The sequence below is a fragment of the Euphorbia lathyris genome, chromosome 3 (genome assembly GCF_963576675.1).
Source record: "Euphorbia lathyris chromosome 3, ddEupLath1.1, whole genome shotgun sequence".
Lineage (NCBI taxonomy): Eukaryota > Viridiplantae > Streptophyta > Magnoliopsida > Malpighiales > Euphorbiaceae > Euphorbia > Euphorbia lathyris.
In genome coordinates this window covers 63,904,600-63,976,688 of record NC_088912.1, presented here as the reverse complement: position 1 = coordinate 63,976,688, position 72,089 = coordinate 63,904,600, and the positions used below count along the sequence as shown (strand labels likewise).

The window sequence follows — 72,089 nt, the reverse complement described above, 5'->3', positions numbered from 1 at the left end:
GATACGTCCAAGGATCGCTTATGGAAGACTTGACTCTAAATCCTTGCAAGGTGATAGCTTAAGACTTGAAATACAGATTTCACTTAACCTATCTAATTGGAGTTAACTCGGCCTGTACAAGTAAAACGAATGTCTCGCTATATGTGACTTGACATTATCCATAGTCATAAGATTCAGTTCAAGGATGTAGTTGATAAAAGATCAAATTATACTGTAACTAATACGGAAAGGTCAACGACAGAATCAACATGTCTTCTTATAGCTATGGGGGAATGTTTCGGATTTGCTAATCACATTTCGCGCACTCATTCCGTTATGCAAAGATTAAAAATAATTCTGAGAAAATTAATTTAATAGTTGCATACGGCTAGAAGCAATAAGAACCTAATGGGTCACACATAAGGCTTGGAGCCCAAAAGAGAAACAAATGTTAATTAATTAATGAAAGCCCAACTGAGTCCACTAAGGCCTAGTAAATGAGGGGGGCGAATTTTATGTATGAAATTACATGAATAATTAATTTGATTCTTAAACAATTTTAATTAGATTATAATTGTGAATTAAATTAATTATAGGATAATTCAATTAGGAGGTTTATTTTGATTATATTACTTCTAATTATTATCCTACTAAATAAGTTATTATTATCTTTATATTTAGATATAATTATAGATAATAATAAGAAGAGTACTATTCCGAATAAAACTCTTATTAAGTAACCTAATTCTATCTGACTAGGGTTTAGATACAAGAGGTTATTTATACCCCCTACTAAGTGAATTTCGGTAAAAAAAAAACCTTGTGCAACTGAAGAGAGAGAATTTTGAACCCCTTAGTCGAGGACGAAATAATCCACCGCTTCCTACCGATTCAATTGATTTCATCTCTTTCTCTTTATCCTTGATCTTGTGTTGATTAATTAGAGACAATCTACTTTGGTTGTTTTATACGGTTGAGTTCTAATTTGATTTTGAATTGTGTTTTTGTTTTGTGCTCGGGAACTCGAAGTAAGAGTTGTGGGCACTTCGATTGCAACGGTAGATAGAACTCCAAAAGGTATTTCCTTCTATCCCTCTTTATATGAAATAACGATTAACGGATCTTGGGTTAATGGAAATAGGTTAAAAATTTTATATTTCCGCTGCCAAACGTTTGCCTATTTTCCTTCAGCAACTGGCTCGGAATCACTTTCTTCCACACATTCTTACTCTTCACACAATCCCTAAGAACATGACAGATGGTTTCTGCCTGAACTTTGCACCTACAACAAGTATCTGCCTCAACTAAATGGCGGCTCTTCCTTTCCACATTAGTAAGCAGCCTATTCTTTGCGCTAAGCCATAGGAAGCTCCTAATGTGGTAAGGAACTTTTAAGGCCCAAATATTCTTCCAAGAGATTTAAGGAGGGGTATCCAAGTTAAGACTGAAAGCTTCAAATGCATATTTGCAGGAATAAGTACCATTGTTTATAAAGGACCAACAGTGACTATCCCCATCCTCCTCTTTACTACTAACTTTAACTCCACGAAATTTCAGAAGTGTTTCCAGATTAAGGTAAGATTCGAATCTCGACTAAACCCAATCTCCCTCCGAATCCACCACATCAGCGATACTTCAGTTACGGATCTCTAGAGGCAAAGGAGAATTACACACTTCTGATAAAGGTATCTTATCAAGCCAGGTATCATTCCAGATACTAATTGATCTACCATTTCCCACCGACCAACCAATCCCAGAGCAGAACTCCGAAAACACAGCGTTAACCCCTTTCCATAAGAAAGAACAATTGGGTACTCTCTCTTTCGGGCCCCCAAAAATCTTATGCTTTCTGTACTTCCCGCACAATAACCGAACCCAAAGAGCGTCCGGATTCTGCCACATCCTCCAAAGAAGATTCATTAAAAGCCTTTATTATTATCCTTGGCTTGTCTGATCCCTAACCCACCCCTATTCTTAGATTGGCACACCTCTTTCCAGGGAACCAGATGAATATTTTTCCCCTCTTCCGAATCCCCCCATAGGAACCAACGATTGATCTTATCAAGGCCATTAAGAACTGGCTCAGGCAGCCTACAAGCTTGCATTAAATGATTCGGGGCAGCACCATTCACAGACTGGATCAAAGTAAGGCGTCCCGCAAGGGAAAGGGTCTTAGCTTTCCAATTAGCACCATTCTTATTAGTCCTATCGAAGATTTCTTTAAAAGAAGCTTTTGACACTCTGTCACTATGGAGAGGAACCCCCAGATAGTTACCAAGAGACTTGGTTAGAGGAATACTAGAAATCTCACTCAACTTTTTACCAACCCTTGGGTCCATATTCTTAGAGCATAACATTCTAGATTTTTGGATATTAAGCTTTTGGCCTGAAGCAGAACAAAAGTTGGTCAGGATATCCATTATCACACCAATTTGCTCCTCATTTCCTTCCACAAAGATCATAACATCATCAGCAAAGAATAAATGGGTGATCGGGGGACAGAATCTATTAATGGTAACCGGATGAAGCCTTCCAGTGTTCACAGCATCTTGGATGAGATGAGATAACCTCTCCATAGCTATAACAAATAAAAACGGGCTCATAGGGTCCCCTTGATGGATGCCCCGGGATGGAATTAATTAAAACTTGGAAAACAGGAGAAGAAATACAAACCTCAATCAAACTCCTCCAGGTATCCGGAATCCCAGCTTTTTCCAAACTATCCAAAAGAAAACTCTAGTTTAGCCGATCATAAGCTTTCTCCAGATCCAGTTTCAGGGCCACAATGCCACGCTTACCCTTTTTTATCTTCATTGAATGAACCATCTCCTGAGTGATAACAATATTGTCCATCATCTGTCTCCCCGGGACAAAGCTGCCTTGATTTTGGCTAATAATACCAGGAAGGATACATCGAAGTCTATTGGCCACAATTTTGGTAATCACCTTATAAAGCACATTACACAGACTAATAGGCCTCATTTGCAAGAAAGAAGACGCCTTATCCACTTTAGGAATCAGGACCAGAAGAGTTTTATTTACTAGCCTAATATCCTCCGACCCATTAAAAAAACCCCTTGACGAAACCATAAATTCCATCTTTTACAGTTTCCCAGTGCTTATGGTAAAACCCGGCCGGAAGCCCATCAACCCCCGGAGCTTTAGTAGCTCCAATGCTAAACACCGCCTGACTAATCTCTTTCTGATCAATAGGGTGAAAAGCATCAATAATCTTATCCTCACCAACCGTCGGAAATGTAGTCCTAGTTAGAGCTTTATCCAACTCCACCGGATCCTCTTTAAATAAATCTTTATAGAAATTGATTGCCAATAGATGGATTTCATCATCCTCATAACCCTAATTCCCATTAGGATCCTTGATAGCATCAATTCGATTCCTCTATTTTCTGATAACAGTAGAAAGATGGAAATACCTTGTATTCTGATCTCCATCCTTAATCCAAGCTTTCCTCGATTTCTGAAATCAAAGCAACTCTTCTTGCCTCAGCACCTCTTCCAACTCATTCTGGAGGGATCTAAGAAGACAACTCAAACTATGGTCAAATCTGGTCTTCAAGATACGTTGAATGCCTTCCATCCTGCTCAGAATTTTGTGTTTCCTTCTAATAATGTGGCCAAAAGTGTTTCTATTCCATCCCACCACGTTCCTTCTAAATTCCTCCGTAGCCATAAGCATATTGGATTGGGGTTTCCAATTATCAGAAACAAAATTCTTGAACTCGGGATGAGATTCCCAAGCCACCAGATACCTAAAAGGTCTTATCCCTTTAGAACGAGGAGCTCTCACCAACCTGACTAATATCGGACAATGATCAGAATGACGAAAGGGAAGATTCTGTTGGAAATTAGGCTAAGGTATAGCAGCGGAAATATAAAATTTTTAACCTATTTCCATTTAACCACAAGATTCGTTAACCGTTATTTCATATAAAGAAGGATAAGAAGAAACACCTTTTAGAAGTTCTATCTACCGTTGCAAACGAAGTGCCCACAACTTCAAAAGAGATAGAAACTGTCTACCAATCTGCCCCTATCCGAAACAGACCTTTCAGACCTCCGCACGACAATCCCTTCGGTGGAAACGTAGAAGAATATGTCTAGAAGCTCCTGTCCAAAAATCGCGATGATCCGACGGTTCAATCTCCGGAAATCCGCGAAATCGTGAACTGACCTGATGTAGGAGTAGTAAAACGAATTTCTCCCTTTTGTTTGTTTTTCATCTTCGAGTTCCCAAACATGAAATAAAACACGGGAAGATTAATTTGGAATCAACCGTTGAATAGAAACCAAAGTAGATTGCCTCTAACTAATCAACACAAGATCAAGGATAAAAGAAATAGATGAAAATTAATTGATCAAACGAAGCCGTAGAGAAATCTCATCCTCGAACTAGGGGTGTCGAATTTTCTCTCTCTTGGACTAGGTGAATTTCGAAAATCACAAATAGGGTATGGCTTGCTTGGATTTCGAAAATCTCAAGGGAAGGGGTATTTATAATCTCTTGTATCTAATCCCTAGTTAGATAGAATTAGGTTACTGAATAGGAATTCCATTCGGAATAGAATTCCTAATTATTATCTCACTATATATCTAATATATTAAGGATAATAATAATAACCTTATTGGATAATAATAGGAGTATATTAATCTAATTAAAACTCCTAACTTAATTATCTCTTAATTAATTTAATTCATATTCCTAATCTAATTAGGATTAACAAAATCAAATTAATTATTCATGTATATCACTACATGAATTTCGACCCCCTTATGTCCATGGGCCTTATTGGGCTCAATTTGGCTTCTATCAATTAATTAACATCTATCTCTCTTTTAGGTTCCAAGTCTTATGTGTGATCCATTAGGTTCTTATTGCTTCTAGCCGTATGCAACGTTATTAAATTAATTTTCAAAGAATTATATTTAATCTTTGCATAACGGAATGATGTACAGAGTATGTGATTAGCAAGTCCGTAATCATTCCCCCAGAGCTATAAGAAGACAGGTTGATTCTGTCGTTAACCTTTCCGTATTAGTTACAGTATAATTCGATCCTTTATCAACTACATCCTTGAACTGAATCTTATGACTATGGGTGATGTCAAGTCACATATAGCGAGACGTTCATTTTACTTGTACAGGCCGAGTCAACTCAAAAAGATAGGTTAAGTGAAATCTGTATTTCTTACTCTTAAGCTATCACCTTGCAAGGATTTAGAGTCGAGTCTTCCACAAGCGATCCATGGATGTATCTCCCATTTATCGGGAGTGATAAATGCTCAATCCAATATATAACGACTCCGCAATTACTTCCTGTGATACCCAACGTCTACTGTTCACACCCTAGAGTCATCTCTGTTAAGGATCGTGTTACACCAGAATCAAAGCATCATATTCCGTAATCCAGGATACCAATTAATATTCCTTTGAGTCTGAGGATTAGTTATACCTATTAATACCAATGAGATGAACAGGTGACAAGGATGAATCTACCCATCCTGTTATCTCAAATCGGATCCCCAATCCTAATGAACAACGTTTCATCGGATCTATGTAACTGTCCAGATATATGTATATATGAAGCTTGTGAGATCAGCTTTCTGTCGGACAGAAGACATTGTTACATACAAGTCTCAACAGTGATATGTCAATCCCAAACATATCACTTGACTTGGGGTGGTTTTAAGTTTATCAGTTTACTATAAAGTTTTGTCTCACTTCATGCTTGTATGAACACTTTATAATCACTTTAAATAAACTTACAGATTTCCTTTTATTAGACCTTATTTAGTGCTTAAAAGGGATTGCCTTTATATAGTTATAAAACATATATCTCATTAAAACAAATGATATAAAGAACAATTCATTTACATTAAGTTTGTATCCTAGAACAATTGCCGATAGGACAGTAAACCCCAACATACTCCCACTTGGACTAAAGCCAATTGTTTCTAAAACTTATCCCAGTAGAATTTAAATGACGATCATGTATTCTCTGGGTTAAAGGCTTTATCAACGGATCTGCAACGTTGTCCTCTGTAGGTACTCTTTCTATTCTCACATCTCCTCTCGCCACAATCTCTCTAATGATGTGGTATCGCTTAAGGTAATGCTTGGATGCATTATGAGACCGTGGTTCCTTTGCTTGCGCAATGGCTCCATTGTTATCACAGTACAGTGTAATGGGATTGACAATGTCAGGCACCACACCTAGTTCTGTAATGAACTTTCTAATCCAAACCGCTTCCTTTGCTGCTTCCGCAGCTGCGATATACTCTGACTCGGTCGTAGAGAAAGCTACGCTTCCCTGCTTGGAACTCTTCCAACTGACCGCGCCCCCATTCAAGATAAACAGGTATCCTGATTGGGATTTATAATCATTCTCATCTGTGAGATGACTTGCGTCTGTAAATCCTTCTATTTTCATATCACCTTCTCCGTACACTAGGAATGTTCTTGACGGCAATCCAATGCTCTTGACGGCAATCCAATGCTCGTCTCCTGGATTCCCTTGGTAACGATTCGTTACAGATAACGCGAACGCTACGTCAGGTCTAGTGCATAGCATAGCATACATAATCGAACCGATTGCGCTGGCGTACGGGACTACAGCCATGCGTCGTTTATCATCATCGGGTTTAGGACATTGATGATTGTTTAACTTTACTCCATGTAACATGGGTAAGTTACCTCGTTTCGATTCAAGCATGCTAAACCGATTTAGGACCTTTTCAATGTATGTAGCCTGTGAAAGACCAAGCAGTCTTCTCGATCTATCTCTATAGATCTTTATACCAAGTATATAAGCTGCTTCACCAAGGTCTTTCATTGAGAAGTTACCAGATAACCATACTTTCACTGATTGTAAGAGAGCAACGTCATTTCCCATTAATAATATATCGTCCACATATAGTATGAGAAATGCTATAGAGCTCTCACTTGCTTTCTTGTAAATGCAAGCTTCTTCGCAATTTTGTTCAAAACCAAATTGTTTTATGGTTTCGTCAAAACGCTTATTCCAGCTTCTAGATGCTTGCTTGAGTCCATAAATGGATCTCTGAAGTTTGCAAACTTTATTTGCATCCTTCGATATGAAACCTTCAGGCTGCATCATATATACATCTTCAAGCAGGTTTCCGTTTAGGAAAGCTGTTTTCACATCCATTTGCCAAATCTCATAATCGTAGTGAGCGGAAATTGCAAGCATGATTCTGATTGATTTGGACATAGCCACAGGAGAGAAAGTTTCGTCATAATCAATTCCTTGCTTTTGACGATATCCCTTCGCTACTAACCTAGCTTTGTAGGTGCTAACCTTTCCATCCATGTCTGTCTTCTTTTTGAAGATCCACCTGCACCCAATGGGTATTATCCCTTCGGGTGGATCAACCAAAGTCCACACTTGGTTAGTATACATGGAATCCATTTCAGAATCCATGGCCTCAAGCCATGCTTTAGAATCTGGACTAGTAAGAGCCTATTCGTAGTTTTCGGGTTCGTCGTCTAACACGGGAACCTCATTATCATCTCCCACTAGAAAACCATATCTAACTGGGATTTCACGAACTCTTTGTGATCTACGAATAGGTGGCACTGGAGTCTCATCTAATGGGACTCCTTTGGGTACCTCAACCGCCTCTGTTGTTTCAGTCGGTGTTTCTTCTTCTTGAACTTCGTCAAGTTCAATCATGCTTCCCTTTTGTGTTTCTTCGAGAAACTCTTTCTCTAAGAAGGTTGCGTGCTTGGATAAGATTACTTTCTGATCATCTGGATGATAGAAGTAATATCCCATAGTTTCCTTAGGGTATCCAATGAAGAAACATTTATCAGATTTCGAATCTAGTTTGTCGAACGCAATGCGTTTGACAAAGGCTGAACAACCCCATATTCTCATAAATGAAAACACGGGTTTCCTACCAATGAACAATTCATATGGTGTGGAACTAGCGGATTTAGTTGGTACTCGATTTAGGGTGAAGAGGGCAGTTTCTAAGGCATAGCCCCAGAACGTCTTTGGAAGTAAGGCCATGCTCATCATGGATCGTACCATATCTAATAGGGTATGGTTTCTCCTCTCGGACACACCATTGTGTTGTGGTGTATAGGGAGGTGTCCATTGTGAGCATATCCCACATTCAGTTAGATAATTCAGAAAATCATCTGAAAGATATTCGCCACCTCGATCAGATCGAAGCGTCTTTATTTTCTTTCCTAATTGATTTTCTACTTCATTCTTGAAGCATTTGAATTTCTCAAAAGCTTCTGACTTGTGCTTCATCAAGTAGATGTAACCATATCGGGTATGGTCATCTATGAAGCTTATAAAGAATCTGAATCCTCCTCTTGCTTGGACTGACATAGGACCACATACATCTGAATGAATGAGTCCTAGAGTGTCTGATACACGCTCACCTTTATTGCTAAAGGGTGTCTTTGTCATTTTACCTTTTAAACATGATTCGCATATTTCCAATGATTCGGGATCGATTGGATCTATAAGCCCATCTGAATGTAGCTTTAGCATGCGTCTCTTGTTTATGTGGCCTAAACGACAATGCCACAAGTAAGTTGAATTATCTAGCTTATGTCTTTTGGTATCAATTGCAAAAGCAGGAATTTTGTTATCTAACACATAAATCCCATTTTGTGAAACTCCTTAAAAATAAAAGATCGAATCTTTATAAAAATTGCAACTCTTGTCTTTTATTGAAATATGAAAACTGTCGTCAACAAGACGGCTAATAGAAATAATGTTGCGAGACATTTGAGGAACGTATAAACAATTCCTTAATTCTATTACAAGCCCAGAGGGCAAATTTAAAACATAATCTCCAATTGCGAGGGCGGCAACTCTTGCTCCATTTCCTACTCGCAAGCTTATGCTTTCTTTCTTTAGTTCCCTAGTCTGATTTAGCTCCTGCATATTTGTACAAATATGAGATCCACATCCGGTATCTAATACCCAAGATTCAGACAGTGAAACTGTATTTATTTCAATATAAAACATACCAGATGTTGAAGCACCGCCATTTCCCTTCTTGAGGGAGGCTAGGTACTCCTTGCAGTTCCTCTTCCAATGCCCGTCTTTACCACAGAAGTGGCAGTCTCCTTTGGGCTTCTTCACTTCCTTTCCCTTAGCTTTGTAGGGCACGGCTTTCTTACCTTTCTTGGGATAATTAGGATTGGGATAGCTCCCTTTCCTTTTCTTTGATCCCTCAATGACAAGAGCCGGTATGGCTTTGTCTTTCTTCATATTGGGCTCAACTGACTTGAGCATATTTGCAAGCTCTTCAAGAGAGGTTTGCAAGTCATTCATCTGATAGTTCATAATGAACTGTGAATAACTTTCTGGGAGGGATTGAAGAATTAAGTCTATACTTAATTCGTTATCCATCGCAAATCCAATACTAGAAAGTTTGGCAATGTAGCCAATCATCTTGACACAATGTGTCATGACAGATGTGCCCTCTTGCATCCTACTACGATATAGCAACTTGGATATCTCGTAGCGTTCGCACCTGGTTTGTTTCCCAAACAATTCCTTTAGGTGCATGATGATGGAATAGGCATCCATTTCCTCATGTTGCCTTTGTAATTCCGGTGTCATCGATGCAAGTATGATGCATCCGGCATGATCATCATCAGCCATATGCTTCTGGTAAGCATCAATTTCCTCAATGGGAGCATGATCAGCATGGAGAGGGGGTATCGTTGTATCAAGTACATACCCTATTTTATCGAACTTCAAAACAATTTTGAGGTTGCGAAACCAGTCGGTGAAGTTTGAACCATTCAATTTGTTATCGGTAAGAATGTTTTGCAGATTGGTTTTAGTCATGATTATAAGAGTGGGTTTAATTAAACCTGAGAGTGAGAAAGAGTAAACGTATGTCATTCATTTGCTTAAAGTATATCAATATAAAATTATAGGCCTTTTAGTTTATTTTAGATTGCTCCCACTATTTTGCCAAATTAATAGCCCTCCATATTAATTCGAAGAATTTCACAAATCCTTTAGTGAGCTAGGATCCTAACTCCTGAGATTTCGCCTTGAGTTTACTCAATAAGCTAGTCTCATTCATTAGGTAGATTCATGTAATCAATCACATCTTTAATGTGATTCCTAGGTTATTGGGTTACTAATCACATTAGTAACTAATATGCTATTCATATTAATCCCAACCGTCTTGCCCATTAGTTTATGACAACATGAGTTTACTCATCCAATTATCATAATCTAATTTAAGTATTACCCCATATTCATGAAAAATGATTTTCGATAATTCAGGTGTTACCGAAAGGACCCCGAGCTTGAGTTTACTCAACAACCCAAAGGCCTTCAGCACTGCCGGCTGAATTATAATATTAGGGAGGGGCAACCGATTTTAATAACTTGTTTATTTACTTAACTTTTAATGAGGGATTTTATTTTAGGTCTCATAATCTAACTTAGTCTTGATTTGCTTTAGCATGCACCAGACACATACATTCACATACATTGGCGTTATGGACATATCATCTAAATTATTCCGTCGAGCCAGAGACGGAATAAAAGGGCAAACCTAAGGAAATACTAACTATTACATATTTCTCTTTAGGTCCTCCGTCTTCTCCATGGCGCCTTGAAATTACATATTAATTTCTATACTACTAAAGAAAACTTCAATTGAATTGAAGGGAATCAGATGAGAGGAGAAATTACAATAGATAGTAGAAAGGCAGGACTCGTAGGCCCTATTTCAAAAATACCAAAAGACTAAAGAGGGTCCAAATATGTCCATAACTCCAAACATGCACAGACTCAATTAAATAAATTTAATTGGTTGATTACATAACTATCTTATGTAATATTTATGTTAATCACATTAACTTATCAATTAACTTTCATCCAATTTTACTTCTAATAGTTTCGTATCTTTTATATTAATCTTTAGATTAATATAACTATACAAAACTTTAATTATGCACGTCCCAATTATTTTGATTTTAATTCATTTAACATTTTGATTTACAAATTGCTAAAACAAACTTTTAAACAAATTAGGAATATACGCATAATATGTTTTAATTAATAATTAATTAAAACTTATTTATCTTTAGAATTAATTAATCAAAACAATTTGTTAATTAATCCTAACTATAAATATTTATTCAATCCTATTGAAAACTTCTAAATTTTCATATATGAAATAACGGATTTAACCATGGCTCTGATACCACTGTTGGAAATTAGGCTAAGGTATAGCAGCGGAAATATAAAAATTTTAACCTATTTCCATTTAACCACAAGATCCGTTAACCGTTATTTCATATAAAGAAGGATAAGAAGAAATACCTTTTAGAAGTTCTATCTACCGTTGCAAACGAAGTGCCCACAACTTCAAAAGAGATAGAAACTGTCTACCAATCTGCCCCTATCCGAAACAGACCTTCCAGACCTTCGAACGACAATCCCTTCGGTGGAAACGTGGAAGAATATGTCTAGAAGCTCCTGTCCAAAACTCGCGACGATCCGACGGTTCAATCTCCGGAAATCCGCGAAATCGTAAACTGACCTGATATAGAAGTAGTAAAACGAATTTCTCCCTTTTGTTTGTTTTTATTCTTCGAGTTCCCAAACACGAAATAAAACACGGGAAGATTAATTTGGAATCAACTGTTGAATAGCAACCAAAGTAGATTGCCTCTAACTAATCAACACAAGATCAAGGATAAAAGAAATAGATGAAAATTAATTGATCAAACGAAGCCGTAGAGAAATCTCGTCCTCGAACTAGGGGTGTCGAATTTTCTCTCTCTTGGACTAGGTGAATTTCGAAAATCACAAGTAGGGTATGGCTTGCTTGGATTTCGAAAATCTCAAGGGAAGGGGTATTTATAATCTCTTGTATCTAATCCCTAGTTAGATAGAATTAGGTTACTGAATAGGAATTTCATTCGGAATAGAATTCCTAATTATTATCTCACTATATATCTAATATATTAAGGATAATAATAATAACCTTATTGGATAATAATAGGAATATATTAATCTAATTAAAACTCCTAACTTAATTATCTCTTAATTAATTTAATTCATATTCCTAATCTAATTAGGATTAACAAAATCAAATTAATTATTCATGTATATCACTACATGAATTTCGACCCCCTTATGTCCATGGGCCTTATTGGGCTCAATTTGGCTTCTATCAATTAATTAACATCTATCTCTCTTTTAGGTTCCAAGTCTTATGTGTGATCCATTAGGTTCTTATTGCTTCTAGCCGTATGCAACGTTATTAAATTAATTTTCAAAGAATTATATTTAATCTTTGCATAATGGAATGATGTATAGAGTATGTGATTAGCAATTCCGTAATCATTCCCCCAGAGCTATAAGAAGACAGGTTGATTCTGTCGTTAACCTTTCCGCATTAGTTACAGTATAATTCGATCCTTTATCAACTACATCCTTGAACTGAATCTTATGACTATGGGTGATGTCAAGTCACATATAGCGAGACGTTCGTTTTACTTATACAGGCCGAGTCAACTCAAAAAGATAGGTTAAGTGAAATCTGTATTTCTTACTCTTAAGCTATCACCTTGCAAGGATTTAGAGTCGAGTCTTCCACAAGCGATCCATGGATGTATCTCCCATTTATCGGGAGTGATAAATGCTCAATCCAATATATAACGACTCCGCAATTACTTCCTGTGATACCCAACGTCTACTGTTCACACCCCAGAGTCATCTCTGTTAAGGATCGTGTTACACCAGAGTCAAAGCATCACATTCCGTAATCCAGAATACCAATTAATATTCCTTTGAGTCTGAGGATTAGTTATACCTATTAATACCAATGAGATGAACAGGTGACAAGAATGAATCTACCCATCCTGTTATCTCAAATCGGATCCCCAATCCTAATGAACAATGTTTCATCGGATCTATGTAACTGTCCAGATATCTGTATATATGAAGCTTGTGAGATCAGCTTTCTGTCGGACAGAAGACATTGTTACATATAAGTCTCAACAGTGATATGTCAATCCCAAACATATCACTTGACTTGGGGTGGCTTTAAGTTTATCAGTTTACTATAAAGTTTTGTCTCACCTCATGCTTGTATGAACACTTTATAATCACTTTAAATAAACTTACGGATTTCCTTTTATTAGACTTTATTTAGTGTTTAAAAGGGATTGCCTTTTTATAGTTATAAAACATATATCTCATTAAACAAATGATATAAAGAACAATTCATTTACATTAAGTTTGTATCCTAGAACAATTGTCTATAGGACACTAAACCCCAACAGATTCAACACAGCAGCTTCAGGAAACCTACTCTGGGCCACAATGTTAGCATAAACTTTGTCCAAACGAACAAAGGTACTATTACGTTTCCAAGTAAACTTATGACCAGCTGCACCAAGATCTGACAGACCACAAAAATCCATATTTTGTTTATGATTGAGACACCGATTAATATAATGATTTCCTCCCCCTCTTTGATCACTCATAATAGCAATATCATTAAAATCTCCAGCAATGAACTAGGCATCCACCATACACGTACTTAAAGAAAACAAAGCCTCCCACAGACGTTTACGATTAGCAAGGATAGGATCAGCATACACAACAATGATAAAAAAAAGGGTTTATTACCAGGATAAGTAACTTTATTGTGAATAAATTGCTTATCCATCAGCACTATATCAAAAAGGACAAGATCTGGCTTCCAGAAAAGCCAAATCCCACCAGCCCGGCCCGTGGCCTCCGACCTGACAAACTTCCAACTTTTAAATAAACTAACCACCTCATCAACTTTAGCTCCACTGACTTTGGTTTCTAATAAAGCAAAACAAGAAGGGTTAAATTGCTTAATTAAATCCTTTACATGGATGCGGGTCACCTTGCTTGCCGCTCCTCTAACATTCCAAACAAACAGATCCATCAAGAGAGGACAGCAAACCCAGGCCCGCCAAACTAAGCCAGATATTTATTCGGGGCTCCTAAGAGCCTAGTGGAGGTACCTGTCGCCCCCCTTTTCTCCAAGGTACTAAAAGAATTTTGGAAATTCTTTTGACTACCCTTAAGTTTTTTCATATTCATTTTATTAACCCCCATTGTTTTCCCATTTCTAGTCTCAATGCTGAGTTTAGAAAGACTAACCTCATTATTCCTCTCAGAAACTTGAGAAATATGAGCCTGAGAATAATCCTAAGGAGCTTCTTTGGATTCAAACAAAGGGTTGACCGTCTCCACATTGTTATCAACAGGATCACCAGGCTCTAAGTCTGGCATTCCCAACTCTGCTTGCTCATTAATAGGACCAGTGTTTTGATCATCTTCCACTAGAAGAACCCCAAACCTTGAACCAGAACAAACCTCCAAAGGATTGCCAAGGGCAGTGATAGGGGTCAAAACCCCCTATCTTTGGGTACGGTTTTTAGCGTTATTTTATGAATAAGCGAGCAATTCTCGCATTTATATGCTTTTGTGTAAGTTAGTTAGAAATTGTATATGTTCTATTTACTTTTCGTTGTTTAGGCTCGTTTTCTGATTATTTTAGGCAAATATGGCCAAATTGGCATGTACGTTAAATTTCCATTACCTTTTATAGCTAATTGATCCGCCAAAAGTCACACCAAACGGAGTGTTTACTCAAAATGAGCGATTAGCGGGTCAATTTAGCCTCAGAACTAATGTTATTTGGAGTTTACGTGCATGTGCAGGTTAAAATAGGAACGCGTTTGGGTGAAAGTTGCGTTTCAGGACATCCAGCAGTCGCCCAAGGCATTCTGGGCATTCTCGCTCGTTGAAATGGCTTTTTTAGGGCTAGATTGGCGAGCTGGCACTGCCAGCCCGTCGAGTAGGCCCTTAAGGGGCCAGCTCACCGAGCTGGCCTTCAGGGGCCTGCTCGGGCGAGCTGGCCATGCCAGCTCACGTCAAGCTGGCCTCTATAGGCCAGCTCGGCGAGTTGCCCTGCGAGAATCAGTCAAAAGACTAATTCCCGGTCCCACGATGCCACGATCAACCCCACGTCTTCCCACCTGCAAAAGGATACGAATTAGGTCAGAAAGAGGGCCCGAACCGCGTCTATAAATAGGATTTCGCAATTGTAAAATAGATATCTTTTATCTTTGTAATTTCCTTAGCTTCCACCTTGAGAAATCCTCTCTACCTCCTCCATCTCCTTCAAACCTCCATTGAAGACACCTCTGAAGCTCCGTTCACCGAGGATTGATCAAGTTACATCCTTAAGTCCTAGGAAGACGCCTGCATTGGTAGACAGGTTCCCTGAAAGGGATTTTTCTTCTTTTATATTCTGTCTAGCCTCTGATCCATGTTATGAATCCTAGGCTCATTGTATCTTCGTGACAATACTTTTCATCTTTAATATATATTATAGTTTTGTTTGTTCAATTGTTTTATTGCTTGATTCTTTGTCTTACGCTTTGTCTGATTGGTTTAACTCATTCGATAATCCCAAAATTAAGTTGACACATATTGCGAGCTGAATCTGACCTAGTTAGTGCCTATAGGATTGACGACCCTATAGAAGATTAAGCCCAAATTGCTGAGCCTTAGATCTAGTTTCGGCCTTACAAGGGAATCACGAACTAGGTACCTTAGGAGGATAGGTAGGGTTAATCGCCTCGGACACAAGTGACTTAGATTAGGTTCTAATTCCGTTGTCTAAATAATCTATTTTTATTATTATCGTATCACCTCATGTCCCTTTGGGTAATTACATTGGTAAAAGATCACCTAGGAGTAGAATAACTTAGATAGGAGTAGAATAACTTAATTAGGCGTAGAATAACTTAGCTAGGAGTAGAGCAATTCAACTAGGAGTAGATTAACTTAATCAAAACAAATTCAAAACCCCCCCATGGCCTAGATAACACCTGAGACCAAGTAGCTCGATACTTGCAGGAATAAATCCTGTGGATTCGATACCTGGACTTGTCTAGATTTTATTACTTGATAATGACGGGGTACACTTATCCCATAGTGAGCCTTGCAGTGCGATTGCCGTGAGGCACATCAAGTTTTTGGCACCGTTGCCGGGGATTTATTTCTTCTGCAATATCGAACCAAAGGTCGATTTGTTAGTTTAGGCATTCTTTTGTGAATATCCTTTTTTTATATTGCTTATACTTGTTTATATATAATTCTTTATACTCTTTTATACTTGTTAAAATTTTGTATTCATAGTTGTAAAATATTGCTTATCAACTTTTGTGCTAGAACTTCACTTTTTCTCAGCATTCTCTTATCAATGAATTGGCAAGGAAGAGTCGAGTGGCAAGCTCAAAAGTTTACTATACCATCAAGACAATACATTCATGCCCTAGAGAATGAGGCTCCCAAACCCTCCATGGCCGAGTTAAATAAGAAATTGGATATCTTGATGGCGAAACTGAGCCTCAACACCAATGAAAGTGTAAGTTTTGTGGGTAATCACCAAAGGTACAATTCTAACCCCAATTCTTACAGCTTTTATGATAGTGACTAGAGGAGACCTCAACACTCAAATCTGTCCTACGGGAACCCTAACATGTTGAGGCCTCCAAATAGGTTTGTTAATGAGCATAGGGAAAACGAAGTGGGAATGTTCCCTTACAAACAAGCAAGCCAAGTTCCCCGCAACCCTCTAGCTCATAAGATGAAGTGTTGTCCCTTTTGAAAGAGATATCAGCCTGACTTACAATCAACGAGGAGGTTTGCAAGGACTTGAACAACCAATTGGCTCAAATAAACCATGAGATGCAAGAGCAATCCCGAGATGCTCTCCCAGGCATAAAGGAAAACATAGAAATCCCACAAAGCACTACGCCAAAACCCTCTTCAAACGAAGGTTAAAAACCGTCGTCCCGCGAGATATAAATCTGTCACGGGGCTCGCTACCGTCTATTGCACCTTTAGACGACGGTTAGGTTATGTCATGTTTCGTCATCACACATGACATTAGCCTATTTTCTTATTGTCATTTTACCCTTGTTACGATGCAGCTTATTTATTACTGATGTCACCTTTAATGTCATCAAATGACATTTTTACAATTGAAACCGTCAGGTTAGCGTGTGGAAAATTGGCATATTTAATTTGAGATGACAGTTCGTATAATAATTTCTGCCGTTATAGCCTGTTTAGATGGCACACGTCTTAATCAATCATGTCAAAGGATTTTTTTTCATGTGACAAAAACATTAATTTTAATATCTTTTTATTGCTGTTTAGATGACATTTTTAAAAATTAAAATGTCACTTTATGCCTTCTTCTTCGTTTGAATTTATGGTTTTTATACCTGAATACAGAAACATTCTAAAATATGAAGATTAAATTCTGTATATCAATGGTTTTAATTTTATTGGAGACCAATACTCATAATATGTTTACATTTGTGCCCAACGTCAATCCATATCTTGAATAACCAATACATTTCTGAATTAAAACACAAAAAATAACCAATCTTCCATAAGTCAATCCATATCTTGGAGTAATAATTAGGCCTATAATCCCAAAGGTCTTGGTATCTGCAAAAGCCAAACAGGTCATTAATATTACACACAACCCTAAACTCATTAGTAATTACGTGACCCTTCCCCTTTCACGGCCTTTCACTTACCACAATCATATCACTATAAATATATGCATCATAATTCAGAATCATACCTTCAACAACCAGAAAACTTACCAACAATGGATCCCCTTGTTGAAACTCCAGGAGACATAATTGCTGACTTGAATAAGTTGTACATGGAGAACCCAGAGTGGCTTCTGGACATCAATGGTACGTATGTCAATCCATAGTTGTTTTGTAACCCTTCCTGGTTTCTTCTGTGTATTTCTAATGATTCTTCTTAGATGATAACATACAGGTCCTCTCGATGGTAACTTCTTCAAATGGTCGATCAGGATGAAAGGCCCCCAATACACCCCATATGAAAGGGGTGTATTTGAAATCAGAATCAGCTACCATCCGGATTTCCCAAACAGACTTGCAAGAGTAATATTAACTCAGATCAGTAAGATATAATCACCTATATGAAACATACACTAATAAATCTCTCCTCTTATTCTTAGTTTTGGTTCCGGAATAGGATATATCATCCTAACGTGGCTCCTTAAGGGTCGATTCATCTTCCCCGTATCCTTAATAACCATCGCTTTTCCACTGCCACGATATAATGCAACCATTTATCTATTTCATTTGATAAACATACAACATCATATTTTTGTTCTAATTATTCTATGCATTTTGTAGTGTCTGTGGCACATATATGATCTACTTCTACAGCCCCATAGTGAGGAGCCACATCCTGGGCAAGAAGCAGTTGTTGAGCAATACCGCAGCAACAGGGAAGAGTATGAGGGGATCGCCCGGATATGGACTGCGGAGTATGCAAAGCTGGTATGATGGTGTCCAAATCTCCTAAACTATCTTGGCTAAGAGAAAGGAGAATCGGAAGGCAATGTGAGCTCCAAATGTGGTTCTCATTCCAATTACAAATTTCCTTTCTTCAGTCAAAATAGTTAAGGAGCTTTGGACCTTTAATTCCCCCCCTTTTGTAATATATAACGTAGAGCTTTGTGCTCCTAAACTGACCCTTTTATAATGCTCCTTTCACTTGGTAATGAGGGTTATGATGCTGTCACCATAAGGGACTCTGTTTGTGCTGAATATGAAGGGTGTTCAAATCTCCTAAGCTTTCTTGGCTAAGTGAAAGGAGAATTGAAAGGCAATGTGATATCCAAATGTGGTTCTCATTCCAATTCCAAATTTCCTTTCACTAGTCAAAACAGTTAAGGAACTTTGGACTGTCAATTACAACCGAAAGGCAACACTCATCCCCCCTTTTGTAATATAACGTAGAGCTTTGCTATTCAGTTTGTATGTATGTGCAAGTAGACTAAACTGACCCTTTTACAATGCTCCTTCCACTTGGGTTGTACTCGTGGTACTCTAAACTTGGTAATGAGGTTTATGATGCTGTCAAAACAAGGGACTCTGTTTGTGCTGAATGCATCATAAACCTATCACCATGTTTAATGTTGTTGTTACGATATCAAACCGAGTGGAAAGGAACATAGTAAGAGTATGGCCAATGCACATACATAACCCTTTATGTAGAGCTTGTTAATTCAGTTCGTATGTATATGTATATTCTTTCTAATCAAAATATATCTTATCATTTGCAAGCCATATCAGTACATGCAATTAGCCTAAATTTACCCTTTAATACATGCTTCATACATGCTTCATAAACGAATTGCATTCAGAATCCTTACTTATCCTTTCAAATAAAAATGAGCCAGTTGAGTTCATAACATTTTCAGCTTTAAGAGTATGCCTAACATGCTATAACAAGTAGGCAACTTATTCAAGTAGACATGTACATTCAAGTGAACATGCTATAACAAGTAGACAACTTATTCAAGTAGACATGTATATTCAAGAGAACATGCTATAACAAGTAGACAACTTATTCGTGCATGTCTATTCCTTACTTATCATCATAGGTCATGTTCAAATAAAAAAGAGTATGGTGATATCTTATCATTTGCAAGCCATATCAGTACATGCAATTAGCCTAAATTTACATTTTAATACATGCTTCATACATGCTCAATGACCCTTTTACAATGTTCCTCTAATACTTGATGCATGATTAATAAGCTACATGCCCAAATGAACAATTGTACACATACTCATACAGAACCTCAAACATAAACATCAATAGAACATCATACATAAACATGTTTCATACACATACACATACTCAATCACTTCTAGCAGTATAACTCATAGGTGTAAGAGTAGTGCCAATCTTAATGAACATTCAAAGCTTTAGAGTATGCCTAATCAGCCACATGCTTAATGACCCTTTTACAATGTTCCTCTAATACTTGATGCATGATTAATAAGCTACATGCCCAAATGAACAATCATACACATACTCATACAGAACCTCAAACATAAACATCAACAGAACATCATACATAAACATGTTTCATACACATACACATACTCAATCACTTCTAGCAGTATAACTCATAGGTGTAAGAGTAGTGCCAATCTCAATGAACATTCAAAGCTTTAGAGTATGCCTAATCAGCCACATGCTTAATGACCCTTTTACAATGTTCCTCTAATACTTGATGCATGATTAATAAGCTACATGCCCAAATGAACAATCGTACACATACTCATACAGAACCTCAAACATAAACATCAACAGAACATCATACATAAACATGTTTCATACACATACACATACTCAATCACTTCTAGCAGTATAACTCATAGGTGTAAGAGTAGTGCCAATCTTAATGAACATTCAAAGCTTTAGAGTATGCCTAATCAGCCACATGCTTAATGATCATTCATACATAAACTCTATGAGTCCTAGCTTCCTAAACAGTTATATCTAACCAATCAGTTCATACCAATCATTTCATCATCACCCAAAACTTCATACATATATGTAATCGTTCAGTTCAAACCCACATAACAATATATATACTAAATTAGGCTAGTTTCCTAAATCAATGAGTTCTAGGTTCCAAAATAGTACATCAAACATAGACAATCACTTCTAAAGGCATGACCAATCAGTTCAAACCAACATAACATTAATATATATTCAGTAAGTTAAAGAAATCTTCCTATATGCTAAAGGCATGAACCGATTGACAATCTCTTCAGTCAGCCTTGCCATGTACTGAAGCATTCTTACTATCCCTGCAAATAGTGTTCAAATAAAAAGGAATCAGATGAGTTCATACCATCTACTGTATCAGGCACTATCTTGCCCTAGATTAAAAAAGATAAAAACCCAAGCTTTACAGCAGTGAATCTAAATACAATAAAATCAGTGTAGCTAAGCGAGAGATCTAAACCTTTCAACGATAGGTCTAAAAATCACAAAATCATTATACCAGCTGCTGAAATCGATATACACCAAAGTAAATCGAATGAGGAAAAGATAGAGTAAGGAACAATGATACTCTAATACAGCTAGGAACGAAGAAAATATGGCTTACCAGTCCCATGTTTCGAGCTCACCCAGTGAATATTGCATGTTCAAATTGAAGGAAAATAGTCAAACGTTTGGCAGCGGAAATATAAAAATTTTAACTTTTTTCCATTAACCCAAGATCCGTTAATTGTTATTTCATATAAAGAGGGATAGAAGGAAATACCTTTCGATGTTCTATCTACTATTGCAATCGAAGTGCCCACAACTCTTACTTCGAGTTCCCGAGCACAAGACAAAAACACAATCCAAAATCAAGTTAGATATCAACCGTATAAAACAATCAAGAATAGATTGTCTCTAATAAATCAACACAAGATCAAGGAATAAGAGAAAGAGATGAAAATCAATTGAACGGAAGGAAGCGGTGGATAATCTCGTCCTCTAGTGTGGGTCGAAATTCTCTCTCCCGGGTTGAGTATGTGTGTTTCGAAAATCACATATAAGGGGGGTATTTATATTCTCTTGTATCTAAACCCTAGTTAGATAGAATTAGGTTACTGAATAAGAATTTAATTCGGAATATAATTCTTATTTATTATTTACAATTATATCTTAAATATAAAGATAATAATAATAACCTTATAGGATAATAATAGGAGCAATTTAATCTCATTAAAACTCCTAACTTATTTATCCTTTAATTAATTTAATTCACAATTATAATCTAATTAGAATTGTTAAAATCAAATTAAATATTTATGTATTTATCATACATAAAAATCGCCCCACCCCTATCTACTGGGCCTTAGTGGACTCAGTTGGGCTTCCATCAATTAATTAACATGTGTTTCTCTTTTGGGCTCCAAGTCTTATGTGTGACCCATTAGGTTCTTATTGCTTCTAGCCATATGCAACTATTAAATTAATTTTCACAGAATTATATTTAATCTTTGCATAACGGAATGAGTACGCGAAATGTGATTAGAAAATCCGAAACATTCCCCCAGAGCTATAAGAAGACAGGTTGATTCTGTCGTTGACCTTTCCGTATTAGTTACAATATAATTCGATCATTTATCAACTACATCCTTGAACCGAATCTTATGACTATGGATAATGTCAAGTCACATATAGCGATACGTTCGTTTTATTGTATAGGCCGAGTCAACTCCAATTAGATAGGTTAAGTGAAATCTGTATTTCAAGTCTTAAGCTATCACCTTGCAAGGATTTAGAGTCAAGTCTTCCACAAGCGATCCTTGGACGTATCTCCCATTTATCGGGAGTGACAAATGCCTCTGTTGTTTCAGTCGGTGTTTCTTGTTCTTGAACTTCATCAAGTTCAATCATGCTTCCCTTTTCTGTTTCTTCGAGAAAATCTTTCTCCAAGAAGGTTGTGTGCTTAGATACTATTACTTTCTGATCATCTAGATGATAGAAGTAATACCCCACAGTTTCCTTAGGGTATCTAATGAAGAAACACTTATCAGATTTAGAATCTAGTTTGTCTGAGGCTATGCGTTTAACAAATGTTGAACAACCCTATACTCTCATGAATGAGAATGTGGGTTTCCTACCAACGAACAATTCATATGGTGTGGAACTAGCAGATTTAGTTGGTACTCGATTTAGGGTGAAGAGGGCAGTTTATAAGGCATAGCCCCAGAATGTCTTTGGAAGCAACGATATGCTCATCATAGATCGTACCATATCTAGTAAGGTACGGTTCCTCCTTTTGGATACACCATTGTGTTGTGGTGTATATGGAGGTGTCCATTGTGAGCATATTCCACATTCAGTTAGATAATTTAGAAAATCATCTGAAAGATATTCGCCACCTCGATCGGATCGAAGTATCTTTATTTTCTTTCCTAATTGATTTTCTACTTCATTCTTGAAGCATTTGAATTTCTCAAAAGCTTCGGACTTGTGCTTCATTAACTAAACATAACCATATCTGGAATGGTCGTCTATGAAGCTTATGAAGTATCTGAATCCTCCTCTTGCTTGGACTGACATAGGACCGCATACATCTGAATGTATTAATCCTAGAGTGTCTGATACACGCTCACCTTTATTACTAAAGGGTGTCTTTGTCATTTTACCTTTTAAACATGCTTCGCATGTTTCCAATGATTCAGAATCAATTGAATCTATAAGCCCATCTTGGTGTAGCTTAAGCATGCGTCTTTTGTTTATATGGCCTAAACGACAATGCCACAAGTAAGTCGAATTATCTAGCTTATGTCTTTTGGTATCAATTGCGAAAATAGAAATTTTGTCATCTAGCACATAAATCCCATTTTGTGATATTCCTGAAAAATAGAAAATCCCATCTCTGTAAAATTCGCAATGTTTATCTTTTATTGAAATATGAAAACCGTCGTCAACAAGACGGCTAATAGAAATAATGTTTCTGGACATTTCAGGAACATACAAACAGTTCCCTAATTCTATTACAAGCCCAGAGGGCAAACTTAAAGCATAATCTCCAACAGCGAGGGCGGCAACTCTTGCTCCATTTCCTACTCGTAAGTTTATGCTTCCTTTCTTCAATTCCTTAGTCCGATTTAGTTCCTGCATATTTGTACAAATATGAGATCCGCATCCGGTATCAAGTACCCAAGATTCAGACTGTGAAATTGTATTTATTTCAATATAAAACATACCAGATGTTGAAGCACCGTCCTTTCCCTTCTTGAGGGAGGCTAGGTACTCCTTGCAGTTCTTTCTCTAATGCCCGTATTTACCACAGAAGTGGCACTCTCCCTTGGGCTTCTTCACTTCCTTTCCCTTAGCTCTAGTGGGCATGGCCCTCTTGCCTTTCTTGGGATATTTAGGATTGGGAAAATTCCCCTTCCTCTTCTTTGATCCCTCTATGACAAGAGCCGGTATTGCCTTGTCTTTCTTCATATTGGGCTCAACTGACTTGAGCATATTTGCTAGCTCTTCAAGAGAGGTTTGCAAGTCATTCATCTGGTAGTTCATGATGAACTGTGAATAACTCTCTGGGAGGGATTGAAGAATTAAGTCTATGCTTAGTTCATTATCCATCGCGAATCCAATACTAGAAAGCTTGGTAATATAGCCAATCATCTTGACACAATGTGTCATCACAGATGTGCCCCCTTGCATCCTGCAACGATATAGCAATTTTGATATCTCGTAGCGTTCGCACCTAGTTTGTTTCCCAAATAATTCCTTTAGGTGCATGATGATGGAATAGGCATCCATTTCCTCATGTTGCCTTTGCAATTCCGGTGTCATCGATGCAAGTATGATGCATCCCGCATGATCGTCATCAGCTTTGTGCTTTTGGTAAGCATCAATCTCTTCGATGGGAGCATCATCAGCTGGGATAGGGGGTATCGTTGTATCAAGTACATACCCTATCTTATCGAACTTCAAAACGATTTTGAGGTTACGAAACCAGTCGGTGAAGTTTGAACCGTTCAACTTGTTATCGGTAAGTATATTTTGCAGATTGATTTTAGTCATGATTTTAGGAGTGTTTTAATTTAAACTTGAGAGTGAGAAAGAGTAAACTTACGTTATTCATTTGCTTTAAAATACATCAATCTAAAATTATAGGCCTTTTGTTCATTTTAGATTGCTCCCACTATTTTGCCAAATTAATAGCCGTCCATATTAATTCGAAGAATTTCGCAAATCCTTTAGTGAGCTAGGATCCTAACTCCTGAGATTTCACCTTGAGTTTGCTCAACAAGCTAGTCTCATTTGTTAGGTAGATTCATGTAATCAATCACATCTTTGATGTGATTCCTAGGTTATTGGGTTACTAACCACATTAGTAACTAATATGCTATTCACATTACTCCCAACCATATTGCCCATTAGTTTATGACAACATGAGTTTGCTCATCCAATTATCATAATCTAATTTAAGTATTACCCCATATTCATGAAAAGATGATTTTTCAATAATTCAGGTGTTACCATAAGACCCCGAGCTTGAGTTTGCTCAACAACCCAAAGGCCCCCAGTACTGCCGGCTGAATTATAATATTAGGGAGGGGCAACCGATTTTAATAACTTGCTTATTTACTTAACTTTTAATTAGTGATGGATTTTTATTTTAAGTCTCATAATCTAACTTAGTCTTGCTTTGCTTTAGCATACATCAGACACATACATTGGCGTTATGGACATATCATCTAAATTATTCCGTCGAGCCAGAGACGGAATAAAAGGCCAAACCTAGGGAAATACTAGCTATTACATATTTCTCTTTAGGTCCTCGTCTTCTCCATGGCGCCTTGAAATTACATATTAATTTCTATTCTACTAAAGAAAACTTCAATTAACTTGAAGGGAATTAGATGAGAGGAGAAATTACAATAGATAGTAGAAAGACAGGACTCGCAGGCCCTATTTCAAACATACCAAAAGACTAAAAAGAGGGTCCAAATATGTTCATAACTCCAAACATGCATAGACTCAATTAAATAAATTTAATTGGTTGATTACATAAAATATGTTATGTAATATTTAGGTTAATCACATTAACTCATCAAATTAACTTTCATCCAATTTTAATTCTAATAGTTTCGTATCTTCTATATTAACCTTTTAGATTAATACAACTATACAAAACTTTAATTTATGCATGTCCCAATTATTTTGATTTCAATTCATTTAATACTTTTGATTTACAAATAGGTAAAACAAACTTTTAAATAAATTCATTCATTCGATACTCAAAACAGAAAACTATTAATTTCTGAAACATATATATATATAAATATATTTAAAAACTATTTTAAAACGATTTTAAAATACGTGGGTTTCGGGACGTGTCCGAGGACGCGGCTGCTGCCGTTTGGCAGCAGCCCTGTCGCGCCTGCCACTTGCCGCTGCCTTGCGGCAGCGATGGCCAGCCGATGCGCGGTTGCTGCCGGCAGCCGCGGGACAGCGGCCGGGTTGCGCCGTGAGGCGCAACCCGAGCTGCTGTCCATTTATATATATATATATATATATATATCAGTTTTAAAACGGTTTTAAAACGATTTTCAGAAAATAAGAAAACCTATTATAGATTTTCCGTTTTATCTTTAGAATCAATAAAATTAACTTTTATCAATCTAACTATAAAACTAATAGATTTTGTTATAATGATCATCAACCGAAATAATTAGGAACATATGCATAAACTATTTTTAATTAACAATTAATTAAAACTTATTTATCTTTAGAACTAATTAATCAAAATACTTTGGTTAATTAACCTAACTATAAATATTTATTCAATCTGATAGAAAAACTTCTAAATTTTCATATATGAAATAACGGATTTAACGCAGGCTCTGATACCACTGAAGGAAAATAGGCAAACGTTTGGCAGCGGAAATATAAAAAATTTAACCTTTTTCCATTAACCCAAGATCCGTTAATCGTTATTTCATATAAAGAGGGATAGAAGGAAATACCTTTCGATGTTCTATCTACTGTTGCAATCGAAGTGCCCACAACTCTTACTTCGAGTTCCCGAGCACAAGACAAAAACACAATCCAAAATCAAGTTAGATATCAACCGTATAAAACAATCAAGAATAGATTGTCTCTAATAAATCAACACAAGATCAAGGAATAAGAGAAAGAGATGAAAATCAATTAAACGGAAGGAAGCGGTGGATAATCTCGTCCTCTAGTGTGGGTCGAAATTCTCTCTCCCGGGTTGAGTATGTGTGTTTCGAAAATCACATATAAGGGGGGTATTTATATTCTCTTGTATCTAAACCCTAGTTAGATAGAATTAGGTTACTGAATAAGAATTTAATTCGGAATATAATTCTTATTTATTATTTACAATTATATCTTAAATATAAAGATAATAATAATAACCTTATAGGATAATAATAGGAGCAATTTAATCTCATTAAAACTCCTAACTTATTTATCCTTTAATTAATTTAATTCACAATTATAATCTAATTAGAATTGTTAAAATCAAATTAAATATTTATGTATTTATCATACATAAAAATCGCCCCACCCCTATCTACTGGGCCTTAGTGGACTCAGTTGAGCTTCCATCAATTAATTAACATGTGTTTCTCTTTTGGGCTCCAAGTCTTATGTGTGACCCATTAGGTTCTTATTACTTCTAGCCATATGCAACTATTAAATTAATTTTCACAGAATTATATTTAATCTTTGCATAACGGAATGAGTACGCGAAATGTGATTAGAAAATCCGAAACATTCCCCCAGAGCTATAAGAAGACAGGTTGATTCTGTCGTTGACCTTTCCGTATTAGTTACAATATAATTCGATCCTTTATCAACTACATCCTTGAACCGAATCTTATGACTATGGATAATGTCAAGTCACATATAGCGATACGTTCGTTTTATTGTATAGGCCGAGTCAACTCCAATTAGATAGGTTAAGTGAAATCTGTATTTCAAGTCTTAAGCTATCACCTTGCAAGGATTTAGAGTCAAGTCTTCCACAAACGATCCTTGGACGTATCTCCCATTTATCGGGAGTGACAAATGCTCAATCCAATGTATAATTATCCTGCAATTACTTCCTGTGATACCCAACGTCTGCCGTTCACACCCCAGAATCATCTATGTTATGGATGGTGTTACAACAGGATCAAAGCATCACATTCCATAATCCAGAATCACCAACTAACATTCCTTTGAGTCTGATGATTACTTATACCTATTAATACCAATGAGATGAACAAGTGACAAGGATGAATCTACCCATCCTGTTATCTCAAGTCGGGTCCCCAATCCTAATGAACTCCCTTTCATTGGATCCATGCAACTGTCCAGATTATCTGTATATCTGAAGCTTGTGAGATCAGCTTTATGTCTTGACAGAAGACATTGTTACATGCAAGTCTCAATAGTGATATATCAATCCTAAACATATTACTTGACTTGAGGTGGTTTTAAGTTTATTAGTTTATTATAAAGTTTCGTCTCACTTCATGCTTGTATGAACACTTTATAATCACTTTAAACAAACTTAAGGATTTCCTTTTGTTAGACTTATTTAGTTCTTTAAAAGGGGTTGCCTTTATATAGTTACGAAACCATATCTTATTAAAACAAATGATATAAAGAACACTTCATTCATATTTAGTTTATATCCTAGAACAATTGTCTATAGGACACTAAACCCCAACACAAATCAACCATGGAGATAGAGCGAGATGAGAGGGATGAAGCTTGCGTAACCTAAACTGGGGTTTGGGATTGAGAGAGGGTTTATATATCAGCTGAAATTTCAGTCAAATGATATAGAGCGCCTAAAATTTGGTATGGCCGCGTAAGTGAAATTTCATTTGTCGCTTTTTTTGTTTTCGGCATACAATGACATTCATTTATTAGAAGTGTCATCTGTTGAGCGCATCAAATTTAATGAAAACGCGCGTTTTCTTTGGATGACAGGATTCTATAATCGTAATGTCATCTGAGAATTGAGCGCATTTTTTATTTTGCCTTCAGATGACATACATTTAAAATACTGTCACGAAAAATATTCAGACGACACGAAAACAAATGTTTGTCATGTATCTTGTGTCATGTGAAAGGGAAAATGACATAGTGAAGGAAATCAGCTCAAGCCATCTCTTTGAGGAATGACAAAAAGGTAGAACCAAGTCCACTGTCACATGCATCACTCAAGGTTTGTGAGGAACCGAAAGCGGTAAGCAACCCCGGTTCAAAATCTGAAATTCTAAATCATGTGATAGAGATAAAAGATCCAATCAAAACTTGTGTATCTCAACTACCTTTTCCTCGAAAGTTAGAAAAGTTTAGGTTTGCTTCATGCTCAGAAGTTTTCACTCTCTTCGACCTACCAAGAGAATCCAAAAGGGAGCAAACCAAACTTTTTCATAATATGTTTAAATTTGGCCGCTTATTTTCATTAAACTTATTTGAGGCCCCTAATCCGTTTTGTAGGTACGGATTGTTTGTTAAGGAATTCGAGTTCCTAACACGGATAGAAGCCTATACTTAGGAAGGAACTCCATGTCGAGCTAACCGACTATAAAAGTAGCGCTTCTTGGGAGGCAACCCAAGTTTGGATTAAACTTTTTCTAGGTTTATTTTTCTTTTTAATTCAATTATAGATTTCTGTTTTTAACTTTGGTTAGTAAGTTGTCTTCTCCACCCTAACTTCTTTCACATGTGTTTTATTGTTTTATATGCAATATTGGAACTTATTGCATGATTTAAGTGTTTTATATGCAATGTGATTTTACAAATTTTTAACTTTTTGTTGCGTCGTGTCTAGTTTAGTTCAGCGTTTTTGGGTTTTATTTATGCTTTGTTTATGTTTTTGCATGTTTAGGATCTAAAACCGTAAACTTCCTTTGAATCTAAACTTCGTTATTTGTTTCTGAGGACTGAAAACCGAATCTAAAATTGCATGACAACTAGTTTAGGTGTAGGACATAATCCTTGTATCTGTAAAAGCATGAGCTAAAGATTGCATTTAGACCCTACTTTTGAAGAAATGCTAAAATAAGTACTTAGGTAGATAACTTAAGAATTGAAGGCATGTGATATTGAATTTGAGCTTGGGGAGAACTAATAAGCACAAAATTGAAACCCAAGAATTGTGAGTTGAATTTGAGCCCAAGAGCGAACATCAAAAAGCTCTTTTTCTTGACATTTTTGTGTGAATGCTTTGACTTGTGGAAAGATTATAGATTTTGCACCTAATACTGAGTTGAACCTGCATGCAATGATTTGAGATGATAAACGATGAATCAGCCTCATTAGAACTAACCTTTTTCTTTACCTTATTTTTTCTTTTTCATCCACTCTAGGAAGCCCCTTTGAGCTTGTATTTTGTAACTTGTAGTTTTTCTTTCCTTCTAACCCTATTTTTGCAAACTATCACTTAGTTTGTTACCTAACCCGAGTTTTTGCAAAGCTCACATTGAGTCTTTGTTTTCTTCTAGCGCTTTCTCTTTGTTTATGGTATTATAGTAGCAAGACAAAAAGCTAAGAAGTGAATGAGCATTACTATCCAAAAGAAAAAGAAAAACAGAAAAGGAAAAGAAAAACAGAAAAGAAAAAAAAAGAAAAAGAGACGAACAAAAAGGGGAGAACTTCATTCCCCAGTTCTTAAATTTAGAACGTCTCAGAAAAAATATATATAAAGAAATAAAAAGCTCAATCACTTCATATTTGTTAAAGCCACTTTAAACTTTGTTTTTCTAGCGCTAGAACTCCTAACCGTTGTTGTAACTTTAACCCTCTAACAACATTACAACCCCAATTTGAGGCTGTTTTTGATATCATCGGAGTCATGTAGTATATAGTAGAGGAACTCGGATGAACATGTAAAGTCAACGTAATCCTAAGCAAGAACATAAGCCGAGAGTAAACACTTTAGCCACTAAAATTGTGTGAATTGAGTGAACTACCTGTGGTGAGGTATTTTACTTAGCTATCCCCTTAAGCTCGTTTACTTGAACATGTGTCCTTTTTCTTAAACATATGACCTGTGATAATTGAAATGCGGCTTTTGGATATCGTGTCTCTACTTTGTAATTCCGAATGCATGTAACTACAGATGCTCGAAATTGTGTCAAGCACCTAGTAAAACCAGGAGGTTTCCTAGCTTGCTTGTGATTGCGGGTTTAGTTTTTTAGTTTACTTGGGGACAAGTAAAGTTTTAAGTGCGAGGTTTGATAGGGGTCAAAAACCCCTATCAAAAACCCCTATCATTAATAATTTTAATGATAAAATAATAAATACAGAGTGAATATATAAGTGTTGTTGGAGATAATATGTCTTAATCACTCTTAGATCACTAAAAGTTAATTATTTATATTATTTTTAGAGCGCATACTAAAACTCTCTTCGGAATGCTCTAAGTTATCACAAGTTTGATGTGGCTCGTGTAGATATCCGTACTATCTTATTTGATAATTCTAGTGATTTAGTTATTAGTAGGATTCTTAACATGTAATTTCTTACTTGTTTTTTCCTTATTTTGTTTTGTTTGGCATTTATCTTTCTTTATGGTGTATTAAAAAAGAAAAGATAAAGATGAAATTTACCTTAAATTTAATCCTAATGTTAAAAAAAAGATCAATTTTAGTTTCATGATATCGAAAATTTGAAAAAGTTGATTTGCCTGTTATTTAGCTATCACATCGAACCTTCCAAATATCAATTATGTATAAAATATTTAAAGTACTATTAACAAAGCTAACAAAAAAAATATATTACAATGCTAAAACTAAATCTGTCATATATCAGTTAATAAATTTTTTTATAAAATTATCTAATATATTTATTTTGTTACTGATATAGTTATAAATAACAAAAAAAAAAATGTATGAAATTGTTTCAATTTATCTATAAATTTGTTTGGAAAATGTGAAACGATAGTTAAATAACAATAAAATTAACTTTTCGAAAGGTAAAATTGATTTTATTTAAAAATATTAAAATTAAATTTGTATCCTCACATACATTAGTTCTAAATCTATATATAATTTTTTTAGACTCAGCAAAAAAAAAACATGTGAATAAAGGTCTTAGGTCCTCAAATTTGAGAAATTCAGTGGGACAAAAAGTAAAAACTTACAAGTTCAGTGATACGCCTAAACATTTGTCAATAATTTATTGATTATTATTATTTTTATTTGTTTGGTTTAAGAGAGATGGTGAGGAACATGGAGGAAAGAGGAAAGACTGGATTTGTTTAGACTGAGCAGTCAACGTTATATGCATCATCACTTGTTTTTCTATTCAAGTTTGGATCCAAAACGATCAAAGTCTCATTCCTACAATCGAATTTTGGGCAAGTATAATAAAAAGTGATGGAGGAATCCCAGATAGAAAAAAGGGCGAATAAGGGAGTGGGATTCATGGAATTTGTAACAAGGCCTCTTCAATGGTTCAAAATGTTAGGTGAAGAGCTGCATTGGAGCTTCGTTTTGGGAGTTGTAATAGTGTACGGAATCAGTCAGGGGCTGGGCGTGGGGTTGAGCAAAGTTACTACTCAATACTATATGAAGGATGATCAGAAGTTACAGCCCTCTCAAGCACAGCTCTACTTGGGCTTGCTTCAAATCCCTTGGATTGTTAAGCCTCTTTGGGGTCTTCTCACTGATACCCTTCCTATTCTTGGATACCGCAGGCGTCCCTATTTCGTTTTTGCAGGTACAATTTCTTCCAATAGAATGCTTTATTTTTCATGCCAATGGTGCTCTTGTTGTTTTGCGGGTCCTTTTTTGCAGGAGCATTTCTTGCTCCATCAACTCTGTGTTTTTTCATACACATAATTTAAGTAATTGAAAGTTTTACTGTGAAAGATCTGTGAATAAAATGCTTTGGCTTTTTGTTGGGATTGCAAATTACAATTAGGTTATTGTTTTAATTGTTGGATTGCAGAATCTCTGAGATTTTTATAATTGAGGCTAAGATAAAATGAAGTAGATGTCATAGGCTATTATAATTGAATGAATGAAATCTTTATCACTTTAATATCATACTAGGAAGTAGCAAAACAGATCAGACAGGCCAACTGCCTTCATATATTATTCTTTTATAACATGTGATGTGAAGGGTGAATTATGAGTTTTTTTTTTTTTTTGTTGTTGTTTTCCCTTTGTAACACTAGAAAAGGGACTGGGAATAGAGAGAAAAGAAAAAGGTTGTACATAATCTCTCTCTCATTCCGATGCTCTTGCCACTGATGTTACTGAACATATCACAAATCTTCCATGGAAGTATATACCCAATTATCAGTTATAAGATGTGAAAAGTTTTGTCAAAATCTAACATTTCGAAGGTTCAAATAGATAAAAAAAAATCATGCTTTTATTGTGGAAACCAAAGAAATGTTAGAAGTTTCTCTGCGAACTAAAGTGGATCACATGATCCCTAAGAGAGAGAGAGTATCTGTAAATTCTGTGAGCTTGAACCACATTCATTCCTTTATCTGAAATTATGTAAATAAGAATGGTACAAGTTAGGCAAAAGATGGCAGTATTGCAATTGATTTGTGCTAAAGGGTGGTTTCTTACGAAAAGATGAAAATCTTTTAGTTTCTCATGACCAAAATTTAGCTTTTAAATATTTAAACCTTACTTTTTCTTTTTCATACTAACCTGTAATAATTACATATGATATAGTATCAAAACATTAAGAGGTGTTCATCTTCAGTTAATATCATATAAGTGAATACAAATATGAAGCATTTGAAAGTTTCACATTTTATGTGTAGTAATTTGATATATACTTTGTATATTCTTCATATTAGTTAAAAAAAATATGTTCATATTTATGTGATACTAATTATTTTTATGCTGTCTATAGTGTGCATGAATATTAAATGAAAAATTAATGGCTTGATAGCATATAAAATCAAATATAAATTTTCCTAATCAATTATTTTATCTTTATGTATAATGTTCAATTGCCAAGTTCCCAACAATGTTACATTAGTTGTCCGCTATCTTCGATCATTGAACTAAAACAGCTCCTAACACTTCTTTTTAGATTAACTAATTCCACCTTGATAGTGGTATCATTCTTATTTACATAAGAATAATCAAGCGTCTTCGCAATGATGCATTAATTTTCTGCTTCCCTTGTCTAGGAGTACTGAAACTTGACCTAGTATGGCTCCACCTGCTTACTTGCAGGTTTTCTTAGCATCACTTCAATGCTTGTCCTATCACTGAAAAAGAACTTGCAACTTGGCTTGGCTTTGCTATCTCTAATAGCAGGAAGTGCTGGTATAGCTATAGCAGATGTAACTATTGATGCGTGTGTGACACATAACAGCATAAGTCATCCTTCTCTAGCTGGTGACATGCAAAGTCTTTGTGGCATCAGTTCTTCCATTGGTGCACTTGTGGGGTTCTCAATCAGTGGCTTTTTGGTACACATTGTTGGCCCTAAGGTTAGCTCTTGTGCATATTTTATGACTCTGTATATCCCATAACCAGCATAATCCATTTACTTTGCCTTCTGCACCTGTTAATATCCAGTTCTCATAGCCAGATTTGTTGAGAGTCTATGTAGTACTGTCCAGTCAGTTCATTGGTCATTTTAATTTTTAGCTCCAGCACTTGAGTTCAGGACTGGAAAGAAAGAATCACATGTGCTGGTTGTATGCAGTCTGAAGAAATTTCTGGTCGTAATAATGATAATTACATGAAAGACATTTGTGTATGCATATTTTTAGATAAAGCATTTTACAACATTTTCAAAAATATTAACTGTAATAAACTCAACCAGAGCAACAGGACAAATGAATATACTCAGCTGTTTTATGGTTTTATGGTTTCATGTTCCGCCAAATGCCATGGTGGTGAGACTGGGGATGTTAGAATTTAGACTTGGATAAGTAAAGGTTTCAAATTTCTGTAATTAGACAAAATTGCATATTGATGTTTCTATCGCTGGATTTTAATTATTAGTTCTCTGGACTCTTCCGACTGCAGCTGTTTAGCAATCATATGATTCACTGGTTTCAGTTTATTTGTGCTAATCATTTGGGAAGTTGGAAAGCATGTTAATTTTTAGGTTTTGTGGCAAATAATGGCTGGTTGTTCTGAAAAGTTAGCAGTTAAAATATTAAAGAAATAAATTAAATATTATGATTGTTCAAAGATGCATACGGAAGTAAAAAGAGGAACAGAGAAATATTACGCTGGGCATGCATATATCAAAATGAAAGTCAATTATATAAATTCTTTCCAGAAAAAGAGGATAAAATAAAATAAGAAGGGCACAAGGAAAATTTTAATGAGAACCTACCACATTTTACCCTTTATTGACCTGTTAAAATTCTGCTATTACCTGGCAGGGTGTCTTTGGGTTGCTTAGTATACCAGCTGGCCTAGTCATTTCGGTCGGAATAATGCTGAGAGAACCACGGGGACATAGATTTTCATATAAAGGAGTAAGGTTAATGTTATTCGACTTGAAACATTTATCCTTTATCTTTCTTCTATGTTCACATAAAGCTTTTGAAATTAGGTTAATGAGAAGTTTCTGGATGCTGCAAAGGCTATGTGGACAACTCTAAAATGTCGTGATGTATGGAGGCCATGTTTGTACATGTACATATCTCTTGCTGTGAGCTTGCATATTCATGAAGGAATGTTTTATTGGTATACAGATGCAAAGGGAGGTCCATCTTTCTCAAAGGTACCTTTTATATTACCTGTTGTTCTTATTAATTCGACTCTGGGGTTGGACTTTTCGATTTTCTTAGGTTTTCCCTCTTATATGAAGTGTCCTAACTGACCATCCATATGGATATTTATTCTTAATATTGAGTTAATCTCTCATAAATCATTCCTATTCAATGTTTAGAAGTTTTTATTTATAACATGAAGCACCTTGTATGAACTTCTGATTTTTTACTATTATTATTCTTTTTTTTATATACAGGAGGTTGTTGGTTCCATATTTTCAGTGGGCGCACTTGGGTCCCTCTCTGGTGTGCTTATCTACCAAAGTTTATTAAAGAACCATCCTTTTCGAGATATACTTTTCTGGTCTCAGTTGTTGTACGCTGCATCAGGATTGCTAGATTTGATACTGGTGCTGCGTATCAACTTGCAAATTGGTTTACCTGATTATTTCTTTGTAGTGATTGATGAAGCCATCCATAAAATGATTGGGCGCATTAAATGGATGCCTCTTCTTGTGCTTAGTTCGAAGCTTTGCCCTGCTGGAATAGAGGGTACTTTCTTTGCTCTGCTCATGTCAATTGATCATGTTGGTATGCTTTCATCCACTTGGGCAGGGAGTCTCATACTCCACATCTTGAACGTAACACGAACAGAATTTGACAACCTGTGGATGGCCATTTTGATCCGTAGCATTTTGAGAATGGTTCCAATTGGCCTGCTGTTTCTGATACCTAGAACTGATCCCAACTCGACCATCCTTCCAGCAGAGATGTTGAAGACCAAAAAAGGTGAAACTGAAATCCTTGAAATGCAATCGTTGGTTGATAGTTCCTTGGACGAATGAAGGAAAAATGACGTCTAGGAAATTGCTAGTTTCTGCTTGATGACTAATTAAAATCCCCCAGTCATCATTAGTTGATGCAGTGGCTTGAGATTGGCAGGAGCTCTAAGCTAGAGCTGATAAGGGGTAATTATACAAAAGGACACAACATACTTTAACCTTGTAAGCACTTAGTTTAGCTCAACAACATAGAATACAAGAAGACATTTCTTTCAATCTGAACATGAACCAGACAGGTTTGTGCGTATGACATGAATATTTCTGGTGGGAAGTATAGATATTTTCGGATATTGTACAAAAGATAGAGCCCAAAGCATAATTTCTAGGGGACCAATTTATGTTTGTATGGATAATTTTTAGAATGCATATACACCACTTCTATTTCCCTTTTATTTTCAAAGCTATTTATTTTGCTTGGTCTTTAATTTATCTTGAATGCAGTTGAATACTTGTGCTTATCATCTTCATGATATATAAATGATAATTTTGTTTTCATTTCATGTTATAAAGTTGGAATAATGAAATTTCCTGTTCTCGATTAGATAGGCTTCAGAAAGTTATGATGTAATTTTAAGAGAAGACTGTAGTAATGGAAGTTAACCCAATATTTTGATATTTAATCAATCAGCAATTACAGGTCTATATACTTTACCAACACAAAAATAAAATCAGCAAGACATTATCAAAGAAACTATTCACAACCACATTTAACAATTTTGGAATCAATTAAAACTGCAAGCTTCTGCTGCAAATCCCAGCATGGATGCTTTAGTGTCATATATTACCCTTTGGTTTCTCTGCTGATAATTTGCTAGTATAGGAATCTCATCTTCGAATGAGAGGCTTGCAAGAGCCAAACAAACCTGAGATGCATCAGTTTTAACAAAATAGAAAATCCCAGTTACATCTACATTGAGCTCAGCTTCTCCCTCAAAATGCATACTGATTGTTGGAATATCAACTTCTTGATATCCACTAAGGTTAAAGCAAGTATCCAAGATCGAAAAAGGCGGTGCAGAAGGATACCCTGAAAATTGTTTCAGAAACTCTCTTCTCAATACTCTGTACAGTGAAGGAGGAAGCCTGGTGATTACTGTCCCTGAATCAATCAATATTCCTCCTTGTCCGGTGCCCGGACCTTGCAAAGCCACCCCGCCTATACTAACACTGGTGAGGTTGAGAAAGTAGAAGGTCGGAAGCTGGGGATTCGGAACCATTCTTGTATAAGAAACAGGGGTGCTATTCCTGTAAACTGAAGAATTACCACCCAGAACTAAAGAACCTGAAGCATCAGCTGCTGTATTTGGTAAACAGTAAGAAAAAACTCCTCCAAAGATTGCAGAAGTTTGGGAAACCAGTGACAGTTCACTCTTTCCTAATCCGACAAGACCTGAAGCTCCTCCAAATAGACCCCTATTATTCCTGCCACACCCGAAAATAAAATTTCCGACAGGATTAGCTCCGAAATTAAGCTTCTCTTTTCCTAACTCCCCTCGGGTATAAGAACCGTCCCCATAGTTAACAGCATAGTTACAGGTTGGTGGATTAGTCCCACAGATGCCTGAATTCCCGGTAGCATACTGGAGAGATTGGCAAGTTGTTGAATTGCATAAAATAGTCTGGTATGAAGGAGATATTGAAGGGTTGAAAATAGGATCCTTTTGATTGTAACACAGTTTGCAGGGCTGGCATTGAACCCATGTTAAATCACTTCCGGTATCTACAATCACTGTCAGATTTCGACCGCCTAATTCAACAGTAACTATGTAGTTTAATGTTTCAAGTCTTATTCCAGAAACTAAAGGGATTTGAGCATCTAAATTGTTTCCAGAATTAATCTTTTTGACTCGAGATTGCAGTGAGCGGACATGAAGATTGTCGAGAATCAAGATTTTCTGTAACTTGTTGTTCCAGTCAGTTATCTGTTCTGAGCAGGAATCCCTGTTCTTCATTTCCAGTACGGCTGCACCTTTCTCCCATCCTAAATTTCCAAACATATCTGAAACTATTAGTAACAATTAGAGAATACAAAAGGAGGTGCATGCAAGTTCAAAAATGCATATCTGAGACTATTTAAGTACATGCCACATTCTCTGAACAAAAAGCAGGAAAGTTAATGAAATGAAGTAGTTGAAAGTTAGTGAAGTACAAAATCGGATAATAGTCCAAATATTAGCATGGAAAATAACTTAGTAAGGTACAATGAATTAATGCAGTTAGAGATCCTAGATCCCAATATGTATGGAGAATAAGAAAGAGAAGAAACTTGGTAATGACACATATATTTTTATTTTATATGTTTTTGGTAGGACTCACTTGATTTATGGGAAAGACTTAGACAGGTAGTTGAATTGTTGATAGTCTTGTGTGTGGATTGAAATTGATGGATGCTGAGAAGTTTCTTATTGTGTGGAAAACATTGAACCCCAGTAGTAGTAGTAGTAGTATCAGTAAGAAGAAATACAAGAAGAGAAAGAAGAAGTTGAAGAAGAAAAGAGTGTTTCGGTTCCACCATTGTTGTAAATGAAAATGAAGAAAGAAAAGTGGGGAAGAGAAAGAGAGGGAGATTCTTAAGAATTGGAGTTAGGCAACAAAACAAAACAGGAAGGGCTGTCCTTAGGACCCACTGGTGCATGATCAAATTATTGGGGATTCACGTGCATTTACTTGAGGACTATAACCACATTACACTCCTATAGTTATTAGGAATGTTTGTGTTACAACCTTGCTCACTCGGTTTTAAGAGATGGTGATAAGGGAAAGAATGAACTGGATCTCGTGTCTGATAATTACTTATTAGTAAAGCAGGTGTTAGGCATTCTAATCTTATATCAGTAATAGGCATAGGCAGAGAGTTACATTATTAAATAGGAATAGTGTAAGTATGGGTTGAATTGATATAGATAGAATTAAGGTAAAACAGAAGAGAAGGCTATATATAGAATAGTGTGGAGAGTTGAGGAAGAAGTAAAAAAAGAGGTTTGGAGAAATAGAATGATTTCATTGGTTTGGTGAGGTTTCATAAGATAAGGACTTCACCTATATATCAAAAAGAATCAACTCTCACCGCTTTATATATATTAGTATTATATAGTTAGAGAAATGATGGCAGCTGCCACCATTTTATAATGTTGTCTTTGATCATTGATGTTGTCCCACACATTCTTCTATCTTCCCACTATACTATCAATTACCCTTTCTTCTAATTAAGACTTGTTTTACCCATTCTTCAATACATATGCCGTTGATGTTAATGCCTATACTTAATTCAATTTTCAACTTATACCTAAAAAATAACACTTAATTGGGGATATTTTTGAAGTTAATTCCCAACCTATATAAGTATCCTTTTACTATCTAATAGATCATACTAGAATCAAAATTTCATGTAGCTTTGCATTTGTAAATAATAAAGGAATGCATATTTTAATATAATATTGATAAGAAATCACCTTCAGGAAAATTGAAAAAATAAATCGAGTTAAAAGTGGTGCAAAACGAAGCAATAAATAAACATCGGAGACTACAATGAGGAAATTAATTGATGGAACAATGGTTAAATGAACAATCACAAGTGAAAAAAAAGTATATTCAACAAGTCCAGAATTGCAGTATAGAGAATTAGAGAAAAAAAGAGCAAGGGAGGATGGGAATTTCCCTTAGAAATTAATACATTTTGATTAATAAACAATAATTGTTACTAAGCCATATATTCTTGTATGTTTGAATGACCTATAAAAGATCCCTAGGATATAAACTGATAACGTGGCAGGAAAGTCCGCTTGTTTTAAGGATTCATATATTAGCCTCTAAGAATCTGAATGTTTGTGTTCTTGATTGATGTAAGGAAGCGATCGTCGAGGCTTCGTCTAATATGATGTATACCTTGTAAGAAAAAAGAATACTTGGTTGGATCCCTGACGAGGGATTCTTTGACACTCAAGTTGCGTCTTATCCAGAGAGAGAAAGCAAGAAAGCTTAAAAAGAGATCAAATAGTCATGATCGATTATAAACAGCATGGATAGGTGAGATTTCATTTCACCGTTATCACAATTTGATTTATATTCTCTGCAATTTCGAGTTCATAAACCTTCTTCATCTTTTGCGAACCAATAAGTGTTATTGAGTTCTCATAGGATCGATGAGTTCTCTGTTAAGGCCAAGAACAAGACTCTAGGATCGATGAGACAGTCTTAAAGATTAGCAATGTAAATGAAATCTTAGAACAAAAGGCAACCTCCTTCAGGATATCATTGAAATCACCTGTAAGGACCTAGGGTCCGTGAGTATGGTTAGATAAGTTCAACAAATCGTCCCAAAGAAATTTCCTCCTAACTGGGTTAGGACTATCGTAAACTGTAGTAAAGAAACTAACCTCTTGACTCTTGCATATTGACGAACTGCCAACTGTTAGGCAAAATCCGTAAGTGCACGGTTCCGCTTATAGTAATAAATAGATTATCGTTCCCATAGAGAACGCTGATTAACTATTATAACGGATTTAATTTATAATTTCGTTTTCTCTTGGTTATAGAGAATAAATAATTTGATTTGTGAAATACTTTTGTTTAGAAAGAATGATAATAATACTTAAATTATATTTACTAAGTTTCTATTCCGTGCATAGCTCGGGATACATATAGTTTTTTATAAGTTTAAACCTGAAAACACTTTCCAAACTTACTGCAGTTGTATCAGATAGAAATATGTAATCCAATCTTTCGATCCAGGATTAAATAACTTGGATATTTTTAGATAGATGATCCTAATTTCTCGACCTATCGTAGTGAATTAGAATTAAAAATTAAAAAGGAAGCAAGTGGAATATATGATACAATTATCCTTTTATAAACTGAATCTCTTCTAACTTCATAAAATGATAACTATTCCTATGTCTTGCTTAAATGGATTTCCCTAGAATATTCATAAAAGCAATGATAGAATCTAATGATGAACAAAGAATAATTTGTATTAGATTGAATTTTGATTTTGATAAACAAGTGTTTGACAGAGTTAATGATTTTTCAAAAGTAAAGAATACATAGAATAAAGACTACAACAGATGAGAGTATAGGGGTTGTGAATCCTTTTACTGTCACTATAAGGTTTGTCAGGCCTCTAGGCGTCTTCTTCTTTTGTATCTTGTATCTTATATCTCGAGGAAGTGTATCTCTCGATCTTCCTTCTTTCAATGGTGGAAATAGAAGCTTAGAAACTGTAGAATCTTCCTTGCTATAGTGTACTTTCTGTAACTTTTCTGTATTATTTTTCTTTCTTTATGTATATTGAATGGAGAAAGGAATATCCTTCTTATAGTGGGTGAAGAATCATGTCTCTTCAAGATGATAACTCTTCAAGTGTTGTTATGGAGAGTCATAGACCATGGTGAAGAAGAATGATGGTTCAGGATGAAAGAGACACAAATGTACTGAAGAATCATGGCTTTTTGCAGTGAAGATGTCGATCACGAACGAGCCAGTAGTGTCACGTTCGTGACTTTGCTTTGCCATGCAAAGTTGATGGAACTGTCTGTCACGATCGCGACAGATGGTTTTATGTCTTTGGTTGATTTTGGGTATGATCACGAACGGGACTAGGGTGTCACGATCGTGGTAGATGTTTTTGCCCTAATTTGGCTCTTTTCTTCTGTCTTTGATCTGTTCCTTGTTGATATTCATTCGTATTGAGCTTTTAATTATTTCAAACCTATCTCTGGAGAAATCATGAATAAACAAGTGAAATCTTTCAAAAACCTATCCTAAACTAAGCTAAATGCATTAATATAAATATGAATATGCATGCATAAATACGTAAATTAAGGACTTATCACCAACTATTGGCTAAGATAGTAACATTAATTGGATTGTTCCACATGGTTTTGATTGTTGGGGTTTAGTGTCCTATAGACAATTGTTCTAAGATATAAACTTAATGTAAATGAAGTGTTCTTTACATCATTTGTTTTTAATAAGATATGGTTTCATAACTATATAAAGGCAACCTCTTTTAAGAACTAAAAAAGTCTAATAAAAGGAAATCCCTAAGTTTGTTTAAAGTGATTATAAAGTGTTCATACAAGCATGAAGTGAGACGAAACTTTATAATAAACTAATTAACTTAAAACTACTCCAAGTCAAGTAATATGTTTAGAAATAGGATTGACATATCACTGTTGAGACTTGTATGTAACAATATCTTCTGTCGAGACAGAGAGCTGATCTCACAAGTTTCAGATATGCAGATATTTGGACAGTTACATGGATCCAATGAAAGGGAGTTCATTAGGATTGGGGACCTGACTTGAGATAACAGGATGGGTAGATTTATCCTTGTCAACTGTTCATCTCATTGGTATTAATAGGTATAAGTAATCCTCAGACTCAAAGGAATGTTAATTAGTGATTCTGGATTATGGAATGTGATGCTTTGATCCCGTTGTAACACGATCCATAACAGAGATGACTCTGGGGTGTGAATGGCAGACGTTGGGTATCACAGGAAATAATTGCAGGATAGTTATACATTGGATTGAGCATTTGTCACTCCCGATAAATGGGAGATACGTCCAAGGATCACTTGTGGAAGACTTGACTCTAAATCCTTACAAGGTGATAGCTTAAGACTTGAAATACAGATTTCACTTAACCTATCTAATTGGAGTTAACTCGGCCTGTACAAGTAAAACGAACGTCTCGCTATATGTGACTTAACATTATCCATAGTCATAAGATTCAGTTTAAGGATGTAGTTGATAAAGGATCAAATTATACTGTAACTAATACGGAAAGGTCAACGACAGAATCAACATGTCTTCTTATAGCTCTAGGGGAATGTTTCGGATTTGCTAATCACATTTCGCGTACTCATTCCGTTATGCAAAGATTAAATATAATTCTGAGAAAATTAATTTAATAGTTGCATACGGCTAGAAGCAATAAGAACCTAATGGGTCACACATAAGACTTGGAGCCCAAAAGAGAAACAGATGTTAATTAATTGATGGAAGCCCAACTGAGTCCACTAAGGCCCAGTAAGTAAGGAGGGGCGATTTTATGTATAAAATACATAAAGAAATTAATTTGATTTTAAGCAATCCTAATTAGATTATGATTGTGAATTAAATTAATTAAAGGATAAATAAGTTAGGAGGTTTAATCAGATTAAATTGCTCCTATTATTATCCTAAAAGGTTATTATTATTATCTTTATATTTAGATATAATTATAGATAATAAATAAGAATTAAATTCTGAATTAAATTCTTATTTAGTAATCTAATTCTATCTAACTAGGGTTTAGATACAAGAGAGTATATATACCCCCTATATATGTAAATTTCGGCCAAGCTCTAGTCTACCGAAGAGAAGAATTTTCGACCCCCTTGTTGAGGACGAGATTATTCACCGCTTCCTTCCGTTTCAATTGATTCTTAATCTCTTTCTCTATTCCTTGATCTTGTGTTGATTAATTAGAGGCAATCTATTCTTGATTGTTTTCATACGGTTGAATTCTAACTTGGTTTTGAATTGTGTTTTTGTCTTGTGCTCGGGAACTCGAAGTAAGAGTTGTGGGCACTTCGATTGCAACGGTAGATAGAACATCAAAATGTATTTCTTTCTATCCCTCTTTATATGAAATAACGATTAACGGATCTTGGGTTAATGGAAAAAAGTTAAAATTTTTATATTTCCGCTGCCAAACGTTTGCCTATTTTCCCTTCAGTGGTATCAGAGCCTGCGTTAAATCCGTTATTTCATATATGAAAATTAAGAAGTTTTTCAATCAGATTGAATGAATATTTATAGTTAGGTTAATTAACGAAACTGTTTTGATTAATTAATTCTAAAGATAAATAAGTTTTAATTAATTGTTAATTAAAATAGATTATGCATATGTTCCTAATTATTTTGGTTGATAATCATTATAAAAAAATCTATTAGTTTTATAGTTAGATTGATAAAAGTTAGTTTTATTATTCTAAAGATAAAACGGAAAATCTTTAATAGGTTTTTCTTATTTTCTGAAAATCGTTTTAAAACCGTTTTAAAACTTATATATATATATATATATATATATATATATATATATATATATATATATATAATTTAAAAAAAAAATTTGACAGCAGCTCGGGTTGCGCCTCACGGCGCAACCCGACCGTTGTCCTGCGGTTGCTGCCTCGCGGCAGCAACCGCACAGCGGCTGGCCGCCGTTGCCGCAAGGCAGCGACGGACCAGACGCAGTGGCTGCTGCCAAACGGCAGCAGCCATGTGTTCGGGCCCGGCCTGAAACCTACATATTTTAAAATCTTTTTAAAATAGTTTTAAATATATTTATATATATATATATATATATATATATATATATATATGTTTCAGAAATTAATAGTTTTCTATTTTTGATTATCGGATAAAAGAATTTATTTAAAAGTTTGTTTTACCTATTTGTAAATCAAAAGTATTAAATGAATTAAAATCAAAATAATTGGGATATGCATAAATAAAGTTTTGTATAGTTGTATTAATCTAATAGGTTAATATAGAAGATACGAAACTGTTAGAATTAAAATTGGATGAAAGTTAATTTGATGAGTTAATGTGATTAACCTAAATATTACATAAGTATTTTATGTAATCAACCAATTAAATTTATTTAATTGAGTCTATGTATGTTTGGAGTTATGGACATATTTGGACCCTCTATTTAGTCTTTTGGTATTTTTGAAATAGGGCATGCGAGTCCTGCCTATCTACTATCTATTGTAATTTCTCCTCTCATCTAATTCCCTTCAAGTTAATTGAAGTTTTCTTTAGTAGTATAGAAATTAATATGTAATTTCAATGCGCCATGGAGAAGACGGAGGACCTAAAGAAAAATATGTAATAGTTAGTATTTCCCTAGGTTTGGCCTTTTATTCCGTCTCTAGCTCGACGGAATAATTTAGATAATATGTCCATAACACCAATGTATGTGTCTGATGTATGCTAAAGAAAATCAAGACTAAGTTAGATTATGAGACTTAAAATAAAAATCTCTCACTAATTAAAAGTTAAGTAAATAAGCAAGTTATTAAAATCGGTTGCCCCTCCCTAATATTATAATTCAGCCGGCAGTACTGGGGGCCTTTGGGTTGTTGAGCAAACTCAAGCTCGGGGTCTTATGGTAACACCTTAATTATCGAAAATCGTTCTTTCATGAATATGGGGTAATACTTAAATTAGATTGTGATAATTGGATGAGCAAACTCATGTTATCATAAACTAATGGGCAATATGGTTGGGATTAATATGAATAGCATATTAGTTACTAATGTGGTTAGTAACCCAATAACCTAGGAATCACATTAAAGATGTGATTGATTACATGAATCTACCTAACAAATGAGACTAGCTTGTTGAGCAAACTCAAGGTGAAATCTCAGGAGTTAAGATCCTAGCTCACTAAAGGATTTGTGAAATGCTTCGAATTAATATGGATGATTATTAATTTGGCAAAATAGTGGGAACAATTTAAAATGAATTAAAAGACTTATAATTTTAGATTGATAGATTTTGAAGCAAATGAATAAACGTACGTTTACTCTTTCTCACTCTCAGGTTAAATTAAAACACTCCTAAAATCATGACTAAACCCAATCTGCAAAATATACTTACCGATAACAAGTTGAATGGTTCAAACTTCACCGACTGGTTTCGTAACCCCAAAATCGTTTTGAAGTTCGATAAGATAGGGTATGTACTTGATACATCGATACCCCCTATCCCAGCTGATGATGCTCCCATCGAAGAGATCGATGCTTACCAGAAGCATAAGGCTGATGACAATCATGCGGGATGCATCATACTTGCATCGATGACACCGGAATTGCAGAGGCAACATGAGGAAATGGATGCCTATTCCATCATCGTGCACCTAAAAGAGTTGTTTAGGAAACAAACTCGGTGCGAACGCTACGAGATATCAAAATTGCTATATCGTTGCAGGATGCAAGAGGGCACATCTGTAATGACACATTGTGTCAAGATGATTGGCTATATTACCAAGCTTTCTAGTATTGGATTCACGATGGATAACGAACTAAGTGTAGACTTAATTCTTCAATCCCTCCCAGAGAGTTATTCACAGTTCATCATGAACTACCAGATGAATGACTTGCAAACCTCTCTTGAAGAGCTTGCAAACATGCTCAAGACAGTTGAGCCCAATATTAAGAAAGACAAGGCAATACCGGCTCTTGTCATAGAGGGATCAAAGAAGAGGAAAGGGAATTTTCCCAATCCTAAACATCCCAAGAAAGGCAAGAGGGCCATGCCCACTAGAGCTAAGGGGAAGGAAGTGAAGAAGCCCAAAGGAGAGTGCCACTTTTGTGGTGAAGACGGGCATTGGAAAAGAAACTATTTGGTGTACCTAGCTACCCTCAAGAAGGGAAAAGTCGGGACTTCAACATCTGGTATGTTTTATATTGAAATAAATACAATTTCACAGTCTGAATCTTGGGTATTAGATACAGGATGTGGATCTCATATTTGTATGAACATTCATGGACTCAGACGGACTAAGAAATTGAAGAAATGAAGCATAAACTTGAGAGTAGAAAATGGAGCAAGAGTTGCCGCCCTCGCTATTGGAGATTATGCTTTGAGTTTGCCCTCTGGGCTTGTAATAGAATTAGGGAACTGCCAGAAATATCCAGAAACATTATTTCTATTAGCCGTCTTGTTGACGACGGTTTTCATATTTCAATAAAAGACAAACATTGCGAGTTTTATAGAGATGGGATTTTCTATTTTTCAGGAATATCACAAAATGGGATTTATGTGCTAGATGATAAAATTTCTGTATTCGCAATTGATACCAAAAGACATAAGCTAGATAATTCGACTTACTTGTGGCATTGTCGTTTATGCCATATAAACAAAAGACGCATGCTTAAGCTACATCAAGATGGGCTTATAGATTCAATTGATTCTGAATCATTGGAAACATGCGAAGCATGTTTAAAAGGTAAAATGACAAAGACACCCTTTAACAATAAAGGTGAGCGTGTATCAGACACTCTAGGATTAATACATTCAGATGTATGCGGTCCTATGTCAGTCCAAGCAAGAGGAGGATTCAGATACTTCATAAGCTTCATAGACGACCATACCAGATATGGTTATGTTTACTTGTTGAAGCACAAGTCCGAGGCTTTTGAGAAATTCAAATGCTTCAAGAATGAAGTAGAAAATCAATTAGGAAAGAAAATAAAGATACTTCGATCCGATCGAGGTGGCGAATATCTTTCAGATGATTTTCTGAATTATCTAACTGAATGTGGGATATGCTCACAATGGACACCTCCCTATACACCACAACACAATAGTGTATCCGAAAGGAGGAACCGTACCTTACTAGATATGGTACGATCTATGATGAGCATAACATTACTTCCAAAGACATTCTAGGGATATGCCTTAGAAACTGCTCTCTTCACCCTAAATCGAGTACCAACTAAATCCGCTAGTTCCACACCATATGAATTGTTCATTGGTAGGAAACCCACATTCTCATTCATGAGAGTATGGGGTTGTTCAGCTTTTATCAAACGTGTAGCGTCAGACAAGCTAGATTCTAAATCTGATAAATGTTTCTTCATTGGATATCCTTAGGAAACTGTAGGGTATTACTTCTATCATCCAGATGATCAGAAAGTAATAGTATCCAAGCACGCAACCTTCTTGGAGAAAGAGTTTCTCGAAGAAACAGAAAAGGGAAGCATGATTGAACTTGATGAAGTTCAAGAAGAAGAAACACTGACTGAAACAACAGAGGCGGTTGAGGAACCCGAAGCAGTCCCATTGGATGAGACTCAAGTGCCACCCATTTGTAGATCACAAAGAGTTCGTGAACTCCCAATTAGATATTGTTTTCTAGTGGGAGATGATGATGAGGTTCCCGTGTTAGACAACGAACCCGAAAACTACGAAGAGGCTCTTACCAGTCCAGATTCTAAAGCATGGCTCGAGGCCATGGATTCTGAAATGGATTCCATGTACACCAACCAAGTGTGGACTTTGGTTGATCCACCCGAAGGGATAAAACCCATTGGGTGCAGGTGGATCAGGAAAGGTTAGCACCTACAAAGCTAGGTTAGTAGCGAAAGGATATCGTCAAAAACAAGGAATTGATTATGACGAAACTTTCTCTCCTGTGGCTATGTCCAAATCAATCAGAATAATGCTCGCTATTGCCACTCACTACGATTACGAGATTTGGCAAATGGATGTGAAAACAGCTTTCCTAAGTGGAAACCTGCTTGAGGATGTATATATGATGCAGCCTAAAAGTTTCATATCAAAGGATGCAAACAAGGTTTGCAAACTACAGAGATCCATTTATGGACTCAAGCAAGCATCTAGAAGCTGGAACAAGCGTTTTGACGAAACCATAAAACAATTTGGTTTCGAACAAAATTGCGAAGAAGCTTGCATTTACAAGAAAGCAAGTGGGAGCTCAGTTGCATTTCTAATATTATATGTGGACGATATATTATTAATGGGAAATGATATAGCTCTGCTACAGTCGGTAAAAGTTTGGTTATCAGGTAACTTCTCCATGAAAGACTTTGGTGAAGCAGCTTATATACTTGGTATAAAGATCTACAGAGATAGATCAAGAAGACTGATTGGTCTTTCACAGGCTACATACATTGAAAGGGTGCTAAAGCGGTTTAGCATGCTTGAATCGAAACGAGGCAACTTACCCATGGTACATGGAGTAAAGTTAAGCAATCATCAATGTCCTAAAACCGAAGATGATAAGAAACGCATGGCTGTAATCTCGTATGCCAGCACAATCGGTTCGATTATATATGTTATGCTATGCACTAGACCTGATGTAGCGTTCACGTTAAGTATAACAAGTCGTTATCAAGGTAATCCGAGAGACGAGTATTGGAATGCCGTCAAGAACATTCTTAAGTACTTGAGAAGGACTAAAGACATGTTCATAGTATACGGAGAAGGGGATCTGAAAATAGAGGGATTTTCAGATGCCAGTCATCTCACAGATGAGAACGATTTTAGATCCCAATCAGGATACCTGTTTATCTTGAATGGGGGCGCGGTCAGTTGGAAGAGTTCCAAGCAGGGAAACGTAGCTTTCTCTACGACCGAGTCAGAGTACATCGCTGCTGCGGAAGCAGCAAAGGAAGCGATTTGGATTAAGAAGTTCATTACTGGACTTGGTGTGGTGCCTGACATTGTAAATCGCATTACACTATACTGTGATAACAATGGAGCCATTGCACAAGCAAAGGAACCACGGTCTCATAATGCATCCAAGCATTACCTGAAGCGATACCACATTGTAAGAGAGATTGTGGCAAGAGGAGATGTGAGGATAGAAAGAGTGCCTACTGAGGACAACGTTGCAGATCCGTTGACAAAGCCCTTAGCCCAGAAAGTACATGATCGTCATCTAAGTTCTACTAGGATAAGTTGTAGAAACAATTGGCTTTAGTCCAAGTGGGAGTATGTTGGGGTTTAGTGTCCTATAGACAATTGTTCTAGGATATAAACTTAATGTAAATGAAGTGTTCTTTACATCATTTGTTTTTAATAAGATATGGTTTCATAACTATATAAAGGCAACCTCTTTTAAGAACTAAATAAGTCTAATAAAAGGAAATTCCTAAGTTTGTTTAAAGTGATTATAAAGTGTTCATACAAGCATGAAGTGAGACAAAACTTTATAATAAACTAATAAACTTAAAACCACCCCAAGTCAAGTAATATGTTTAGAAATAGGATTGACATATCACTGTTGAGACTTGCATGTAACAATGTCTTCTGTCGAGACAGAGAGCTGATCTCACAAGTTTCAGATATGCAGATATCTGGACAGTTACAGGGATCCAATGAAAGGGAGTTCATTAGGATTGGGGACCCGACTTGAGATAACAGGATGGGTAGATTTATCCTTGTCACATGTTCATCTCATTGGTATTAATAGGTATAAGTAATCCTCAGACTCAAAGGAATGTTAATTAGTGATTCTGGATTATGGAATATGATGCTTTGATCCTGTTGTAACACGATCCATCACAGAGATGACTCTGGGGTGTGAACGGCAGACGTTGGGTATCACAGGAAGTAATTGCAGGATAGTTATACATTGGATTGAGCATTTGTCACTCCCGATAAATGGGAGATACGTCCAAGGATCGCTTGTGGAAGACTTGACTCTAAATCCTTGCAAGGTGATATCTTAAGACTTGAAATACAGATTTCACTTAACCTATCTAATTGGAGTTAACTCGGCCTGTACAAGTAAAACGAACGTCTCGCTATATGTGACTTGACATTATCCATAGTCATAAGATTCAGTTCAAGGATGTAGTTGATAAAGGATCGAATTATACTGTAACTAATACGGAAAGGTCAACGACAGAATCAACCTGTCTTCTTATAGCTCTGGGGGAATGTTTCGGATTTGCTAATCACATTTCGCGTACTCATTCCGTTATGCAAAGATTAAATATAATTCTGAGAAAATTAATTTAATAGTTGCATACGGCTAGAAGCAATAAGAACCTAATGGGTCACACATAAGACTTGGAGCCCAAAAGAGAAACAGATGTTAATTAATTGATGGAAGTCCAACTGAGTTCACTAAGGCACAGTAAGTAAGGAGGGGCGATTTTATGTATAAAATACATAAAGAAATTAATTTGATTTTAAGCAATCCTAATTAGATTATGATTGTGAATTAAATTAATTAAAGGATAATTTAATTCACAATCATAATATAATAGTTAGGAGGTTTAATGAGATTAAATTGCTCCTATTATTATCCTAAAAGGTTATTATTATTATCTTTATATTTAGATATAATTATAGATAATAAATAAGAATTATATTCCGAATTAAATTCTCATTCAGTAACCTAATTCTATCTAACTATGGTTTAGATACAAGAGAGTATATATACCCCCTATATATGTAAATTTCGGCCAAGCTCTAGTCTACCGAAGAGAAGAATTTTCGACCCCCTTGTTGAGGACGAGATTATTCACCGCTTCCTTCCGTTTCAATTGATTCTTAATCTCTTTCTCTATTTTTTGATCTTGTGTTGATTAATTAGAGGCAATTTATTCTTGATTGTTTTCATACGGTTGAATTCTAACTTGGTTTTGAATTGTGTTTTTGTCTTGTGCTCGGGAACTCGAATTGTGGGCACTTCGATTGCAACGGTAGATAGAACACCAAAAGGTATTTCTTTCTATCCCTCTGTATATGAAATAACGATTAACGGATTTTGGGTTAATGGAAAAAGGTTAAAATTTTTATATTTCCAGTGCCAAACGTTTGCCTATTTTCCCTTCATTGATCACATGGACCTTAATGACCATGCAATATTTGGTCATTCACCATTAGATCTAGGGTTATTAGAATCCTAAGGTGAAGATTCAAAGCATCATGCGGCTTAGATTTAATAAGCCTAGATCTAACGGTGAATGACCAAATTCACTTGGTCATTAAAGTCCATGTGAATATTCATGTTGTTCCACAATACCCATATACCCCTAGAAAAACCTCTGGCTTCAACTTTGTGAGAAAAATCAAACCCAATCTTTTTTATCATTCTATCCACCACGAGCCCGCTCGTCTAAGTCACTGTGAGCACAAAGATATAAGGCTGATGGTTTTGCACAAATAACTTGAGGCCTTGATGAAAACACCCGCTAACAGCCACTTGGGTATTCCAAATGAAAGTTTTAAAATCCATGAGAAAGAAAGAAGAGGGTACACGAACATGTGGGAGATCCCTTACTCAAGAATTCCTTCCATAATGTCACAATTACCAACCAAATTTTGGGGACTTGTAGTAGAGTAGTTGGAGGGCGCTATAATATTTAGCGAGTCTAGAACGACCTTTTTAACCTGTTCGGACTGAGATAATAGTGAGTTTGGTCTGGGCCTCTTAACTTTGAAAATCTTATGAAGGTTTGTGGAAAGGCTAATCCCCTTTGCATGATTTTTATCCGGCCCATTGGGGTGGGCCAAGTAATTCTCCTTGTTAGGAGCATCCACACTGGTCATTCTTAACAAAAGACGCTAAATTCTTAGCGGGGTCAAGAATACTTCTAGTTGAGCAGATAGGAGCAAGGGGGGCTCTAATAACAAGCTTATTAGGGACAACTTTAACCGAGAGGGTCCATATGGGTAGACTTAGCCTTTGTTTGGGAGTTTGGAGTTTAATGGAGGTGAGAGTTAAAGGAGGTAATGGAAAGGGAAGGAAAGTGATGGAATGGAAAGTTAAAAGTTAACCTTGTTTGGGAGTTTATAGGATGTAAATGAGGTTAAATATTTAACCTTGTTTGGGAGTTTAAATATGGAGGGGAAGGAAGGTTAAATTTACACTGCAGAGGCAAGAAATTTTAAAAAAGTTTACGTTACTCCCATTAACCCCCAATTTGGAGGTTAGAGTTTGGAGGTTAGAGGAAGTAAATATTTAACCCCATTAACCTCCATTTACTCTCAAAAAATAACTTCCAAACAAGGTTAACTTAATACTTAACCTTCCATTACTCCCATTTACTCCCATTAACCTCCTCCCAAACAAGGGCTTAAGTACAAAACGAAGGTTAACTTTCTTTTTACCTTTCTTCTCATTAATGCACGATGGCTTCTCTACTCCTTCACAAGCATATGTGTCAAAACCCTACTATAACTAGAAGGATCGCCTTCTTTAAAGCTCTCATAATAGGTTAGTGTCAAATCTGGAGCCCTTATTACGATGAGCATTCCTGAGAATTTTGCTCTGGTTCGAAGGCAGGGGTGGTTTTCTTACATCATAAGGCTTTCTACCCCTTTTTGCAACATGCATCCATGGGCCAAAGTCAGAGTCATCATTGGTAGCTGTGCTTCCCATTAAAGCACTGGACGATCCAACGCGGTCTAGAAGAGATAAGTTCAGACATGTGTCAACTAGCATTAGATCCTTGATGAGGGCTTCCGATGGAATGTCAACACTAACAGTAGATGGATGGTTAGGTCAAAGAGCCACTGAATAAGATGTCTAAGCATGCCCATAATTCCCATATCTGTAGCAAATCAAAGGGAGCCCTTTATATTCAACCTGTTGTTTCTTCCCTAAATTTCAATATAAGGTAGAAGGGGTTTAGTAAGATTCAACCCTGCCGTAAATTGAGCATACCTCCATCGCTTAATGGAGGAGGTATGTTGGTCCACATTGTAAACCTTCCTGATAGTTTCAGCAATGGCCTTAAGAATCCTAGAGTGATAAAGGTGGATGGGAAGGTTAGGGACTCTGATCCAAGCCACAATCAAAGATATAGAGCTTAATTACAGAGAAAATTTAGGGTACCACGACTGCATATAGAGATAAAATCCAAAAAGCATCATAGGCCCCTTTGTAAGGGCTTTGAGATAGTCATCAAGGGGTCCCAAGCGAATCATGAAGTAGTTATTCCCCAACTCGATCGTGTGAAAAATGCCTTCCGGTTTCCATAGACACATAATTTGAAATTGTAAGGTATAGTAGCTTATGTTCCTACTCATAAGACGCAAAATAATAGTAGTTTTCATGTTACATGTAAGGAGATTATGAGCCCTCAGCGAATGAAATCCGTTTGGGACCTTTCCAAACTTATCAATAATGAAATCTCCTTCCTCTAATTCCCTATTCCACTACTTCCTCAGTATCAATTCCCAACTCCCTATAGCTTTTGTTTATTAATTTGTCCTTAAAGGTGGATGGATGTTGACCGAAAGTTACAGTCTTCGCTACTACTGGTTGAGGAGGAGGGCCCTGGACTCCCACCTTCCCCATCATCAGTACATCAGTCACAATATACTGTGGGTCATCCCCGGAGTCCAAAGATGAAAGGGGAAGGCCCAAACTGGGACTTTTGGGAGTCGAGAGCATAGCTTAGTAAACGATGACCCCTGCTTGCTCTTTTCTAGGCAAAAAAACAAAGACAAGGAAAGATAATAACGATGAAAAAGAGAAGAGAGTGACCTGACTTGCAATGGACGAAGTCCAATGGCTATCTTCTTCTCTAACTCACTGTCTCAAACGAAACGCAAAATCACCTCCCACTCAATGCTTCACTAATTGCAAACCCACTCGAAGCAGAAACCAAATCGGAAAGGTAGGGCTGTTGATTTTGGAGTATTGCAATTTGTGAACGGTTGAGAAAAACAAAGGGTGCTAATCGGACTGAAAATCATCGCCAAAACCATTGTTTGCCTCTCCTGGTCTCTTCCACTTCAAACTTTCTTCTCTCTTCTGGTTCTACTTTAAGGAGAAAGAAGGAAGTTTCTTCTTCCTCGTACCGGGTTAGATTTTTGATTTTTTTTGTTCTTATTTTCTTTTAGTTGGTGTTTATATATCTTTTGGGATTTCTTTATCCATCTGAATTGTATTTGCTCCCGATAATTCTTTTATTTATACCTTTTTCGGATTTAGTAAGAGCGTAAACGATTTATTTTATGCGTAGATCAATATATCTATGTGGTTGTAACAAAAGAAAGGACTCACGTCCAAATGTTCGGAAGAGCTTAAAGGATGAACATTGGAATGCAGACACTCTTTTGCAGATTTGGATTTCCAGGAAATATATGATTTACTGTTTTCTTTGTGTTCTTTTTACCTTTAATGGTTTGTTTTGCTCATTGTAGTCTTTTTTATTCCTTCGTGGATCTTGTGAGGTGTTATTCCTTACCGTTTTATTGTACTTGTTCTTCTTTTTCTATCTAATGAAAGTATAAGCATTTCCATCCAAAAAAAAAAATTGTTTACAAGGTATATACATCGGGTGTCAACTCGATAGTATAATAAAAAAAATTCTAAATTTTATAAGTAACTTGTTTATAATGATTGCAATTGTTCTTTTGCAAATATTTTTTTGGGTAAATTTCATCAATGGTGTACAATCTTTACACCATTTCACATTTTGGTGTATAACCTTCATTTTGTCTTAGTAATATGTACGACCTTATGGGTGGCCTTCCAATATGGTATACAACAGGTAAAAATGACATGTCAACATAAAGTCAATGTGTCACATCAGCAATTTGACCGTTCAAAAAGTAAAAAAATGGCCTTTAATATGAAATTACTTTTATACCCTTCCTCCTTCATCCTTTCTCCTTCCTTTAACTCTAGCTTTCTCTCTCTCTAAAATACAAACTATACAGGCTCTCTCCATAACACCTTTCTCTTATCTGCCCATCCGTATTCAAACACTAACCGATGGGAAAACCATGCTCTTGCATTTTTTTGTTAAGGAAATCATCAAATGTGAAGGTTCTCAACTTTTAGGCTCAAATCAGAAAGAAGAAGGATCCTTCATCATTGGATTTTGAAATAATTTAGGGGAAGATTTTATGGTTCATACGATGTTCTCTACTTCTTTGTTCTTTAGTAGTCTTGCTCGCTTTATTTTTTTCCATTCTCTAGGGACTAATGGAGAAGATTTGGAATTGGAGAAGTTGGTTTGGTTGTGCGGTAGATTCTATGGAACTCAACATCATCTTGGAAAGTGGAAGCTGTTTGATTCTTGGGCTTCTTTTAGATTGGGATGTGTAGAGGAAGTAGCAGAGAAGCGGTCGGAAATGGAACATGTTGCTGTTACCATGTCGAAATTGTATTTGGATTCTAAGAATTAGGCTGACAAATTTGAACTGCCAACTGATTTCTCAATTTCTATGGTTCCTCGATGATTATCTATAGTAATGATTTGGAAACTGTTGCTAATTGATTTGTTTTTCTACATTTGGAGGTGCAGATATTATATATATATATTTGTTTTTCTACATTCAAAACCTTAGGCGAATCTATTTTTCAATTGATAACTCAAGTAATACGGGATTTGCAACTACAGATTTTGGCTGCAAACGTTTCAGATTTTTTCATGGATCTGCAACTTTGTTCTAATTGAAAATGGTAAGATTGGAGAGAGTTAAAGGGAGAAAATTAGAGAGAGAAAGGAGAAGTTGTAGAGTTAGAGAGAGAGAGAGAGAAATCTAGAGTATGATGAAGGAGATGATATGATGGTAATTGAATATAAGGTGAGTTCCATTTTTTTAAAAGAATGAGTTGAAAAAAAAGTGACATGACAAGTTTGACTGGTTATTTTTACACCAAATTGGAAGGTTACTCATAAGATTGTATATATAAGTGAGACAAAATGAAGTTTGTATGTCAAAGTATAAAATTGTACAAATGTTGCACACCATTGATAAAATTTACTCCATTTTTTTTTTCTGTAGGTGTAACGGCAGAAAAGTAAGGAGTGGAGGAGAGAGATGAGCAATAAGGAGAGAGGTAAAGTGAGAGTAAGGTGTCAATGAGAGAGAAGAGAAAAATTAGTTTTTTACTATTTCATTAAATTTGTCAATTTTGTTTGGTAACGATATTCATTTGTCAACTTTTAAATTATGAGACTCTGTTTGCAGATCGAGTAAACTATAAAGTATTATACTAACTCTTATTAATTACTTTAATTAATATTAATAACAATTAAAATAAAATAAAAATGGATGTGTTACTGGAGGTAAATTCTATGGTTACTATGTTGAAAAAAAAGTAATCATACTTTGTTTTAGTATCCAATAGTAATTGGAGATGTGTTAATAAAAATAAGGTTAATTAAAATTAATAAAAAAGGTAACCTGTTATAGCAGGTAATATTTAATTATGGAAATTTTAAAGATTATTAATTACAAGATAAATAATATATGAGTCCCTATATTTTAATCTAATTATTATTTAGTCATTATATATTAATAATACACTATTCAGTCCTTAATTTTAGCTCAATTCAACAGTTTAATCTCTTGTAGAGGGATTAATCTATTCAATAATTTAAAAATTTAAGTGACAAAACTGTCGATCAAAATAAAAAATAAGAAGTAAACAATATATTATTAAAATATGAGAACTAAACAATATGTTAGATATTTAACATAAGGACTAATAAAATAAAAAATTTACATAAACCTCTATTTTCACAAGGTTTGTGAATTTGTTTCTCATAAAATAAAAAGTTAACTAAATTTAGCAAAACTATACGTAAATTATATCTAAAAAAAATATTTAGGTAAAGTTCAAAGATTTTACGTAAAACTCTAATTTTCATAAGATTTGTGGATTTTTTCTTCTAAAATAACAAGGTTACGTAAATTTAGTTAAACCTTACGTAAATTATGTCTAAAAATAAAAGATTTACGTAAAATTCATAGGTTTTACGTAAAACTCTATTTTCACAATGTTTGTGAATTTTTTTATCCTAAAATAAAAAGGTTACGTAAATTAAGTCAAACTATATGTAAATTATATCTAAAAATAAAATCTTTACGTAAAGTTCAAAGGTTTTACGTAAAACTCTAATTTTCACAATGTTTATGGATTTTTCTCCTAAAATAAAAGGGTTACGTAAATTTAGTCAAACCTTACGTAAATTATGTCTAAAAATAAAAGATTTACGTAAAATTCATAGGTTTTACGTAAAACTCTATTGTTACAAGGTTTGTGAATTTTTTTCTCCTAAAATAAAAAGGTTACTTAAGTTTAGTCAAACTATACGTAAATTATATCTAAAAATAAACTATTTACGTAAAGTTCAAAGGTTTTACGTAAAACTCTAATTTTCACAAGGTTTGTGGATTTTTTCTCCTAAAATAACAAGGTTACATAAATTTAGTCAAACCTTAAGAAAATTATGTCTAAAAATAAAAGATTTACGTAAAATTCAGAGGTTTTACGTAAAAATCTATTTTCACAAGGTTTGTGAATTTTTTTCTCCTAAAATAAAAAGGTTACGTAAGTTTAGTCAAACTATACGTAAATTACATCTAAAAATAAAATATTTAGGTAAAGTTCAAAGGTTTTATGTAAAACTCTAATTAACATAATGTTTGTGGATTTTTCTCCTAAAGTAAAAGGGTTGCGTAAATTTAGTTAAACCTTACGTAAATTATGTCTAAAAATAATATATTTAGATAAAATTCATATGTTTTACGTAAAACTCTATTTTCACAAGATTTGTGAATTTTTTTCTCCTAAAATAAAAAGGTTATCTAAATTTAGTCAAACTATACGTAAATTATGTCTAAAACTAAAATATTTACGTAAAGTTCAAAGGTTTTACGTAAAACTCTAATTTTTACAAGGTTTGTGGATTTTTTCTCATAAAATGACAAGGTTACGTAAATTTAGTCAAACCTTACGTAAATTATGTCTAAAAATAAAAGATTTACGTAAAATTCATAGGTTTTACGTAAAACTCTATTTTCACAAGGTTTGTGAATTTTTTTCATCTAAAATAAAAAGGTTACGTAAATTTAGTCAAACTATATGTAAATTATATCTAAAAATAAAAGATTTACGTAAATTTCAAAGGTTTTACATAAAACTGTAATTTTCACAAAGTTTGTGGATTTTTTCTACTAAAATGATAAGGTTACGTAAATTTAGTCAAACCTTATGAAAATTATGTCTAAAAATAAAAGATTTACGTAAAATTAATAGGTTTTATGTAAAACTCTATTTTCACAAGGTTTGTGAAATTTTTTTTCCTAAAATAAAAAGGTTACATAAATTTAGTCAAACTATACGTAAATTATATCTAAAAATAAAATATTTAAGTAAAGTTCAAATGTTTTACGTAAAACTATAATTTTCACAAGGTTTGTGGATTTTTCTTCTAAAATAACAAGGTTACGTAAATTTAGTCAAACCTTACTAAAATTATGACTAAAAATAAAAGATTTACGTAAAATTCATAGGTTTTTTGTAAAACTCTATTTTCACAAGGTTTGTGAATTTTTTTCTCCTAAAATAAAAAGGTTACGTAAATTTAGTCAAACTATACGTAAATTATATCTAAAAATAAAATATTTACGTAAAGTTAAAAGGTTTTACGTAAAACTCTAATTTTCACAATGTTTGTGGATTTTTCTCCTAAAGTAAAAGGGTTCTGTAAATTTAGTCAAACCTTACGTAAATTATGTCTAAAAATAAGATATTTACATAAAATTCATAGGTTTTACGTAAAACTCTATTTTCACAAGGTTTGTGAATTTTTTTCTCATAAAATAAAAAGGCTACGTAAATTTAGTCAAACTATATGTAAATTATATCTAAAAATAAAATATTTACGTAATGTTCAAATGTTTTATGTAAAACTCTAATTTTCACAATGTTTATGGATTTTTGTCCTAAAGTAAAAGGGTTACGTAAATTTAGTCAAATCTTACGTAAATTATGTCTAAAAATAAGAGATTTACGTAAAATTCATAGGTTTTACGTAAAACTCTATTTTCACTAGCTTTGTGAATTTTTTTCTCCTAAAATAAAAAGGTTTCGTAAATTTGGTCAAACTATACATAAATTATATCTAAAAATAAAATATTTACGTAAAGTTTCAAGGTTTTACGTAAAACTCTATTTTTCATGAGGTTTGGTGGATTTTTGTCCTAATGTAAAAGAGTTACGTAAATTTAGTCAAATCTTACGTAAATTATGTCTAGAAATAAGAGATTTACGTAAAATTCATAGGTTTTACGTAAAACTCTATTTTCACAAGGTTTGTGAATTTTTTTCTCCTAAAATAAAAAGGTTACGTAAATTTAGTTAAACTATACGTAAATTATATCTAAAAATAAAATATTTATGTAAAGTTCAAAGGTTTTACGTAAAACTCTAATTTTCACAATGTTTGTGGATTTTTCTCCTAAAGTAAAAGGGTTACGTAAATTTAGTCAAATCTTACGTAAATTATGTCTAAAAATAAGAGATTTACGTAAAATTCATAGGTTTTACGTAAAACTCTATTTTCACAAGCTTTGTGAATTTTTTTTCTTCTAAAATAAAAAGGTTACCTAAATTTAGTCAAACTATACGTAAATTATGTTTAAAAATAAAATATTTACGTAAAGTTCAAAGGTTTTACGTAAAACTCTAATTTTCACAATGTTTGTGGATTTTTCTCCTAAAGTAAAAGGGTTACGTAAATTTAGTCAAATCTTACGTAAATTATGTCTAAAAATAAGAGATTTACGTAAAATTCATAGGTTTTACGTAAAACTCTATTTTCACAAGCTTTGTGAATTTTTTTCTCTTAAAATAAAAAGGTTACCTAAATTTAGTCAAACTATACGTAAATTATGTTTAAAAATAAAATATTTACGTAAAGTTCAAAGGTTTTACGTAAAACTCTAATTTTCACAAGGTTTGTGGATTTTTTCTCATAAAATGACAAGGTTACGTAAATTTAGTCAAACCTTACGTAAATTATGTCTAAAAATAAAAAGATTTACGTAAAATTCATACGTTTTATGTAAAACTCTATTTTCACAAGGTTTGTGAATTTTTTTCTCCTAAAATAAAAAGGTTACGTAAATTTAGTCAAACTTTACGTAAATTATGTCTAAAAAGAAAAGATTTACGTAAAGTTCAAAATTTTTACGTAAAATTCTATTTTTCACAAGTTTTGTGATTTAGTTCTCCTAAAATACCTAGGTTGCTTAAGTTTAGTCTAAATTTACGTAAATTATGTCTAAAGTTCAAAGATTTACTAAACTACAAAGGTTTTACGTAAAACTCTATTTTTCATTGTTTATGAATTTTTTCTCATAAAATAACAAGGTTACATAAATTTAGTCTAACTTTACGTAAATTATGTCAAAAAATAAAAAATTTACGTAAAGTTCAAAGGTTTTATGTAATGCTTTATTTTCCACAAGTTTTGTGGATTTTATCTCCTAAAATAACAAGGTTACGTAAATTTAGTCCAACTTTACATAAATTGTGTCAAAAAAATAAAAGATTTATGTAAAGTTCAAAGGTTTTATGTAAAACTTTATTTTCCACAAGGTTTGTGGATTTTATCTCCTAAAATAACAAGGTTACGTAAATTTAGTCAAACTTTACGTAAATTATGTCTAAAAATAAAAGATTTACGTAAAATTCAAAGGTTTTACGTAAAACTCTATTTTTCACAAGGTTTATGAATTTTTTTCTCCTCAAATAACACGGTTACGTAAATTTAGTCCAAATCTTACGTAAATTATGTCTAATAATTAAAGATTTACGTAAAATTCAAAGGTTTTACATAAAACTCCATTTTTCACAAGGTTTCTGGATTTTTTCTCCTAAAATAATATGGTTACGTGAAATTAGTCTAAATTTACGCAAATTATGTCTAAAGTTCAAAGGTTTATGTTAAATTTAAAGGTTTTACGTAAAACTCTATTTTTCACAAGGGTTGTGAATTTTTCTCCTAAAATAACAAGATTATGTAAATTTAGTCCAACTTTACGTAAATTATGTCAAAAAAAAAAGATTTACATAAAGTTCAAAGGTTTTACGTAATGCTCTATTTTCCAAAAGGTTTGTGGATTTTATCTCCTAAAATAACAAGGTTACGTAAATTTAGTCAAACTGTACATAAATTATGTCTAAAAATAAAAAGTTTTACGTAAAATTCAAAGGTTTTACGTAAAACTCTATTTTCCACAAGGTTTGTGGATTATTTCTCCTAAAATACCAATGTTATGTAAATTTACGTAAATTATGTTTAAAGTTCAAAGATTTACGTAAAATTCGAAGGTTTTACGTAAAACTTTATTTTTCACAAGGTTTATGAATTTTTTCTCCTAAAATAACAATGTTACGTAAATTTAGTCCAGCTTTACATAAATTATGTCAAAAATAAAAGATTTACGTAAAGTTCAAAGGTTTTATGTAATGCTCAATTTTCCACAAGATTTGTGGATTTTACCTCCTAAAATAACAACGTTACGTAAATTTAGTCAAATTTTATGTAAATTATGTACAAAAATAAAATATTTACGTAAAGTTCAAAGGTTTTACATAAATCTCCATTTTTCACAAGGTTTCTGGATTTTTTTCTCCAAAAATAACAATGTTACGTAAATTTAGTCTAAATTTAGGTAAATTATGTCTAAAGTTCAAAGATTTACCTTAAATTCAAAGGTTTTACGTAAAACTCTATTTTTTACAAGGTTTGTGGATTTTTTCTCTTAAAATAACAAGATTACATAAATTTAGTCCAATTTCAAATAATTTATGTTTAAAAATAAAGGACTTATGTAAAGTTCAAAGGTTTTACGCAAACCTTGTTTTTTGCAAAGTTGATTTTCTTTTTATAAAAATACAACTTTATGTAAATGTAGTCTAACTTTACGTAAATTTTATGTCTAAATATAAAAGTTTTACGTAAAGTTAAAAGGTTTTACGTAAAACTTTGTTTCTGGAGTTTTTCTTATAAAATAACAAGTTTACGTAAATTTTGGTCCAGCTTTACGTAAATTATGTCAAAAAATAATAGATTTACGTAAAGTTCAAAAGTTTTATGTAAAACACTATTTTTCACAAAACTTGCGGAATTTTTCTTATAAAATAACTAGTTTACGTAAATTTAGTCGAGCTTTACGTAAATTTAATCAAACTTTTATGTCAATTATGTCTAAAAATAAAAGATTTATATAAAGATCAAAGGTTTTACGTAAAATTCCTTTTCTACAAAGTTATTGAATTTATTTGTTAAAATACAACTTTACATAAATTTAATCAAAATTTATGTAAATTATGCCTAAAAATAAAGACTTACTTAAAGTTTAAAGATTATACATAAATTTCTATTTTCACAAAGTTTGTGGATTTTACGCAAATCTCATTTTTTTAGTCAAGTTAGAGATTTTTTTTAATAAAATAACTTTAGGTAAATTAAGTCTAAGAGGGTGTTTGTTTACGTACTTTTCACCTCCTGTTTGCCTTTTCATTTTAAAAGGCAGAATTTTAGGTGTTTGGTTAGGCTCCTCCTGTTTGCCTTTTCCAGTTGAAAAACATCATTAAGTGTTTGGTTAGTGACCTCCTATTTGCCTTTTACACCTGAAAAGCAGCGTTTTACAAAAGCAGAGAATCTCTACTTTTTGGAAAAGCAGCTTTTTCCAACGGCAAATAGCAAACAGCAAACAGCAAACCGTAACAGCAAACAACAACAAACAGTAGGTAAAACAAACGGGCCCTAACTCTACGTAAATTATGTCTACAATTCTTTCCTTATTTAATGGGTAATTAATTTCAATAAAACAATAAAGGGTTAAGGTGCAAAAATACCCTTAACGTTTTGGGTCAGGAGCAATTTTACCCCTAACATCTAAAATGGTGCAATTTTACCCCTAATGTTTGTAGCCAAGAGCAATTTTACCCCTAACGTTGATAAATTGGGTCAATTTCAGAAATAATTCATCAAACTGTCTTCTCGATCATGAATCTTATCATCTACACTTCACATGTACGTCATTTTATCAGTAACAGATCATAAACATATATTGGTATGTGAAAAAAATAAAAAAAATAAAAAAATATACTGTCTTTTGTACGAATTAGATAAAAAAATTCAAAAAATTCACCGAATTTATAAATATTAATCTCCAATTCTATTATTAAATTACAAAAAACATGAAATCTTTTTTTAGAATGAATTGATATACAATTAGTGCAAAATAATGAACAAAGATATGTGTATTTTATAATAGTGTCTGAAATTGACCCAAATTACCAACGTTATGGGTAAAATTGCTCTTGGCTATAAACGTTAGGGGAAAAATTGCACAATTTTAAACGTTAGGGGTAAAATTGCTCCCGACCCAAAACCTTAGGGGTATTTTTGCACCTTAACCCAACAATAAATAAAATTTGGATGGAAGAGAGTTCTATCTCATTTGACAAAATACCTACAACATTAATTTCCAATGCAGAACGACTAAAACATTGAATATGTAAAAAATTATAAAATAATAAGTGTTAAAATCTTTCTCCATAGTAAATATTCAAGAACAAATACATACATGTGACAGAACTGATGCAAACTTTTGAAGTCCAAAAGAATAGTATATTCTATATCAAATTTAGTAATGAGAAATGCAGAAACAATAAGATCTAGATATTCTACTCATGCACCTAAAAACCAAATAATCTCTTGTTCTATGCATTACAGCAAATGATATTGAAAACCATGTCCAATATAAATGTGAATTCACTACTTCTGTAAGTCTATCTTATGGGAAGATCACAATAGCTCTCAATTTCGACTTGCAACCTCCTCTCGGTGAAAACAAAGCTTTGCTATGACTGCATCTCTTACACTTTCTTTTTTCTCCCTTTTTCCTTTATTCTGCTGGTATAAAATAATCTGACTTTGAATTGACCAGTGATCAATTGAGGTCTACCTTCCCAGCTTTGAGGGCTTCAACTGCCTCCTCGGCAGTAGCGGGGCAAACCATCTTCAGTTTGTTTTCAATGTCATGATCACATTTCTCCAAACTCCAAGCCATTTTCTTTCCAAACGCAATTACCAATTTCCTTTTTTGGGTTAGCAGTGGCAGAAACCAAATCCTGGAAGCCCCTACAATTTATCAACAGAAAACAACAACACATAAGTTGTTAAATCTAAACTATTGAACAAGAAAAAAAAATCTTCCTTGCCTACATCAAATGCAATGGCCAGATTGAATACATGAAATGACAAATCAAAGCAAGCATAAGGCACTTCTAATAGACAAGGCAATCACATTTTTAAAATCTCAAGCGCCTACTTCTTGCTAGAAACTTAGAAGTACCCGATTCATATCCATTCTTTCCTCTACTAATGAACTATTGAATGTGAGTTGTTGTTTCTTATGTTTGTTTCTTATGCATTGGTTTCTCCAAGACCACGAGACGACTAGCATATATTGGTTTCCTTCAGCATAGCATTTCAATAACAGCAGGTAAAATAGAAAACTTCCTAGTAAGGAAGCCTAGATGTTGCCATCAAACTGGACAAAAATGCTGACAGCGCCAGAAATATCTTCCACTTCAATTGAAAGAACACTACAAAAGGAAATAAAAATTTATTTAACAGGGTCTGCGACTTTGAACAATCATTAAATTTAAACATAAATTGGTGAACTGTAAGAACGAAGTTAGACTGCTATTTTGCTCGACCAATAGTATAACTATTGCTCGCAATATTTTATGAAGAAACAATAGATTCCAAAAGAAGATTTTCCAGACCAAGCATTTCTGAAACTATCATAATTTTTCCCTTGTATTGTTGAATGAGGTTACAATAACAAAGAGACATCCGGAAATTAAATAAACAACATGGAAGAAATAATAATGCACAATCGCTTCTATTAGGATTTAGGAGGAACCCTACCTTCTTGAAGATACATTTTTCACTCATAAATGTATCCCATTATATAGTTTATGTAGCATCAGAATGAAGGTATATCATTTGAAGTCTTGAAGAATTACGACCTGCAAGAAAATAGAATTAAGTCGACATTGTAGGCATGTGATTATGCTAAGTGACAATAAGAACAGATGAACACTTCACCTCCAAGTTTCCACTACAAGGACACATTTGGAGTGATTTTCATACCTTGTTCAAAGTATTTTGCATTTCCAATGCCATGAGCTGTCAGTAAGTGGTAAGTATGCTAGAAGGAAAGATCAACATACTAGATGTGATCCCTGAAGAAAGTAGTCATAATGAAGATTTGAGGTTCAAGGTCATAAGAGATCATCTTAAAACAGTGAAAAGGGACAACTATGGAAGAGGCCAGGATCATAACCCAAAATCATCCAGGTCTAGTTATGGTTCCTCCTCTACATCTACTAGTGATTCATAAGGCATACTACCAGATGTAACAATTATATCCCAACCCAGGTTTCCATGCACATAATTAAGTATACTGAATTAAAGCCTGATCCTTCATATATGCTCAGGATCTATTAATAATTGTTGAAAGCCAAAGTTTCACTGGTTCTGAAGTGAGTGATAATAGACACACAAGAGGAAAGAGTAAGAATGTTAATTTCATTGAAGACTTGTATAAAGGCATATATTATAGAGGCAAATACATAACAAAATACGAAAAAATCAGGCACTACAAGCAAATGAAAATTGTTGAGCCAAGTCTCATCATGAAACTTCACTTTAAAACTTCCAAGCAAAGTCTAGTTAGCTAATTATATAAGGAATTCTTACAAATTGACAAAGGGGGATAAACAAGTGAGGTTATTAGGAGCAATGAACAAAGACAAAGGGAAAGAGCAACAAAAAGAGGATCAAAGACAGGGGCTGGAACATGGAATTTTAGAAATTAACATAACCCAGAAATTAACAAAATTAAAGTGATGACAACTGGAGTTGGTGTGATGGTTGACGTCTAGAGGAGATGACCGTAGAGAAGTGGTTAATATTCAGATAATCAGATCATCCCGTGTGTTCGATACTGCAGCTCATAAGTGAAAATGAGAGAGAGTGAGAACTAACCTGATTGTGAAAGATGGCCATGTTTCCATGTGGGGATTATAGCGCTTAAGGCATTAATCGATCAATTAGGCGTCTGTAGCGCGACCAACACGGTGATCGAAGATGAAGGGAATCAGGAGATTTCTGGAGGCGAAAGGTAGAGAGTGTCGATTGGATTGAGAATAACATAGTTCATGGCCCAATTTTGTTATTCCTTAATTGAGAAGAATGGAGCAAGGCGTTGCGAAGACGTGGAGGAATGAGGGAGAAAGAGAAGAAAGAGAGAAGGAACTGGGATAGTAAGTAGCCTGTTAAAATTAGGATTAATCAGATTTCATATCTACGGTGTAGATAACAAAGTGAGTATACTTTGTTTATGAACGAAGTAAGGATAGCCCGCACCGTTGCTGGAATATGCAATTGGATTATTGTGGTATAGTTGGTTTTATAAATAACTTATTTAAGAGATAGGATAATGCAGTTTCCGAAACTATAATTCCAAAGAGTTGGTTTTTATATATTTGAGTTCATGTTGTAATGGCATGATAATGAAGAGATTACAAAATTGCAATTGAAATTTGTTTGCGGAAAGCAAGCTAAATGGGTCGGCAGTCATGGGCCAGAGGAGCGGCCCGCTGCTGCAGTTACCAAACCAAACATATGGACAGATCGAAATTATAAATTTCAGAATTTAAATTATATAATTTTTTCAAATTAAAATAATTCACATGAATCATTATAAACATCCTGAAAACATGCAATCCATGAATTAAATTAGATATGTTTATATATAAACTAATTAAATACCCTTTATGTTTATTTACATTTGATATGTATATATATTATATGTATGGTTGGTGATTATGGAGATTATAAAATCAAATTATATATGTGATATATATTTTGATTCTTGAATTTATTCACGGATTGGAAGAAGAACATGCAAGTGGAAGTGGCACAACAAGAAACTGTAAAAGTGAAATGGGGGTGTTTGGTTGCTCCATTTTTACTTTAAAATAGAGAAATTTAGATATTTGGTTACACATCTTCTTTTTATCTTTCATATTACCTTTTTATGTTTTGAAAAAACAATTTTTTTTCAAACAGTACAATGTGGGGATGTTTGGTTACCTACTTTTCACCTCATGTTTGTATTTTCCTTTTAAAATGCAAAGTTTTGGTGTTTGGTTACACGCCTCCTATTTTCCTTTTACAGCTGAAAAGTAGCTTCTTAGAAAAGCAGAGAATCCCTACTTTTTGAAAAAACAGCTTTTTCCAAAGGTAAATAGCAAACTGTAACAGCAACCAGCAAACAGAAACATCAAACAACAAGTAGGCAAACGGATTATATAACAGTAAACAGCAACAGCAAATCGCAGCAACCAAACAAGCCCAAAGAAAGAAAGGAGAAATCGGTGTGAGAGAATTTTGATATTTTAGGAATGTTGGCATGGATCAAAATAATAATAAAAAATTAAATGAAAAAAGAATAAAATGAATTTTTTGAAATACCAAACGAACGAAATAAAAATAAAAAAGAATAAAATGAATTTTTTGAAATACCAAATGATGAAATTTTAGAACGACGGTAAGGAATTTTGAAACTAGACATTTTCAAGAATCTAGTAATTACTCATAAAGCTCAAATGAATTTGTATTGAGGAAAATATGAATTGTCGAAATTGGAGCAGAAAACACAAAACGTCTTATTCATGGACACCTATTTTAATAGCATTTGTTATGCCATTTTTTTTCAACTTTTAGTCATAATTTCCATCTTGAATCTGCAATTGAAATAGCGGGACAGAAGATGAGTGAAAATATGAGTTAATAAGGTTAATGGATGTCTAAAAACTCTAGAGCTTGAATGCTTCATTTTCAAACACGAATAAATTAACAACAAAAGACAAACACCAACAAAAAAATCAAAAACACCCAACTTCAACACATTTTTTCCACGGAAAAATTATAAAAATGGATCAAATAGAAGACCCATTTACATATTTAAACCATTTAATCAAACCTTTACCTATCTAAATATATTATTGTGACTTTCCGTACTGAAATGAGACCCTTTAAACCGGTCCACTTTTGCTAAAAATTATATATACTTATTCTTATTATATATGCATATATTTACTAGCTTAGTATAGAGATATATATTCAAATGTTGTACTTTACTTATTTCGCGATTTAATTTCCTGCATTTGTTTCTTCGTACATACCGAGTCATTTAACTAAAAATGGGTGATTCTTCTAACTTTAATGGCTTCAAATGCTTAAAACGATTGCCAAAACGAGAAAGAAAAGGTTGTCAAACGAATTTGAAACTTAAAGGAATGTGCGATTAGGCCGTTAGCGCTTAGTAGTGTTAAGTAGGAGGTCGATGGTTCAAACTACCGATTTCGAGGTGCCTAGTAGCCTTTCTCCGGAAAGAAGCTAGCTTTCTCGACTCGTACCCAATTTTCCGAACCCAACCGGTCTCTCGCAAGAAATCCAGTATTCATTTCCCATTCGTGGGTGGCGACTCTTCTAATTCCGAGCTCCGGTCCTGCCGAGTAGCTTGATTCCCAGATTGGTTGCTTTCAGCTCTAATCACATTGTTGTCGTCAATGGTATCATCCCTTCGGGTTCACCGTTGTCTCTTTCCTTCCTATATTATGGTTCTTCTCCTCTGAGTTTTATACAACTATTCTTAGTTCGTGGATCATCGCTTCCCCTCTCGATTAACTTCAGCGTCGTTGATGTGTGACCAGTAATATGAAGATCATGGTTTTCATTCATCCACTGGTATCAACTCAATGGTTTCTACGCTACAATAGGTACTCGATAATCCATTTTTATATTCGTATCTGTATATGTGCATACCGAAATTTCCCTTCATTGTATTAGAGCTAGATTTCTCGTGTTTTATCATTTTGATCCATGTATATGAAGCAATACGTGGTTTTTGTAGGCTATTAATTAGGATAAATTACACCAATAGTACCTGAACTTTACCTATTTCACACTTTGGTACCTAGATTATATTTTGTCCAAAAATATACTCGAAGTAACAATGACCGGACAATTTAGTAAATTTTACCGGTAAATGACCGGTCAATGCAAGTTTTTCTGAGTAAATTATATCAATGGTACCTGAACTTTTTCTAATTCACACTTTGGTACCTGGATTTTTTTTATCCTAAAAATATAACTCAACTGAAGGTGACCGGATAATTTAGTACATCTGATCGGTTAGTGACCAATCAACGAGAGTTTGACCATTTTGAATTAAAAATTAGGACCTACAATACATCCAATTAACATAAAATTATAATACTATCCTTTAATATATATGTAGAGCTAAAAAGTAGTATTGTATATGTTAATTGAGTATATGATGGGTCTAAATTTCTAATTTAAAATGGTCAAACTCATGTTGACTGGTCAAATATACTAAATTATCGATTCATCTTTACTTGAAGTGTATTTTTTGGACAAAATAAAATTTAGATACCAAAGTATGAATTAAGATAAAGTTTAGGTACCATTAGTGTAATTTACTCACCAAACCCGTATTGACCGGTAAAATGTACTAAATTGTCCGGTTATCGTTAGTTCAGGTATATTTTTGGGAAAAAATATAATCTAGGTACCTAAGTGTGAATTAGGGTAAAGTTCATGTACTATTAGTATAATTTACTCCTATTAATTAATATATGTTAGACGTATGATTATTGGTGTGTAAAATGTAGTTTTTTGGGACTATTTTTCGCAAAGATGACACTAGATCACCAAAACAGACTGGATTTTTTGGTACTAGACTACGCCGCAATAATCCTACTTCGTCCAGCTAGGATCCAATAGTCCATTCTTGCGAAGATGACACTAGATCACCAAGTGCGAAGATGACACTAGACTACACCTCAATAATCCTACTTTGTCCAACCAAGATCCAACAGTCCATTCTTGCGACCCTACACCTCAACTCGATTTCCGTAATTTTTCATTCCGACAATCCACTTACGGACTCTCCCCACTTAAAGTGATAGAATCTCATAGAATTTCATTGCCCACAACTGATGGGAGTAAGCATTTGCTTTCAAGCCATCTCAGTTCCATTTTGTTAATTCTGCACTCCCACACCCTAGGTAAAAGTCTCGCCACAATGGTCCTAGTGAACCACGAGCTTCACATTAATCCCAAAAGCATCACAAAATAATTTTGGTAAAAGCATCGTAAAAAATTTGTCCGTCAATTCATTAGGAAAATTTTGATATCGCCCGCCCACCTTGCAAAGAACTCGCTTAGTTAAAGCACTACTCGCTCACATCACGAAGGCATCGGTTTGTCAAAGCTTGCATGCTCACACCGCAAAAAACTCGCTTAGTATGATCGATCGCCCGCCTCACAAAGAGCTTGCTTAGTCAAGTCCCGAAGGCCCACTTTGCCAAGCCTTTGCTCGGTTTAGGCTCTAATACCACTTGTCACGGGGCCAGGTCAGAACCCGAGCCAAAGCCCCATGTGGTGCCGAGATTTCCCCGAGTCTTGGCCAACCAACACCATCCGAATGGGTCTATCCACTTTTAACATGAGGCATCCCGTTAATTCGTATATCCATAATCTGTCCCGGAGGGGTTTCCCATGGTTAAATCTCGGCTTACAAAGAACCCGCTCTATAGACCCACCCAAAGCGTCCGTTAGGATTCCACCTGACGGAGACATCCGCCTCGCTTCCCGAAGGCTGGATGTTTGACTCTCCTAGTCCCTAGTAGACTAGAGTGGATCACTTAAACTAGTCCCGACAACTGGCCCAAGGGTTGGCAGAGATTCGACGCTAGAGACTATGTCCCTCCTATAGTGTTTCTTATGTCGAGTCCAAGCCCACAGCTAGTGGACATTCATATGTTCCATTCACCACTAGCCCTCCAAGGGGCCCAATCCTCATTGCCACTGCCTCAACTCTCGTCGATGACTTGGCCTGACATAGGACTTGCTTTGATTCTGCCGCAAACCATCCCTGATGCTTTACAATGCTTGGGGATGGCTTGGCCCAGGCCATAAGCTGAGATTTGCCTATGGCCAGACGTTTTTGCCTATGGCCAAATCTCCGCCCGTGACACAGTCCCCCACTTAGATGATCGATGTCCTCGTTGATCAAGCTGGCTTCCCATGAGCGATAACCAAGGTTTAGGGAGCCAAAAAGCAAGGCAGTAGATAAGATAGAAAAATGGGCCAGGCTCTCGGTAGAGCAGAGGAGATAGTTAGGATAACGAAGTTGAAACACGGAGCCCAAATGGTCAGTGAGCTAGTGGTTAGTGGCTAACAGCGCCCTAGTTGATGCCATTCCTCTCTATGGCTGGAACTCGAGGAACCACGGGGCACTCCATACAAAGCAAGTCTTACGGATGAGATGTCCGCGCAAGGACCTCAATTCTCATTAGGAGGTTGAACCAAGGACCTATGGAAGTCGGGGCTACCCTACCCCCACGGGGAATGCAACAGTGTCCTAATGGAGGAATTCATAAGCTTTATAGTAGCATGGAATTTTTTTCTAGGTCATACGAAGGGGGTCAGTCCAAGATCGTACTGTTTCTCTACAAAGACAACAGACGTTCTCAACGGCTAGATGCCACTTTCTTTCTGAGTTATTTCAGCTTCTTCATGATTTCGTGTCGCATTGAATAAAAAAAAGAGGGTCGTCTCAATGGAAGGAGAAGGACCTGCAATGGAAAAAACTAAAAAGACTAATAAAGCTGATTCTTAATTTTAAGGGGAAAATTA

General features: G+C 34.8%; 2 protein-coding genes across 3 annotated transcripts; one reads left to right on the top strand and one right to left on the bottom strand.

Annotated features, from left to right (window-relative positions):
* Nucleotides 1-31,631: 31,631 nt before the first annotated feature.
* Nucleotides 31,632-36,400, top strand: LOC136224233 (probable folate-biopterin transporter 3). The gene is made up of 5 exons (XM_066012507.1): nt 31,632-32,149; nt 33,637-33,896; nt 34,806-34,901; nt 34,979-35,149; nt 35,396-36,400. The coding sequence occupies exons 1-5, from the start codon at nt 31,807-31,809 to the stop codon at nt 35,981-35,983; spliced, it is 1,458 nt and encodes a 485-aa protein (XP_065868579.1). The 5' UTR covers nt 31,632-31,806; the 3' UTR covers nt 35,984-36,400.
* A 172-nt stretch (nt 36,401-36,572) lies between these two features.
* On the bottom strand, nt 36,573-54,629 carry LOC136221789 (aspartyl protease family protein At5g10770). Of its 2 annotated transcripts, none has more exons than XM_066009216.1 (2): nt 54,008-54,629; nt 36,573-37,961 (listed from the first exon to the last, which is right to left on the bottom strand). In XM_066009216.1, exon 2 carries the CDS (start codon nt 37,930-37,932, stop codon nt 36,703-36,705), a length of 1,230 nt encoding a protein of 409 aa, XP_065865288.1. In that variant the 5' UTR covers nt 37,933-37,961; nt 54,008-54,629; the 3' UTR covers nt 36,573-36,702. The 2 variants fall into 2 exon arrangements, with proteins under 2 accessions (XP_065865288.1, XP_065865287.1); XM_066009215.1 differs by lacking the exon at nt 54,008-54,629 and adding an exon at nt 38,297-38,547.
* Nucleotides 54,630-72,089: the final 17,460 nt, after the last annotated feature.

Bases quoted from the DNA above. Each gene is read 5' to 3' on its own strand.
- LOC136221789 (XM_066009215.1), bottom strand. From the start codon at position 38,495: ATGGTGGAACCGAAACACTCTTTTCTTCTTCAACTTCTTCTTTCTCTT. The intron at 37,962-38,296 runs GTGAGTCCTACC...TTGGAAATTTAG, and splicing joins AAGTCTTTCCCATAAATCAA to GATGGGAGAAAGGTGCAGCC.
- LOC136224233 (XM_066012507.1), top strand. From the start codon at position 31,807: ATGGAGGAATCCCAGATAGAAAAAAGGGCGAATAAGGGAGTGGGATTC. The intron at 33,897-34,805 runs GTTAGCTCTTGT...ATTACCTGGCAG, and splicing joins TACACATTGTTGGCCCTAAG to GGTGTCTTTGGGTTGCTTAG. The intron at 35,150-35,395 runs GTACCTTTTATA...TTTTATATACAG, and splicing joins GAGGTCCATCTTTCTCAAAG to GAGGTTGTTGGTTCCATATT.